We start from the raw sequence: 68,135 nt of genomic DNA, 5'->3' as shown, positions 1-68,135 counted from the left end.
CCAAAGTCTCCTTTGAGCCAAAGGCAAACTCTTGGCTGTAAGCCCTTGTAAAAATCAAAAACAAAAAGGGGGCTGGGGTTGTGGCTCAGCAGTAGAGCGCTCACCTACCACATGCAAGGACCTGGGTTCAATCCTCAGCACCACATTAAAATAAAGGTATTGTGTCCAACTAAACTAAAAAATAAATATCTTTTATTTTATTTATTTATTTATTTTACTTTTCCAGTGAATTTTTATTAGTTAAGTCATGATTCAGGGTCCCAGGGTAGGAAGAACCAAGCACCCAGGTCCCCCTTTACCACCCTGGGAGAAGGACAGAAGACAGGAGAGGCAGGGTAGAACCAGTTCAGATCTTCCCGGGAAATATGCCTTCTGCCCGGCGGTCATCCCAAGTTGAGACCCAGGATATGGGGCAGAGGGACTTGTACACACGCCAGTACCACTCACATACAGAAACATCGCCCCCTTTTGCGGTCATTGCCTTCTAGAAGCGGTGGAAGTCCACGTAGTTCTGCCAGCAGTTCCTGGTCTGGTTCTGGTTGGGGAAGCGGCTGTCAAAAGGGGCAGTCTTATAGTTCTTGATTTTGGTTTTGATGTCTTCAGCCATGATGCTGACTCCTAAAGACGCCCCTGCAGCAGCTCGCAGCTCATTGTGACCCTTAGCAAAAACGCCAATGTCAGACAGGAAATATCTTTTAAAAAAATCAAAAACAAGGTGTGTGTGTGTGTGTGTGTGTGTGTGTATGTATATTTTTTTTCCAACATATAGTGGCATAGAGTAAATATTCCCATTCCAAAGGGGAGGAATAGGGGCACAGAAAGAAGATGGAGCCAAAATAAGACCAAAACCCAGCAGGAAAACAGGTCTGGTAACTCCATGTACAGCATCTAGGACACATGGACACTTGATGAACTCTCCAAAGGGCTTGGGCATTGCCCCATTGGCCTTGCTAGTCGCAGTGCACCTGGGCTCTCTCTCAGCCTGGCTCTCTCCACAGCCTGAAGTTTTTCTCAGCAGAGACTCCATATTACTAGCATCTCTTAATTCCTAGAATCTCCATTCCAGTTTTGGCTTCATCTTCACAACTTCACATATCACCCCTTCAGGGGGACCTTTCAGGGACTTTGATCCTCTACACTTTGCTTGGCCTCCCATGCCTTACTTTAAAGTCTTGGTGGAAGTCTCCATGACCCCTTAACTCTGGAATTCTGCATTTCTGAATAACTAGCATCATATGGGTGACACCAAGGATTGCTGGCAGTTCCCACAATACCTGGGGCCCTGGAATTTCAGCTGAGTTTCTGAGCATGGTGCAACAACTTCCTACACCCCCTGTGTGAGCAAGGAGCTCTTGTGATCTCTTCTTAAAGAAATTTTCCCTTATGTATTCTGTAGTGAATGTGCTTGTGCAAATCCCTGAGACACCTTCAAAGCATTGTTCTTATTGTCTTTGTGAAAAGTACTTAGCATCTCTTTAGGGGCTATAATCTCTGTGACAAGCACAACTTCCATGACCCCAGCTTTACATGCACTTTTCTGGCCAAACTGCAAGTTTTTAAAATTATTCATATACATATATGGTTGTTGATGGGCCTTTATTCTATTTATTTATATGTGGTGCTGAGGATCAAACCCAGGGACTCATACATGCTAGGCAAGTGCTATACCACTGAGCCACAACCCCAGCCCGCTTTTAAAATCTTTTAGCTCTGCTTTCTGCTCCCATTTCTCAAAGAAAACCTGACTAAAGGCTGTCTGCAATATCCATAATGTTAACTGAATACTCTGCTGCCTTGAAATTTCCTCCCCCAGAGTAATTAGTCCATCACTTTTAAATGCAGCCTCACACAAAGTCTTAGGATATGAGAAAAATGTAGAGAAATTCTTTGCCAAATATAACATGAGTGGCCTCTAGTCCAATTCCCAGTATAGTCCTTATTTCCTCTGAAACCTCATAAGCACAGTCATATTCTCATTGGAATTTTGGTCTTCTAAGCTCCCACCAGAACCACCAATTAAGTTCCACTTACAATATTCTAAAGCTTTTCCATCTTGCATCTCTAAACTTTTCAAAATTCTTCCCGCAAACCAGTTGTCAAAACTTCTGAACTACGTGGTCAGGTTAGTCATAGTAATGACCCCACTTCTCAGTACCAATTTTTATATTAGTTAGGGTTCTCTAGAGGAACAAATCCAGCAGAGTAGATTGGCTTACAGGATCAGAAACTGGATAGTCCCATAATGGCTGTCTGCAGACTAAAGAACTGGAGGAGCAAGTAGCTGCTCAGTTCAAGAACTTGGAGCCTCAGAAAAAGGATCAATGATGCAATCCCTGTCCCTGACTGGAAGCCTGGGAACTCTCTGGAGAGTCAATGATCCAAGTCCATTTTGAAAGAGTGAAGGAGCCAGAGTTTGATGTACTCAAGCAAAGGCAGCAGCAATCAAAGCACCGCCCAAGAGAGAAAAAAAAATGGCACCTGCATCCACATTGGCATCCTCCTTTCTCCACTCTCCTTCCATCCAGGACCCCAGCCCATTGGGCTGCGCCACCTATATTCAGGGTGGGTCTTTCCCTCTCAGTTTGCTGTCCCACATGACAATAATCTCTGGAAACATCCTCATAGACACATACAAAAAGTCTCTTAAGGGCTGGGACTGTAGCTCAGTGGCAGAGCACCTGCCTTGCATCCTCAGCACCACATAAAAATAAACAAAATATTGTGTCCATCTACAACTAAAAAAGATATTTTTAAAAAAGTCTTAATACATTCAAATTGACGATCCATATTAACTGTTACAGAAAGGGACTGAAGGGTTATAGAAAGTACAAGACAGCGCCCCAAGAAAAACAGAGGGGCAGTGTGGCTCAGGAGGAGGGAGAAAAATTAGCCAAACATTAAATCTCTCCAAGTACATCCTTTCCCAGTAATAATGGACCCTGAGGGACAAAGCAAACATGTGCCCCTTCCCAACCCCAGTGGGTCCTGAAGGAAGGAGGCAAATACTGAAATGCTGGGCCCTGGACTTTTCCCCTTTCCCAGATGAGTCCTGGAAGAAAAAAAAAGCAAATAGTGAAGCTTTAGGTGGCAAAAGAGTCCCAGAGGAAGGAGGATAAGCAGTGAACACAGAGTTGTGAGCTTTTTGCAGTGACAAAGAGTTTTAACCTTTTTACAACTACCTTCCTCAGATAAAATTTTCACCGCACAACTAGGTCGCTGACTGTCCAAACTGCACACCCACAGTCTCCAATGATTAATTTACTCTCATTGTAAACTATAAAACCTAGACTCTATAACCGTTGGGCCATTCCCCCTATCCAGAAAATAAGCCCTCCCGTGCCTGATGGATTGACTTCGCTGCAGGATAAAGGAAAGTTTGCTGATCCGGTCTGCTTCCCATCATTTGTGGGCCATTTGCTTACAAGGACTCTCAATACCCCCCACGGATCAATTTTATAAAACCTTTAACTATTGAATGACTATCAAAATCATGTTGCTTCATAATGTCACTCTGTTAAAAGAATCCATTTTTTAAATGTAACTCTTCTCATTATGCCACAGTTTGGGAACCATGATTCTGCTCTCTTTATTTTCTCATATCTTGCTAAATTGGAGAAGAGGAAGTGAACCTGGTTTTTGAGGGAACCTGCATACATCAGATAGATTTTGTCCCCTCTTGGGTACTAAGACCCACAGAAGTAGATTCTACAATATTACACAGGCTCTAGGGGCTCACAGGGCCTAACAGGGTCCAGATTTCCAAATGTCCCTTCCCCCTTTGGTTCACCAATGCTTTTTCCACGATGCACACCTCACAAAGCACATTTCTTCCTTTTTGTTCAATTGTCTCATAATGCTCCTGGATGGGAGGGATAAGATGAAAGAAAGAGAACCATTGGAAGGTGGTGTTGTCCTGGAGTGCAGACCCAGGCATTAATGCCACTACAGAAACCAACACATTCAAAGGGCTCCCACCCTCTTTGGGGTTTGTGGCTATGACAAATAAGTTTATGGGTCAACTTGGCTAGGATCTAGTACCCAGTTGTTTGGTCAAATATTAGTCTAGCAGTTGCTGTAACGTTATTTTTTTTTAAGATGTGAACACCCCTTAAGACAACAGACTTTGAATGAAACAGAATAACCTTCTGCTATAGTTTGATTATGGACAGTGTTGCTCAAATTTCTGTAGGCTAAAGGCGAGTTCCCCGGGGCTGGGGATGTGGCTCAAGCGGTAGCGGGCTCACCTGGCATGCGTGCGGCCCGGGTTCGATCCTCAGCACCACATACAAACAAAGATGCTGTGTCCGCCAAAAACTAAAAAATAAATATTAAAAATAAATAAATAAAGGCGTGGTCCCCACGGTGGCAGTATTAGGAGGTGCTGTGGACCTTTAAGAAGTGGGACATAGTGGAAGGTCTAGACCATTGAAAGTGTATCCTCAAAGAGATTGTAGGGCCCCAGTCTCTCAGGGGGTTTACTACCTGGCTCATGATGTGAATGGTTTTCTCTGCCATGTTCTCCCTGCCATTGCCTTCCTATGCTCTCAGCAGAGGCCCAAATCAATGGGGCCTCTGGACAGGAACTCTCAGGACCATGATCTAAATAGATATTTTCCCTTTATAAGTTAATTGCCTCAGGTATTTCACTATAGTAGAAGAAAGCTGACAAATACACCATTATAATATAGATGGGCCTCATCCAATCAGTTGAAAGTCAAAAAGATAAAGACACAGGTTTCTTGAAGAAACAGTTATTCTTCTCAGGATTATAATATAAACCCTGACTAAGTTTCCAGCCTGATACCCTACCGAATTCAGATTCAAGACTACATTATCAACTTTTACTTAAATTTCCAGTCTGACCGCCTATCCTACAGATTTTGGACTTGCTGGCTACACAATTGCATGAGCTAATTCCTTTTAATAAATCAATAGATCATGAAAATAAAAAGGAGACAAGTAGAGTAAGGGAAGCAGAGGTAGGGAGGGGAAAGAGGAAGAAAAGACTCAGGGCAAATGAAATTAACTAACTTATATGCATGTAGGAATATGTCACAAAGAATCCCACTATTATGTATGATATGATGCACTTATAAAATTTAAGACAAAAAGGCAAAATGACAAAATAAAACTAAAAATTAAATGAATGCTTCAATAGTCTAAAAGGATGGATAGATAGATAGATGGATGGGTAGACATATTGGTCCTATTTCTCTGGAGAACACTAGTTAACTTATACAGCAGTTAACTTATGGCTTGTTTCTGTTCGGTTTGTGTATTTGGTCTTTGATGGCTCCTTTAGCATTCTTCTTTTCAATCTAGATTATTTTTGTTTGATTGAGGCTATTGCTTTGAAACTAGTCCTCCTTGCCTCTCACACATCATTTCTTTCTCTCTCATTTTCCTAGTACCAATTACTACCTCATCAACATCCATCAACAGATTTCTTTTTTTTTAAAGAGAGAGAGAGAGAGAGAGAGAGAGAGAGAGAGAGAATTTTTAATATTTATTTTTCAGTTTTCGGCGGACACAACATCTTTGTTTGTATGTGGTGCTGAGGATCGAACCTGGGCGCACTACCGCTTGAGCCACATCCCCAGCCCCATCAACAGATTTCTTTTTTCTTTTTTTTTTTTAAGAGAGAGGGAAGAGAGAGAGAGAGAGAGAGAATTTTTTTAAAAATATTTATTTTTTAGTTCTCGGCGGACACAACATCTTTGTTTTGCATGTGGTGCTGAGGATCGAACCCAGGCCGCACGCATGCCAGGCAAGCGCGCTACCGCTTGAGCCACATCCCCAGCCCTCAACAGGTTTCTTAACCCCGATCCTACTTCTCTGGTTCTCTGAACTCTGTCATGTCCATTCAGGCGGCACTTATTGGAGACTATGGTGTTCATAGTAATGTACTTTGGAAATAAAATGTTGATGGTATCACAGGCCCCCACCCACACGCTGCTCAGCTTCTAAGTGAGATAGGCAAGCAAAGACCTGTACGGAGGTGTAGTGAATGCCACACTAGAGATGTAAGCCCCTTCGATCGAGTTTGGTGGAGCAAAAACTGTGTGTGTATGGAGAATGAAGAAGAGGTAAATAATGCATGTGCATTTTCCAGCACATTCTCACATTGGCTGAGAGAAGGTATTAGAACCTTTGGAAATTGCTTGGTCAGGAAGAAGGAAGACAGCTTTACTGCTTAAGTGAATACAAACATGTTGTCTCACATTCTAGGATTTATTTTCTCCTTTTCAAAAGAAGAAAGCACAGGAAAGGATAAAAGGAGAGATTTGTACGCTAGATAGTGGAATTCCAAAGGCAAGCCAGGTCCATCAGGGAACTCACAGTCTAAAATAAAATAAGCATTCAGCAAGGGCTCACTAGAATATTCCCTCAGGTAGATAGAAATCTGCACAACTTGTCTCCTAATGTCTCTCTGCTCAGTTGTCACCTCATCAGAAAGGTCACTTCTGCTCACCTGATAGAAAATAGCACACCCACCTTGTCTATATTCTCTTACTTGATTTTTAAAAAAACTTATTCAAATATAATATGTAATCAGAAAGTTATCATACATAAGTGTGTGACTCATTCAATTTTCACAATCTGAACACACACACGACACCAACTTCCAGATAAAGAAACAGAGCATTACAAGACCCCCCAAAGTGCCCCTCTCATTCAGCCTCAATGTTCCCCTGTGAATGCCCATCCTGATTTCTAACAGCACAGATTAATTTTGCCTATTTTTGTACTTTATGTAAAGGGAATCAGGCAGAATGACCTCCTTTGTGATGGACTTCTTTCATTCAATAGGTTTGTGGGATTCACTCATGTCATTTGTGTCATTTTGGTCCATTCATTCTCATGGGCTATGACGTCCCATGGTGTAAATATGGTACAATTTTTTCATTCAACCGTTGGTGGGCATTTGGGTGGTCTCCAATTTTGCAATATTAGGAATAAAGTTTCTACGAACATTCTAATAATTGTCTTTAGGTAAACATATGTACACATTTCCATAGTGCTAAATTGCTTTATCGCAAGACCTGCTTTATTCTTCTAAGATTTTAAAAAATATTTAATCCTTCATGTATTAAAAACATTTAAAACACACACAAAGCTGGGCATGGTGGCACACACCTATAACCCCAGTGGCTCGGAGGCTAAGGCAGGATGATGGTGAGTTCAAAGCCAGTCCTCAGAAACTTAAATGAGGCACTTAGCAACTCAGCAAGACCCTGAATAAAATATTAAAAGGAGCCAGAGATGTGGCTCAGTGGATAAACACATCTGGACTCAACCCCCAGTACCAAGACTCAGAACCTCATAGAGTACTACCAATTCTTTGAAATCCTTTGAATCTCTCCCTGACCCATCCATCTTCTATTCCGGAAGTAATCATTATTCCAAATTTTATGTTTATCATTCCCTTTATCATTTTAACCATAAATACATTATGTATGCAATACACTTTTTTGTTTTGCATGTTGTTGAACTTGATATACATGGAATTCTGCTCTATTCTTCTTCACAGAATTTTTCACCACTTAACACATTTATTTTGCTGATTGTTGTGTGCTAACCTCTTCCTCCCAAAACATTTTTAAAGACTTGTTTTAATTTAATTGCTATACCCCCAATTCCAAGAAGACTGTCTGTACCTAGAAGATGCTCAATAAATACTTGCTGAATTGAATGAACAGCACTTTGCTTTGTCCAGTAGTTTGGGAAAGGAAACAGTTTTAACTATGACTGATGAGCATGGTCCTGTGAAGGGTCCTCTGTATCAGTAAAAACGAGAGCAGGAAGTTCTGAGGTAAAATCAAATGTAGCTTCTAAAAATTAAGCACAGTTAGCTTATAAAACAATGGGGAAAACATCAGCTTCAGTGTCAGAAAACTGAGACAAGAATATGGCTCTGTCACTTGTCAGCTGTGTGCTTGAATTCTCTGCACTTTCTAATCTGCAAAATGGGATTGTTATTATTATAGGGTTAATAGTTACTATTATTATTGTTGTTAGTATTACAGGTTAATGAGGTTACTACTATAGGGTGGTTAGTGGGGATAATATTACTGGGTTGTTAATAACAGCATTAGGGGAACATATGGATGAAAATGCTTTGATTAGTAGGTGCAAACAAAATGGTCCTACTAAGTGGCATCAATATGTAACGCCAGGCACGGCTTTGCAAATTAAGCATCTCCACTAAACTCTCTTTATATGTCCTCCTGAAATTTAAACTTTATATTATAAATATATCTTTTTTTCAGATGCTGGGAATTGAACCCACATATGCTAAGCACACCCTCTACTACTGAGCTACATCCCTAACTATATCTCATTTGTAAGGAGGAACCCACCTTTTCTAATTGGATCCTCAAGCAACCGAACTTTATGGGTTTTTTAATTGAAATTAAAATTCTTCATTCCAAATTGTACAATTTGGTGGTTTTTAGCACATTTTTTTAAAGTTTATTTTTTTAGGTGTAGTTGAACACACATCTTTATTTTATTTATCTATTTTTATGTGGTGCTGAGGATCGAACCCAGGGCCTCGCACATTCGAGGTGAGCATTCTACTGCTGAGCCACAACCCCAGCCCCAGTTTTTAGTACATTTGCATGGTTGTGAAACCATCACCACTGTAATTCTTGAACATTCTCATCATCCCACAAAATACACCTATTAGCAGTCACTCTCCATTTCCTCATCCCCCCACCCCCAATCCCCTGGCAACCCCTAATTTGCTTTTTATTTTTATGCATGTGCCTATTCTGGACATTTCACATAAAGGAACCACACAACATGTGGCCTTGTGTATCTGGCCTCTTTTCATTCAGCATTGTTTTCATGATTCATCCAGGTTATAGCAAGTGTTGGTACTCTATGCTGAATAATAATCCATTGTATGGATATACCAATTATATTGATCCACTTATCAATGGATAGATATTTGGATTGCTTCACTTTTTTCGCTATTATAAATAACACTGTAATGAACATTCATATACAAGTTCTTGCTGTGGAATGTTTTCAGTTCTTTTGGGTACATGCCTAGGAGTGGAATTACCAAGTTATATGTCAACTCTAATGTTGAACTTATTGAAGAATTGTTTCCAAAACTGCACTATTTTACAGTCCCACCAGCAATGCATAAGGGTCTAATTTTCCATATCCTCACCAAGAAGTAGTAGTAGTAGTTGTTGTTATTATTATTATTATTAAATCATTAGATTATTCTAATAATCATTAGATTATTCTAGAATCATTCTTTATTTTTACCTCATCAATACTGCATTAGCCACATTAGTATCACAACAGGTATAGAAATTATCTAAATTAAAACAAAAATTTCCTAGATTTTGTGATGTTTGTAAGAACACTAAAAGTGACACAAAGTACTCTTTCCTAGCAGGGAATAGTCAATTCACCATCATACGTTCCTCATTAAATCTAGGAACAAAAATCACTTTGGGAACAAGTTGCTATTTTAAACACAGAGCAGCCTGGGTTAGGTATATGAATAGACTTTAAATAGCTTCCTACACGCATTTCACATTATTTCACTTCAGGCTCCCTCTTTTAAGGTGAAGAAGTCAAACCCAGGAACCGACCTGGTCACTAGCGGGCAATCTAACTCATTTGAAGCGCTGGGCAGGACTGCTGGAGCAGGCGCACACCCACAGCCCCGCCCACCGGGGCCCGCCCCCTCCTACGACACCCACGCCCTCCGACGTCGAGGGGCGGGAATAATCGACCAATTCAGCGAGTCTCCGGGATCCAACGCTCTGTACTGGCTGATTAAATTTAATGTCTTAGCAACGCTCCAATCCACAGGGTAGAGGCGTGGCTAAAATCCGGTGGCGTAGGGCTGAGGGAGGAGACCGCCGGCTGGGAACACGTGACCTGGGCCTGGCGCCGGAAGCTACCTATCTAGTGGGGAGCTCCTCCAGCACCTAGGGCTGCGATGGTGAGTGAGGACGCATGCGCGGGAGTACGCGCTGCGGGTTCTGCGCCCACAGTCTTTGGTTGCCCCCTCCTGGGCCGGCGTTCCACCCTTACCTCCAGTCGGTCCCGGGATGGAGAGGGAATGGAGATGGGAGGAGCCGCGACGGAGCGGGCTGAAGAGGAACCTGTGGGAGGGTGTGCAGGGGCTGGGAGCAGTCTGCGGGTTAGGGGCGGGACACCTGCGACTGGAAAGAGGGGCAGCGCGGAGGGGCGTGTGGGGCAGTGAAGGCCGTCCGGGGCAGTCAAGAGGGGGAATGGAAGGCCCAGGAGATTCCGGGGCAGAGAGGGCAGATGGAAACTCAGGAAGATCAGCATAGGAGGACACATAAGGGGAAGAGGGTCCGGAAGGGGCCATCGTCAAGAGAAAGACTCGGGTTTGCAGGTGAAGAGGTCCATCTTGCCGCTTGCTCCTCACTGCTCGCATCTTTACCCACTAGACTTCTGCACTGACCCAGGGACTGGAGCGAATCCCAGACCAGCTCGGCTACCTGGTGCTGAGTGAAGGTGCAGTGCTGGCGGTGCGTTCTGGGAAAGGGAGGTGACGTGGCTGGGTAACCCTTTTTAATTGTGCCTAGTTTCACCTAATTTGCCTTCATTTTCGTCCTTTTACCTGGTATCCCCCCTGGCATACCGTAAGCTTTTGGTAATTAATCTCTGGAATCTTAGTCTTCTAACTGTTCCAAGGTAAAAGAGGTCTACCAATGTTACAAAGTCATACAACTCATTTCAGGTTGGTTGATAAGAATCAACAATGCCCAGATGTTTTCTCTAGTACATCTTTATTCGGTATTTCTTGAAGACATCTTTGTATTTTGTTCTGTAATATTATATAGTGTAGCTCTGTAGAAATATTTGCTCTTTCTGGAGAGACAAGGCTTAAAGTTCAAGGTTGAAAACAGTGCAAGTGTTTTGGACTGCTGAAGGATCCAAAAATGAAAGATTCAGCCCTTGGCGTTATAACTTGTGTTATGGGAAGACTTTCTTGGATGCAGAAGTTCAGCTCAACTTAAAGGATGAATGATTGTAAATGGATGGGGAAAAAAGGAAAATAGTCAGGGCTGGGAACTGGACATATTTACAGGATTGTGACCCTGCCTATCTGAATTGATTGTGGGTTGATATTGCAAAGGTTTGTGGGGAAAGGATCTGATTGAAGAGGCCTTGGATTTAATCTTTAGTGTAACAGAAGTTTTGAAAATTTATACTACAGAAACAGGACCCAGTGATATGGTTGAGCAAGATTGTTGGTTGTATGGAGATGGGCTGGAAGGGAATCTAGGTATGAGACTAGGCTGAAGGCCGTATAGTGCAAGAAGAAATTTTTAGAGAAATCAATATATCCTGGTAATGACTTGATATTAGGTACTTTTGTGGGTACTTCTTTTGTAGGAGATACTTCTCCAATCACTAAGACTTTGCACTGAGAAGCCTAGAAGAATGACATGGTACCTAACAAAATCAAGAAAGGAAGTTGACTGGGGAGGGAGGTGGATAAGGGAAAATTTTGTTGGTTCCATTGTAGATAATTGAGTTCAAGGTAGAATAATAGCAGTTAGTAAATATTGCTACGGATTGTTCTAAGGATCTCCCAGTATTATACCTTGTAACCCTTCCAAGTCCACTAGATAGATATTATTGTCCCTAATGTACCGATGAAGAAACTGAGGTAAAAAACATCTGGGTTCAGAGAGAACTAAACTAAACCTACGTACAAGTCCATATCAGAGGTAAGAGAGGAATTTGAGACAGTCAACAGAAAGAAGTCCAGGACTACTGTCATTATCACCCAAGAAGTAAATAGAGGGAGTAATTTAAGAACAAAGAAGATGTTTACAATTCAGATTTTACAGACAAGGCAGCAAGTGGGAAGACTGACAAAAGATGAAGCCTTTAACAAGTCACTGTGGATAGGCACCAATCTTGGAGAATGATTTTACCACTAGATAGGGACAAGGAAGGGCATTCAGTTTCAAGGGGTTAGAAGATAGGCCAGAGATGGTGGCGCATGCCTGTAATTCCAGTGGCTTGGGAGGTTGAGGTAAGAGGATTGCAAGTTCAAAACTAGCCTCAGAAACTTAGTGAGACCCTGTCTGAAAATAAAATATAAAAAAGAACTGGGGATGTGGCTCTGTGATTAAGTATTCAATACCCCATAGAAGGGGGGGCAGGGGGGAGGAGAATCCAGTAGAGTTGGATGAGTTGCTTGCTGCTCAGTGGAGGAAGCTGGTATTGTAAGGATGAGAAACAGAATGGCATAAGAAGGGAGACTATTATTAAAGAGGTTTTAGGTCAGGTTTTCCAAAACTGGGTGACCCCCGGGTATTGGAAAGCATGGAGAGGCAGAGGGCCTATGCCTAGGATTCCTTCCCAATTCTGTAACCTCATTTTCTACACCCTCCCCTCCCCATTTACTTGCAGTCATCTGGGGATCTTGAGAATGATGAGCAGGCAGCCAGCGCCATCTCTGAGCTCGTCAGTACAGCCTGTGGGTTCCGCCTGCATCATGGCATGAGTGTCCCCTTCAAGCGCCTGTCAGGTGAGCCCCAGCCCCAGCCCCCCGGTGGTGGGAGTGGGAGATATTTCCAGATGTTTTAGGGAAAGAAACCTTTCTCCTTCTACATTGCACCAATTCCTGGGTCTGTGGTTCAGCCACTTCTCTCTCTGGGATTCCCTAGTGTCAGGACTGAGTAAGCAAGAGAAGGAAGATCTCAGAGCAGCCTCTTCCAATCTCTCCACCTCGAACTACAGAATTGCTTTGCCTTTCAATCCCAGCCAGCTTGTGACCCTGTAGAGGTTGTTGTACCCACTAACTCTGTGTTCCCTTCCCTCTCCTGGGTGGGGGAAGGTGTTTCCCCTCCAGTGGTCTTTGGAGAACACACACTGCTGGTGACTGTGTCAGGACAGAGGGTGTTTGTGGTGAAGAGGCAGAACCGAGGCCGGGAGCCCATTGATGTCTGAGTTTGCCAGAGAGCCAGGGTTGGAGAAATGGACTGGATCCTTTGGCTTCTGTGATGAGACACGTGTCCTCCACTTCTTGCTTGGCTCGCTGCTGGAACTAGGGTCTTCTGCTTACCCCCCTTTCCACCCCCCACCTGAAGAACAGAGGTTTGCGTACTTTATGCTGTGTTAAGGAGAATTTGGGCAAGGGTTTCTTTCTTTTCCCTTCTAATAAACATGAGTCTGATGTTCCTAGACTCAGGATGTGTGTATGGGGGAGGGACTGCATTTGGGTGGTTTATACCTTGTGTCTTCCAACTCCTGGACAATTGTGTACCTCAGCCCAGGGTAAGTGGGACAGGGCCACTACTGGGCATTCTAAAACTGAGGATTGAAAAAACAGGGACAGGAAGGGAGATATTTGTGTGCATGCTGAAGGGAATCATCCCGAGCCCCACTGGTCTGCTCTTTCCACCAACATACAAACAACAATCATACAACAGTCATTCTTCTCCCTCCTGAATGGGCATTTAATAGTCTTATTTCAGTTGGAAGCTGTAGTTCAAGAATAAGTTACAGGAACAGACAAAAAAAAAGATACAACTTAAAGTGCTTCAGGCTGCCAACGTAAACATGAGGGGCAGAGGAGGCCACCTAGTATCTCCCCAACCCCTGAGACAGGAGGGTCATCGTCAGAATCCCTGTACCAACACCACCTTCTAAACTCAGCCCTGCGGGTGGGTGGGAGGGAATGCTGGAGGCAGAAAGGACACAATAGGAATGAGGAAAATACTCTGTAAACTTAGAACAAGGATGAAGGGCTGGGGTAGGGCCAGCCCCCCCCACAGGAACTTGGGGAAACACTGTTGGCGGAGCACTGCAGCCACACCATCCACTTCACAACTTCTGCCCTCATCCATCAGCAGACACAGACAGGCGGCCCTGCTGGGCTTCTTCACCCACGGTGGGAGGTGTCCCAGGGGAGGCACAGTCTGAGAGCGAGGAGCCCTCCAGGGGCTTTGGGTTTCTGTAGTATATGGCAGGGGCAGAGCCGCATGGTGCTACTTGACGGGCTCAACCACCAGGACTTTGCACTCGCGCTTGGCAATCTTGTCCAGAGAGAGCACAGCCTTGTCCGGGGGCAGGTAGAGAGGGCGGCCAACAGGGGAAGCCACAGGGGGTGTGATGGCCCTGCGCTCCATCACACTTCCTGACCTGGAAGAAGGCAGAGACTGTGAGCTCTGCTCAGCCTCCACACTGCTCCCTGCTCCCTAGTTCCAGCCTCTGCCCAGGCCAATGCCACATCTGCCCCACTTCCTACCTCATGAGGTGGCTTCGGGAAGGCTGTTGGTGGGAGAAGGACTGAGAGCGGCCCAGGCTCGCCTGGTGCCTCTCCACCAAGTCCCGGACAGCAGGGCTGCTGGGGCTGCTCTTGCGAGAGAGGGGCCGGGCCTCAGGAGGAGGGTGGGACACACTGGCAGTGAACTGCAGCTTCAGTTTCATGTGCTGGCTCAGCTAGGTGGGGAGAGACACCTCAGCATTCCAGCTGGCTTCTGGGCCCAGACCTTCCCTCTCAACAGATCCAGGTCAGAGCTCGTTCCACTCTCCCTCTGCCCAGCCTTCTAGTGCCACCCATTATCCTCCATAGAAGCTAGGGGCTGTGACTGTTCCACCTCAACATCCTGCAGCACTAGCCCACCTCAAAGAGCCCCGTCCTCAGAGCTTGGAAGGCCACACTGAAGGTGAGCGCACTGCCTTTCCGGGAAAAGCCAAGGTTGTTGAGGGGGGTGTGGCAGACGATGGAGTCCAGGGCTGCTTGCATGGCCCGGCGTTCCTCCTCACACAGCTGCTTTCCTGGGGGCAGAAACAGGCATCAGTGAACACTGGACAGTTCCTCAGTTCCCAGAGGCCGCCATCAGCATGGTCACATTTGATTTGCAAAGCATTCTGTGGAACAAACTGAGGAAATGTTGTCTTTTGCCAAGGGTTAAGGGTAACAACAGCTATACAGTGTGTGCTGGGTTTTGTTCCAATTAACTCATTGATCTTCATAACAACCCAAAATATTAGGACTGGGTGTGGCGGTACACTATAATCCCAGTGACTTGGGAGGCTAAGGCAAGAAGATTGCAAGTTCAAGGCCAGTCTCAACAATTTAGCAAGAATCTATCTCAAAACAAACAAGAAAAGGACAGGAGGGGCTGGGGTTGTGGCTCAGCAGTAGAGCGCTTGTGTTGCATGTGTGAGGTATTGGATTCGATCCTCAGCACCACATAAATAAATTAATTATAAAGGTATTGTGTTATGTACAACTAAAAACAATTTTAAAAAAAGGACAGGAGATATAGCTCAGTGGCAGAGCGCAGCTAGGTTCAATCCCTAGTACCAAAAAATAAAATAAACATAAAATATTAGGAGTGAAGACCAATGTCCAAAGAGTAATATAACATACCCAAGGTCACACAGCTAGTCAATGAGAGGTAGAGCTCATACCACAGAATGTAGCCTTATTGTCCATGCCCTTCAAGTCACTGTCCCAATGCCTCTCTAAACTCTATTTGTGATCCTGAGGAGACCACCAGGTACACAGCAAGAGCCACCCACTACAAGTCACCTAGGTGGGGCAGGCACCAGATCTAAGCTGTTCTCACTGGTCTACCTCTTTGAATTCTTCCTTTTCCCTCCCCTCCTATGGAACTAAGTCCAGCCAGGCAGCTGACCCACCAGCCTGTGCATGCTCCGGGGTCCACACAAGCCTCACAGCAAGGAAGTCTTGAAGATTGTTGAGCAGTGTGTAGGTGACAGTGAAGCGCTCATAAGTCCGAACAGGGGACTCACAAGAAGCAGTCATCACAAAGCACGGACGGTCCAGGCGGACATTGGGCAGGCTAGGAGCAGTGAGAGAGGGAAGCTAGATGTGGGTCAGGCAGCAGAGGTGAGCGGGATGGTGCCTGGTAGGGGCCCCACACACTGACCGGTAGTGGGTATAGATGCTCTGGGTGAAGGGCAGCTTTGGGGTGGACCACTGAACCACAGCAATCAAGGGAACTTCTAGGCCCTGCAGGTGAGACACAAACATCAATATCACTTGCATCAGAATTCCCCTCCAGTCTAGTCAAGCCCCTTGCCTTTGCCTTCCACTGCCTTTTCTTATCCTTTTTCCTCGAACACACCAGCCCTTTATTCTTACCTCCTTGGCTCCTGGAGGGGGCTGCTCACCCCCTCTCAGCTGAAACAGGAAGTTGTGTTCCTCCAGGGCACTAAGAGGACAGGGGAAGCAGCCAGAGGTACCAGGGAGTCGGCAGAAGGAGCCCATGGAGACTTCCCCAGACTGGTGACTAGTTGAGAAGAGAGGACAAGACATGAACAACTCCCCATGTCAGAGCTCAGCTCCTGTTCCACCCCTGCCCTCCCCAGGACCTCACCAAACATTGTCCACCAGCAGCACAGAGCCATCAGGCATGACAGGTAGATAACTGGCATTGAAGTTGGGGAGGATTCGGATATCCCAGATGGAGATTTCCTCCTGGGAGGAACTGTTCAGCACTGTTGGAAGTAACCAGTCGGCCTCAGCATAGCAGGATACCTCAAGACCACTAGGTACACAGCAAGAGCCACCCACTATAAGTCACCTACTGTGGTGGGACTGGCACCAGATCTGAGCTGTTCTCACTGATCTACCTCCTTGAATTCTTCCTTTTCCCTCCCCTCCCATGGGGCTAAGTCCAGCCAGGCAGCTGACCCATCAGCCTGTGCATTCCCATCAGCCTGCCCCAAGTTAACTATCATCTAATCAATTCTCTTGCTGATGCCCAAGACTTGAGCCAGCAGATCTGCTCACCCTTGAGCACGGTCAAGTGTTTTCCAGCCACAGTGAACTGTCGACATTTCAGAACTGGAGGGGGCAGCAGCGTCAGCAGGGTGCTCACTGCAGAAGAGGAAGAGGCAAGAAATGAGGGGCTGGGCCCAGACTTTCCCCCCAACTCACAGTAATCACCTTCCTCTTCTCCCCCATCAGGCACTTTCCAATATCACCCCTCCACTCTGTACCCCCAAATACTATACTCTGGTTTTTCCCCTCCTGCAGTCTCCTCCCACCTTGGGCCTTGAAAGCACTCTGCTCGCCCCGGAATGTCTCCCCAGGAGATCGGGTCTGCAGCAAGCGCAAGTAGCCTTGATCTCTGACCTCTGGTGCCTCAACCTCCCGTTTCCACACGGTCACTACAATCTGGGTACAGGAGACATTGGACCATGGTCAAGAGGAGAGACGTGGCAGGGCCTTGAAAGGATGTCTGAATTAAGACATCAGCTCCACCCTGGCTCAACCTACCTTGGCCTTAGGTGTCCCTGGGGGCAGTCTATCCAGTGAAACAGTGAGTGGGAAGATGACCTCATCTGTGGACACGATGGGTTCCTCCACAGGCAGCTGGGATTGTGAAAGGGGTGAAGAGGTCAGGAGTCAGAGGCGGCCTAAAACGCTTCCTTTAATTTCCGCAGTAACGGTCCTTCATGCCTTCCCCTCTATCATCTGCCTCCTGCCTTAGGTACCCAGCGTCCATCTCCCAAACTGCATTTGGCACCCAGCAAACTGCTCTCAGCCCTGTGCCGTGTCACCCCAAGTTCCTCACCGTGGTCGCTGCCCCTGAGGTAGCAGGGCCCGGGCCGTGGGTGAGAAGAGGGCTGCAGCCTCGGAACACGCCTCCACCCCCAGGGTCCCCTCCCCCTGGAGGTTCTGGGTCCTGGTCGCTGGTGCCACTGCCCCCTGGTAGCACGCCCCCGGCGCTGACAGAAGCTAGGGCGGCCAGGGCAGTTGCCAGTTCTGCCCAGGCCCCTCGGGAGCTCAAGCCCGGGCCGCCCCCGGCACCAGACCCGGCGCCACCCCGGCAGCGTAGGACCAGCAGGAAGCGAACAGTCTCCCCGAGGTACAGATGGTTACGCCGGGGCAGCGCCCGGTACCGGCCCGGGTCCCCCGCCAGCTCCGCGCGCGGTGGCAGCGGCACGGCCGGGAAGTACATCGAGTAGTCGCACTGGGACTCCATGGGGCGGCGAAGACGGCGCGAACCGGGGCCGGCCGGAGGCCGAGGGGCCGGGACCCAGACCAGCCCCCGCGGGAAGCGAGGGGGCCCGCGGGGCTGGGTCCGGCGGGTCCGACGCCTGAGTGGTGATGCGCGCAGCCGGCCGGCCCCAGACGCCAGCCCGGCTCGGAAACCCGGGCAACAAACCCCGGAACCCAGACTCCGCGGCGCCGGAATCGTGGTGGGGGCTGAATGACTGGTGAAAAACCGGAAGCGGAAAGGGAGGGGTGTGGCCTCCGAGGCCCCAAGATCTGTGTGCGTCGCGACCTTGGAGAAGGGGGCGGGGCCGGGGTGCGTTAGGTTGCTGCGAGACGGGTGGGAGACGGCAGACCGGCTTCTTGTGGGGAAAAAAATACTAAAAAATCCCTTCCGATCCCGCTTCTCACTGAACTATTCTCCATACCTCCTGTTTCCGTCCTACATATATCAAGTGGAAGTTTCATATCATTTATTCATTGAACAAACATTTCATAACGAAGTGAACATAACCCAATAACGTTTTCTAGAGAAATGGACCTATCATTTCAACTCACCATGCCCTAAATTTTCTGTGGCTCTCTCCATCTTTTACTCCTCCCGGGGACTTTGGAGAGTGCTACGTGGACCTGCCTTGGGGAAGTGGAGAGGGGAGGGAGGCACTGTTGGGTTTCCCAGGCATAGGTCAGAAAACTTGGGGTCTACGTCAAGGTAAAGTTCCATCCTTTCCCAGGGATGCAGAGATTGCTTGTGGCAGCCCCACTCTCATCACATGTGTCCTAATCTGTAGCTTGATGCCTAGAGGAAAGTAGCCTTGAAGTCTTCAAGGATATTGAGACTGGAGAGGGAAACTGCTTAGCATCCAGCTTGTCCTTGTACTGTAGCTCAGGGGTAGCCAGGCGTTCACAATCCTCCCGGTCTTTAGGGCTCAAACTACTCCGAAGTGCATAGCCCAAAACTTTAGCTGACCCATACTGGAAGGGGCGGAACTGACTGTTGGTGATATATTTGGGGTCTAAAGCCTTACCTCCCTGCAGGCAGTGTTTAGCCATAGCCTCTCTACGAGCCCGAAGCTCAGCCACAGCATGCTTCAGTCGTCTCTGGCCATATTGTTCTATCCGTGCCCAGAGGCTGCGGTTGAAGTGAACATAGAGAGCCCAGTCCAGGTTGTTCCAGGCTCTGGCCCGAGCCGTCAGCTGCTGATCCTCAGCAGTTAGTCCACCAGTGCCAGCAGCCCTGAGGCCCTGCTCACCTCCAGCCTGAGCATTGTGCATGAAACCCACCACATCATCCAGACCCCAGCACAAGGCATCTGCCAGCAGAACCAGTGATTCGTCAAAGTACTCAGCCACCATGACCAGGTCAAAAACAGAGTCCAGCCAGGCCAGGCCCCACTGAATGAAGGATGAGGACCCCAAATTGAAAGAGGTAGGGCTGACTGCCTGGCTGTGACCATCAGCAACAGTGGAAACAGGCTGCAAGAGAGCATTGGGATCTAGGATTTGGGCTCGAGGGCCAGTGCCAGAAGGCAAAACATGTCCCTGGTGGGAGTCAGGGTCTTTGGGATTCCCTCTCTTGATCCTCTTCTCTGGAGGGAAGGGCAGGCCAAAGTCAAACCATAGCAAATTTCGAGCATAGTAGTCCCCACGACCTCCAGGCCGGTAGAAGGCTCGAGGGTTGGCCAGGAAGGCAGCCAAAGATGGTGCCTTGCGGAAGGCTGATGAAGTGGATTTATAGTAGGAGAAGGCAGAGCGGGCCAGAGCCGCTGGGTCACGAACAATGGAAAAGAAGAAACTATCAGAAGGCATTACCTGAAGTACCTGCAGAGGAGAGAAGACACACATAGGAAAAAAAAAACTGAGCCTGGGGGAAAGTAGGCACCAGCCAAAGCCCTATTGATCCCACAACCTCCCCACAACTCTGCTGGGGACCACCAGCTTCCCTCAGTAGCTGGATGACCTTTACTTCACATCTCTAAGTCTCAGTTTGCTCATCTACAGAATGGGGATAATTATAGGTTCCCAGGTGATTATAGAGGATAAAGGATATAAAAGGAATGAAGAAACCTGGAGCCAGGCGAGCATCACACGCCTGTAATCCCAGCCACTTGGGAGGCTGAGGCAGGAGGATCACAAGTTCAGGTCAACCTCAGCAACTTAGTGAAATCCTAAATAAATAAAAAAAAATTAAAGACCTGGGGAAGTAGCTCAGTAGTAAAGTACCCCAGGGTTCAACACTCAGTACCACAAAAAAAAAAAAATATATATATATATATATATATAGTAGGAGAAGGCAGAGCGGGCCAGAGCCGCTGGGTCACGAACAATGGAAAAGAAGAAACTATCAGAAGGCATTACCTGAAGTACCTGCAGAGGAGAGAAGACACACATAGGAAAAAAAAACTGAGCCTGGGGGAAAGTAGGTATATATATATATAAATATATATATATATATATATATATATATATATATATGAAGTAAGTATATATATATATAAATATATATATATATATATGAAGTAAGTATATATATATATATATATATATATATATATATATATATATATATTTGAAAGAAAAAGAACTGGAGTATGCAAAGTTCATAGAGTATTAATTTCCTTGGGGCTTTCTGACTGCCCTGGCGGTAAAGTCTCTAGGAAACAAACTTTGTGCTTACTTCTTCAACAAAAATCTATTGAGTGCCTCCTCTGGGACTCTAGGTCTCAGTTCCAAGAAAGGGATTGGTCTTAGGCCGCCCCAGGAGGGAGGTGGGATGTGTCTGAGAGTAGAAAATGAAAAGGGGTGATAGAGATGATGCTGTAGGGCAGCCCAGGGTAGCAACACTTTAGAGTCTCCTGGACACCTTGGAGAGCAAAACACAGCCCTGGACTTGGACCCTGGGGAGCCCTGGCCCCTTGGTAAGGTGTTGCCCCAAGGGCTGGGACACATGATTCCACGTCTGGACAAGGACAGTGGAAATCAGGCTGGATCATACCCTTACATAGTTCTTCAGGCTGATCCACATCAGAATCTAGCTCCTGGACTCTCTGAGGATTTCTGTCTCTAAAAAGGACTTTCATTGTTGAATCTGACCTCTCTGTGTCTTGATGTTCTCTGACCTGCTCCAGAGGCATGCCTGAAGGGCAGAGCCTTTGTCTCTTTGAACTGTCTCTTTGAAGGCAGAAGGGAACAGTGAAGAGAACACTCTGGCATCAGATGGACCTGGAATAAAATCCCAGTTCTGCCATTTACTAATTGTATGACTTTGGGGCAGATGAATAAGCTTCTCAACAGCCTTTATTTCTCTACCTATAAATCTGGGTTAAATAGCTACCTGGGAGAATGTGGACATGTCTGTAACATGGCAGGTATTGGATGAATGGTGGTGACAAGGAACCATCCTAACCACTAAAGAAACTTACCTCAAAATTCACTGCCATTGCCTCACACCCAACAGGAGCCCCTTGCTGCCTACCAGATCACCCTCACACTCCTCCAGCTTCAACAAAGGGACTTTGTAACCCCCACTGAAGTTCTGCCATCCACACACTCTACACATACCTCTCTGGCACAGCTGTGTGCATGCTCACACGCACATCAACAGCCACATGTTTGTTGATCCTCTGCTCCAAGAGTGGTGGGTGCACTCACTACTGTCTCAAAGCCATGTCCACTCCATCCTTTAATCCTGCTTCTCTAACAAACCCCACTCCATTTGATAAATAGACTCCCTACAATTCCAAATACAAAAACACATCCAGGTCCTCAGAAGGAGCCTCTACCTCAGAGTAAAAAGACCTGAGTTCAAATTCTAGTTTGAACTCAGTAAGTATTCTATGAAGGGGGGCTGGGAATGTGGCTCAAGTGTTAGCGCACTTGCCTAGCATGCGTGAGGCACTGGGTTCGATTCTCAGCACCACATAAAAATAAAATAAAGATATCGTGTCCACCTAAAACTAAAATATTTTTTTAAAAAGTATTCTATGAAGGATAGTTCCTTCCCTATATGCTTTCATTTGCATGTTGATTGTCTTTCTACAAGAGTTCTTGGGTCCTTGTGTGTTTCCATTTGTCTCCCCCATAAGGACTAAAGTCCCAAGGTTCAGCACTGAACTTCTGTCCAACTATTATGCCATGCTCAGCCAAGAGCTTGACATAGAGCTGACATAAAAATCTCAAAGTGTGGCAGCTGGTGTGAGGGGAGTGAAAGAAAGATGAGTCAGAAGGTCCTAATGGCAGAGCAAGGTCCCTGGTAATAATAGTGAACACTGTGAAGGGCAAGGGACACCTGGAGGGAGTGCATCCAAGTGCATCCAAGTTGGCAGGACACTGACACCAGGGGAATAAGTTAGTCAAGGGAGGAGACTGAAGTAAACCCCCAGATGGGAGAGGGGAACACTCTGGCACCCATAAAATCCAGGGGAAAGGGCACCTGCAGAGAAGAACAGGAAATCCCACCTTTGTGGCCTCCATGTCCACTTGTGGGTAAGGTGATGCCTGGAGATCCCCAGACCCTCCCCTGGAGGTCTTGGCCACAACCCTAAATACATCTCTTTTTGGCCCCACCCCCTCACTCCCCTGAACCCCTCACCTCTTTCAGGTTGAATCTCATGTGATGACAGAGGATATGGAAGGGGGGCTGGGTGCCCCCACCCTGAGGATGGTAGCCTTTGACCTGAGAGGCCCGGAAAAGCCTTGGGTAGCCGAACTGGTAGCGGGTGGGGAGGGCGAAGCGCAACCCATGCCGGTCCCCGTAGCGATGAAGCAGGCTCAGCACAGAGCTGCTCCCGGATTTATGTGTCTTCAGGAACACAAGTCGCTGCCGGGGTAGGCAGGATGGAACAGCTGATCCCAGGGAGGTGGCCCAGGACTGTCTGAGCTGCAGCCTGGGTAACCTGGGAAGAGATGGGTAGGGAAGTATCCTGTCCTTCACCAGCAAATGAAGCCACTATCTTCTTGTGAAGAAAAAACAGAGGGCATAGAGGCTCCCCTAAGTCCCCAGGAGTCACAGCCCCAGGTTAGAGGAGGAAGAACAAGTGGGAAGGCATCTACTGGGAGATGGGACAAGATGAGGACTCACCTCCTCTGGAAGGCCCCCCCCAAGAGCTGGAGGCCAAATCCGACGGTCATGAAGACTCCCAGAGCCACCCCCAGGCTCCGAGGCCCCCAAAGTCGCATGGTCCTGGCAGGAGACGAAGGACCCATGTGGCACAGGGAAAGGGGACTCTAGACAGGGACAAAGCCAGGGCCAGGAGCACAAGCAGAGACAGCTTGAGATAGCCGTGCAGCCGCGGAAGACGCCGTTTGGAGATCGGGGGGTCATTCCCCAGGCCTGCTCCCAGCCCTGGTTGAGTCTGCCCCCTGAGTTAGCAGATTTTTGCCTCTGTCAGCGTCTAGAAGGGAAATGAGGGGGAAGGAGGGGAGTCTAAGAAGATGGCTAGAAACTTCTCTTCTGCTGCTGCTGCTACTGAGACCTAGTTTAGGAAAGGGGAGAGTAAGGGTGCTCTGTACACCAGATCCTTGTAGGTGGTCCCTCAACTATTCCTTCTGCTGCCAGCCTGTTGCTTGTCTCCAGTCCCCCCAAATCCCATACTCAGTTTTCCCAGAGCCTCAGGGATTTCAAACGGAAGGAAAGAAAGGCAGAGCCCTTATTATGGATGAAGCAGCCAGTGAGAGAGATCAGACCAATCTGCTCATTATGACAGGTCAGGTCATTGCCGGGTCCCTGACTTCCTTCTGAGCCCCTCTGTTGGTTAAAAACGGGGATCAAGAGCTCCCTTCTGTGGCTAGGAAGGGAATGGAGGAGGCAATCAGGAGGAGGGGAGGATGTACTTCCAGGAGTGACTTTGTAACTAGTATGGGCTGCTGTTTCCTAAATGCAAGCCACTTGTCTCCCCACTGTCCCAGCACAAGACAGACACCAGTGTATGTGTGGGGCTGGGGGAGATGTGGCGTTATGCATGAAACCCAGAAGACCCCTGGGCACACATTCCCATTCCACTCTCTAACCACGATGGTGCACCAGGAGCAGGTACTGAGAGGACGGAGCCAGAGAGAGGCAGAAAGCCACGGAGACAGAGACAGACATTGACCTTGGAAACCGAGATGGAGAAAGCCATATGGAGCTGCTGCCTGCCTTCCCAGGCCCAGTTTCCTAATTAACTGGGAGTCTGGCTCCACCCGCTTCAGATTACAACCAGTAATCTCGGCCCCTCTAACAAGCCTGGACAGCCCCCTTCCAGAGGGGACAGGGGTGACCCCAGCCAGAGAGAACCCACACTTGCTACCCAGAGACCTGCCCCCTCTGGCATCGCCCTCAAGATCCGGCTTTGACTCCCCTGTCACAGCTTTTCACTTCCATCCATCTTTATCTCTTCCCATTACCCTTGATCCCAGCCCTCTGTTCCCTCCAGCTTTTGGAGACTGCTCGGTCTGTCACCAGTCCTTTGTTGGTGTCCTCTGAGGTTGTCTCTGTGAACCCTAGGGTCCTCCCATAAATTCAAGGGGTCCCTCCACTGGCCCCAGCCTCGGTTTCACTCGTCCACTCACCAAGGCCCGAAGGGGAGCTGCGGGGAAACCGGGTCCGGCCCTCCCGCCTGCCCCAGCCACCGCCCGGCTCCTCACTCAGCTCAACTTTCCTTGCAAACTTTCTCAGTGCCCAGGCTCCTCCCCTCCCCTCCCTTTGTCCCGCCAGTCCAAGCAGCTGCTCCAGCTTTGATCGCTAATGCTGTCTTTGGCCTTTTCCCTCCCTGCACATTTCCCTCTGGTTAGGGCACCCAGACTGCCCGTGGAAGAAACTTTCACCCTCCTTTCACTTATATCAATTATATCTTTATCTCTCAGCTTTCTACAGAACAAAAGATTCATTCAGGTGAAAGAAAGAAAAGAAGGATGAAAGAAAGAAAGGGAGGAGAGTTGAAAGCAAACATTGTCAGGGAGGTGACGAGGTAGAGGTTGACACCCAGAGAATGAGGGCCCCCACCCTGAGAGCAGGGGCCAGTGGTGTGGAAATATTAATCATGCCTCGCCTTCAAAGAGAATTGCACAGGGCGCCAAGGTGTTTCCTCGAAGTTGTTTGGGCTCCATATTTCTCCCAGTTTTACGGATGAAGATGCTCAGACTTAGAAACCTGGAGATAGGGGGTCATTCCCCAGACCTGCTCCCAGGAGACAGATTCCAAGAGAGGTAAGAAACAGGCAGAAACTGAGCCAGTCAAGATGCCCTGAGGCCTTTGTTTGGAGCCAGGGCTCAGGAGGAATGCTAAACACAGAGAAAGGCACACAAAGGGTCCAGTAAATTGTCATTTATTTGTAGATAAACAGTCAAACACTGAAACATGAAATGGGACCTTGTGAAGGAAGTGGATGGTAGAGATCAAGCAATGAGCACCCCTCCTGTTTTGTATTTTACTTTTTTAAAAAATGACATTTAAAAAACTCAACAGAACTCAGGCCCATAGAGCCTCACAGCCTACTCACACACACCAACCCCCAGCCCTACATCCCATCAGCACCCAGCATTGTCCATTTCTAAGACCAGGTGCCCCCCACCCTCTTAGTTCCACCCCTCCCCACTTTCAACTTCTTCCAACTCCATCCCCCAATGGCAACTCTAAAACGCCCCCCCTTTTCACCCTTATCGCTCTTGTGGAAGGGGTACTGATCACCAGCCCTAGCCTTAGAGGACAGCAATCACACTTCTTTCCTAAATAAATACCCCCATTACCAAATGAAAAAATAAATACTGTGAACACCCACCCACCCCCAGCCCACCAATGGGAATCTCCTGGATTCGGGGCCCCAGCCATTCACCTGCAAAGTCCCTTTTCTACTCTCTCAGTAGCCCCCTTCGACTCCTCCCCAGGCCCAGCTGAGGGGAAAGGGCCATGAACCCTTCTGATGCTAGGGCACCCCTCCCCTGTTATCGAGGTCCAAGCATGGCCAGGGCTGAGGGGAAAAGAATGAGGACCGGTGAGTTGTGAAGACCAACAGACATCCCCCCACTCCTGCTCCTGTCCTGGTTGTAGCGGGGACCACCTCTTCCTCTGCCCCCACTGCTGCTGTCCCTTCGAGGAGGGTGATGTGGCCTTGGAGGCCAGGCAGCAGGAGCCACAGGTGCAGTTCCAGCCTTCCAGTCATCTGCATAGTGGAATCCCCCTCCAGAGCCACTGGCATCCTCTTCTGCAGGGAGGATGAGGGACAGAGACAGATGGGGTGGGAAAGAGAGTTGGAGAGAGATCAAACGAGGAGGAAGAGAAATCAAGATTAATACAGAGACAGAGACAAGGGTAAAACACAGTGACAGGAAGGCAGCAGAAGAAAAAGCAAGATCAGCAGACATGGGGATGAGAGAAGATGATGGAAGATGGGAAGAGACAATGCAACAGGGACAGAAAAAAGGGATACATAGAGGATAAGCAGGAAAGAGAGAAACAGAAGTACACAAAAGCAGGGAGCAGATGGGAAGAGAGGTGGGGAGGAGCAAGACAGAAAGGAGAAGGGAAAAAAATGAATGTGTCTTGCTTCCCCTTCTGGAAAATTCCAACTTGTGGTGCCCACCCACTGTCACCTCCACTCCCCTTCCTTTCCCCACCCTTCTCCAGCAACTCTTTGCCCTTAATTAAAAACATTCCCCATTATTCTGCATTTCTGCGTCTCCCACTACACCATAAACTCAAGGATGATGACCCACTTATTGGTCTTTTACCCCTCTCTATCTTTGATGTAAGTGCCCAATAAAGAAATGAATGAGAACTAAGAGATGCGAGGTGGGACCGCGGGCAGTGGGCGGAGCTCGCGGACAGAGGTGGCGGGCCTCACCAGCGTCTTGCATGTCCAGGTCTTGTCCAAGCGCCGCTGCCCGCATCCTGGCTGTGGCAGAGCGGAGCAGCAGCCGGCGACGCCGCGTCGGGACGTCGGGGCCCGAGGTATCCAACCCCAACTCCGGGTTGTGGGTCTGATCGGTCCGGGGACCCACCACCACCGGCAACTGGTACCTGCGAGTACAGAAGCCGCGAAAACTCCCACGAGCCCACGTGCAGCCCTCCGCCCGCCACCGCTGCCACCGCCGCCACCCAGCTCTCACCGGCCTCGCCCAGTCCCGGTCCAGCAGGGCGCCGTCTCCTGCGAGATATCTGCCGCCATGCGCGAGTCCCCACACACTGTCAGCGGCAGCCCGACCCAGAAGCCCCGCAGCCGGTTCAGACGCTCTCGGAGCTCCCACACCTGCGCAAGCAAGAGGCCACATGCGGAGCGGCAGCGCCCCCGGGAGGCCGCCCCCTCCGCTCCGCCCCGCCGCGGTCACTCACCAGCCGGTGCAGATTGGTGCCCGCTGCCGTCGTGGGCCGCTCCTCCTCTGGTGCCACCCTCCATGGCCATGGTCGACCTGCCTCTTCCAGGGGTGCGGGCGCTCGGCGGTTGCGGGCTGAAATCAGGTGGGGGGTCCCGCATTCCTGAAACACCTGCGCACAAGAGAGCTCTACACAGTCATCCCCCTGTGAACCCACACTGTCCCCGTTCGGACCCAAAGCCTCCCCAGATGCCCATAATCTGTTACCACTCTCCCCAGCCAAGGCCTCATTTCCACTCTTTCCTCCTCATACCTTGGCTGACACCCTCATACTGTTTTCCTGCAGATACATCAAACCCTCTGAGATCTTCACCCCAATGGACTCGGCAGCCAGCTCAAAGGAAAAAGGCCCCTGGAGCTTATCAGCCAGGAACAGGAGACCATCTTGAAGGAGGGGAGAAAGAGAAAAGGGGTGCAAGGGGGTGTACAGTGAACTAGGATGTTCCCACAATCCTTACGGGGGCTTCAGAGGGAAGCAGAAAAGAGTTGGGGCATTCACATGAGAAGGCCCCTGTCCTTTCCCTTCCTCAGTAGGGCTTTAGACCCCCTCCCCAGTTCCTCCCACCCACCCTTACACCGTCTCCAGCCCTCCTCCAGGTCCTCCTCTTTCCCAGGCTTTTTTGAATCCCCTCACCCAAATAGTTGCCCCAGTCTGGCTCTAGTCCTCTGTTGCTCAGACAGCCACTGGCCACGTTGAGGCAGAAGCCCCGGCAGGGCATAAGTGAGGGGACTCCCCGGCAAAGGGGGCAGCCGATCAGACGCATCAGAGCTTTCCTGCAGTCTTCAGACACCTGCACCTTGGGGCAGAGAACCAGGCTCTGTCATCCACAAACACCTTGGCTGCTCTCAGTCAAGTCTGACACTGAGCACAAAGAAGTCAATACTTGGTCCCATCTCCCTAAGTTACAGAACAATAAGTTGCTGCATATGAGGCACAGGGCTGTTGACCCCATGTTGTAGAAGGTGAGACCAAAGGATTGCCAAGCTGGGGAGGGAGATTCCTAGGGGCCAATTCACAGATCCTCCTCCACGGGAGATGTATTACTATTGTGGGGGTAGGTCTGAGGAAAGACCCAAGGACTAGAGTGAGTCCATGATGATTCGAGAGGGAAGAGGCAGGAGGTAAGGTTGGGAAGTTAGGAGAGGATAGGTGGTAGAGAGAGGGCTTCAGCAGGGAAAGGGGAGTCAGTCATGGAGGAGTCCTGGGAGACCCAGTACTCCAATCTTTGACTCCCTCCTTCCTGATTTACCCAAGGATGCCAGAGCCTAGAGGCTGATAGGGGAAGGCCTCAGGCCTCTACTACCAGTTGATGCCTGTCTTCCTCAAGGGGTCTCTCCCACTTCTGCCTCCCCCTCCCTGGTCCCTGCCCACACTCAAGCCCCTTCTAACCTTAAGTGATTCATCAACCACGTTTTTTCCAGTCTCCAGGCCCTGGACAAAGGCCCGAGCAGCCACCAGGGCCCGAGTTATCTGAGGGAAGGGAAAGAAGGTGAGAAAACTCCACAAAGTTGTCATAGGTCAGTTGAGACTGGGGCCAAGGAATGAGCAGTGGGGTTATCTTGGGGTGGGTAGTGTGTTGGGTGGTACAGAGAGGCAGGTTCAAGAGATCCAAAGGAATTAAAGTCTAGAGGGATCAAGGGAACTGGATCAAGTGTTCCACAGGCTGTGTATAAGAACACTGAATTTGAAGCTAGAAGACCAGGGTGTGAGACACAGCTCCACCGTACTACTACTGGATGTGACACCTGAACCTTGGTTTTCTCATTTGTAAAACAGGGATACTATTATTTATATCAAAGAATTAAGACAATTGAATAAAACAAGATATGTCAAAAGGCTTCTTGATTATTGCATGCCTTGTACATGTTCAGTTGAACCAGAGGAAATCAAGATGTTAGGATTTTGGGAAACTTGGCAGAAAGGTGGCTGGGGCTGAGAGCAGGTTAGTGTTTGTAATAAAACCAGGGTAAAGAATGGGAGTGGGGGGACTGGGATTGTGGCTCAGCAGTAGAGCGCTCGCCTAGCACAGGCAGGATCCGGGTTCAATCCTCAGCACCACATAAAAATAAAGGCATTGTGTTGTGTCCATCTACACCTAAAAAATAAATATTAAAAAAAAAGAATGGGGGTGGGGATCCAATTAAAGGAGACTAATGAGCACTGGATTAAGCACCTCAGGTGACTGAAGCTTGAGATAGGGACCACCAGGTCAGAGTTGGCTGAGACACAAAATGGGGGAATCATGAGATCAGGGGTGACCTCCTTTTTGAGAGGGTCATTTGTTTGGATCTGAGTGGCACACAGTTCAGAGGTCACTAGGTTAGCGGTGGCTGAAGCTCAGGCCTCCAGACCCCTCACCTGTAGGCGGAGGCGGCGGGGTGAGTCCCCAAAGGGCTGCAGAGAGTTATCAGTAGTCGAGGCGAGGTGTGTGAGGCAGAGCAGGAAGTCAGGGGGGAAGCTGTACTGCGGGTGCATCAGGGGGAATGCTCTCTCCAGAAGCTGTGCCCAGAAATCCACCAAGGTGTCCTCTAACCCCTCACCAGACTTCTCATAGTAGTCCCACAGGCGAGAGAACAGGCTGTTGAAGATGAGGGCGTGCTGGGAATACAGGCGGCCATAGGAGTGCGAGAAGAACTGGGCCAAGGATTGGTGGGATACAGAGAGCATCTCCCGAAAAAACTCTAGCAAAGGCAGGGAGCAAGGGCAGAGGGTGGTGAGGACAGAGAAGGGAAGAACAGTGAAAGGGCAGAGGTAGGACAGGATAGGGATGGGGAGAGAAGAGAAAAGTGAATTAGAAACTGAGCAATTCTCAGAGACCTGGTCAGACTGGGAATGAGGGAAAGCAGGTCCTGGCAAGAGTTCGGGATGGGGACTGGGGATAAGCAGGGCTGGGCTGGGGTGGAATATCTTAGGTTAAAGTAGAGAAAGGGGACAGGAAGCTTGCTGGGGTCACAAGCATAGAGGAGAGGTGTGAAGTGCATTTGGGGACCCCACATCCTCACCATTAAACTTTCTGTGCCGGGCAGCCAGTGTGTGAACAAGGAAAGAGCCACTGTCTTCCACTAGGCTTTGGAAGGTGGCCTCAGTATCACTGATGAGCTTCTGTTCTGTCTCACTGGAACAGCAGGTGTACTCCTGGGGACAGATCTGGAGGTGCTCACCTGGGCAGAGGAAACGGGGAGAAATAGTAGCAAGGGATATTATGAAACTCGGTCCATCTCCCACCTATCTCTGGGGCTATTCTTTCTCTCTCACCTGTCTGGTCTCTATTGTTTGCCTCCTCGTCCCCACCTGACCCCTCTTTATTGTCTCCTCACCCATCCCAAATCCATTCCCATTAGTCATGGGATCTCTTTGCTGACCCAGGATCCAATTAGTGACCAGTGTCCTTAGGTGACCCTCCCCAATAGGCACACCCGGACCTCAAGGAACTTGCAGGGTAGCTTCCATAGGATGTGCAAGGGTGGGTTGTGCAAGAATGGGATGTGCAAGGGTGTTGTTACTTGGTAAGCAAGAAAGTCTTATCACAGAAAGGTCTCTAGAAATAGTGAAGGGAACCTCACTGCGAAGAAAGACACTTGGGGAGGGGTGCTTAATTACCAGAGAGAGATTCCCGTGGTGGGGGTGGAGTAAGAGCTATTATGTGAGCAGGAGGTTTATTGTGATCGTAGAAAAGAAGTTATAGGAGGAAGAGAGAGATTTTTATGGGATGAAAAGATTACCATAACGTTCACTTTGAAAAGGAAAAGAGTTATTGTGAGATGGGAAGGGTCTGCCACCACCCCTCACCCCGCTATTCTCTAGTCATCCTGTTTTCTACTCACCTGAGATCATGGAGGGAGGGATTAGATTTAAGCTATATCCCCGGGCCCCCAGCACCTGCCGGGTCTCTGCACAACTCCGGGCGACTTTTGCCTCGCTCCCGGGTCCCGGTCCGGGACCGGGACACAGAGGCAGCAGCAGAAGCAGGAGAGGTCGCAGCACGGACATAGTTGTAGCCTCCCTGGGACGTCTAAGAAGGAAAGAGCCGCCCCAACTCCAGAATCTGGCTTTTGGCCGCAGGACCGCTCCACCAGCCAGAGAAAGAGCACGACCCCAGAAAACTGAAAACTGGGCACGATAGCTGGACCAAGCAGCATCTGCCGAGACAATGGGAGCCCGGAGCCGGACAGGGGCGGGGCCCTAGGCGGGGCCCCGCCAATGATAATAAGAAGCTGGCCTCGGGGGCGGGGTCAAGAGAGAAATTAAGCCAATGTACTGGGGAAGCTCGGCAGGAGGCGGGACGCGACCACGCGAAGGCTGTCAGCGAGGTGGGGGCGTGGTCCTTCTTGGGGGCGTGGCGATTCGGTTCGGAAGGCGGGGCCGGGTGGAATCCAGCGTTTTGCACTCCAGAAGCTTGATGGAAGGGGTGGCTTCGTCCACCACATTCGGACTAGTAATGTAGTCCGAAACTTGACCAATGGAGGGGGAAACTGGACGCAGAGGGGGCGGGGCCGGGGTGGAGCTCAGTTAAAGCAGAGGGCTAGAGCGCGGGAGTCCACAGGACACAACAGCACGCCTGGCGGCTACACGAGGTTACCTACCGCAGCGTGACTGAAGCGTGGAAAGCACGAGCTCCAAAACCCTCGCGACAATTCCTAGCCCTGGAGGCGGGGGCGGGGCGAGCGTTGGTCTCGCGCCTGCGCACAGTGTACCTCGTGCTTTCCCGCGTTTTTCTAGATTCTTCCGCTTTTGAGAGGGAAGCCGTGGTCTCCTGTGGTGGAGGTGGAGTGCCACACAGAGACCCAAAGGAGCCCAGGAGGTGACGTTTTTTCAAGCGTACTCAGCCAGCAGTCACTTCCCGACTCAGTGAGGTTCCCCTTTGACCCAAGAATAGCCCGCACCAACCCTCCTGCCCCTAGAAGACGAGCCTCTTCGCCCCGTCTGTGCCTCAGTGGTCTCCGCCCCGGAGAGGGTGGGCTCGGGTGAGGTTCGGAGGCTCTTCAGCCCGTATGAGCCCAATTAAATAAGGGTGCGACGCAGGTTCCGCCTTCGGGAAAAGTAGAGCGCTCGCCTTCCTTGGCTCCTCGAGCGTTTCCAATGGCGCCTCCACCCCGAGGCGGTGAGAGCGTCCCTTCCCGTCCCACGTGGAATCAGGAAACGGATCCCGGGAACCACAGCCCAGGGTGCTTTATTTATTCATTTATTGATTGATTCTGCCTTTCCCTTATTCGTTTCCGTTTTATTTTTAATTTACCACGTGAGCCTAATTCTGCACCAAACGATTTACGTTTCCTCGGAAGTCCCCGGGAGGGTCGCGTTTGGAGTGGGTTGTGCCTCACCAGGCGCTTGGGGAGCAACTCCAGTGCCTCTGGCCAGTTTCTGGGACGGTGGGGCTTTTTTTTTTTTTTTTTCCTTTTGGCTAGTGCTGGAATCCACACCCAGAGTCGCGCGTGCTAAACCAGCACTGAGCTACACCCCAGCCCATGGGGTGCTGCTGTCATTAATCCCTTAATATCCCTTGATATGGTTAAGTAGTCTCTTGTCTTATTTTTGGCAGGTCCCATGCCGACCCCCGAGTCCCAGAGCAGTTCCTTGGAAAGAAAGGGACTGGGCAGGGCTGGGGATGGAGAAGTGGAGTAGGAGCCCTTTCCCTGTCTTTCTTCCCTCAGGCAGATCAACATGCCTACCCTGAGATCCTCCTCTCGGCTTCATAGCTCATCCTCTCCAAGCAGTGTGTCCTCCCCACTGCACAGAACTGTTGGAAGTACACTGAGGGCATTGTCGACTTCTAGTTCCTCCATCAATCTGCCCTGTGATGACAGGGACTCGGACCCTTCAGAGGGGTGAGTGGTGTTGGTGAGAAGCTCTTGCGTTTTGCTCCTGCCTCCTGTATCTTCGGGAGCTTTCCTTACTATCATTTTACTGCACTGGTTGTAATAGGTGTGAAAATGTGTGAAAACCTCAGAAAAGCTGTACTGGTTCAGAACAGTGATCCGCTAGCTGTTTGTTGGCCACCCTAGACCGTGTAGATATCAAGAAGAGCACCTCTTTAATCTGTCACTCAACTTGCAGTCTAGACATACCTTGAACACATTTCTGTGTTTAGCCAGTATAAATGCTGATGGTGGCTGGGGAGTAGAAAATATTACAAGAAAAGAGTGCTTTATTTGTTGTCTGACATATTGTATGAATTTTTTAGTTGGTGTCCTGTAGTTCTTGTATTTGGGATTTTTTTTAAACAGGTCCTTCCATTCTCTGTTATGGTTTATGAGTTTAAATTCTGTTATAGTAGTATATCTTGTTTTTTATCTTTCTAGTGAAAAAAACTAAGGATTTACTTTATTCCCTGGTTATTTTAATTGATCTTCTCTTAATCATTTCTTTTTCTGTGAGTACTACTATTGGGGATCAGATTGTATCAATGTTTCAGACTTTAACTCCAGGCACACATTATTCTTTTACTTACATTTGAATGGTATGTAACTTCCTGAGCCATGCTGATTTTTCTCCACAAGAACAGTAGTTCCTCTGCCTATGAATATAATTTGATGCTTTTATTTGGAGAGACTATTAAGAAGGGATTGTCTTTCACCCATCTCAGTACCTTATTCAGCTTCATTGCTTTCAAGTGAAATTTTCCTTTAACTTCTAGTTCCTCCATCATTACTTGTGACAGTAAGCAATCTCTTATAATCTGTCTTTTACTCGTGGAGGTAGAATACAGTTAGAGACAAAGAAAAATTATAATTAGCCCTTTATGGTAGGTTAAAGGAGTGGTTTTATTTAAGGAATACTGTACTTCCTTATAGGGATAGTCACTCTCTGTCAACTGATGAAGGCAGTGACTTTGAAGAAAGTCTGAGACACAATGTGAGAAAGAGATCAGCAAAACGACCACTCAGAACACCACCAGTGAGTCTGTTTTGTTTTGGAACCTGGTTTGGGAAGCAGCAAAAGAAAACCTAGAAGAGGCTCAGGTGATATAGTTAGTGAAAGGACACAATTTGTAAGATTCTTAAGGGACAGAAATAGGAAGGAAAAAAAAATTGAAGAGAAAAGAATAAAAGAGAGCATTAGGATTTGGAGGTACAGGAATAATGCTCACAGACTTTAAAAGGAGAAAAGGTTAGGAATAATAAACCACATGTGAAAAAATGAGTTCTTTTCAGATATGAGACAGTAATGCATAATGAAATTGGCAGCTTAAGTCTACTTTGTTGTTTTTTCCAATACTGGGGATTGAACCTAGGGGCACTTTACCACTGAGCTGTACATCTCTAATCTGTTTTACTTTGTATTTCGAGATAGGGTTTCAATAAGTTGCCCAGACTGGTCTTGAACTTGGCAGTCATCCTCTCTCAGCCTCCCAAGTAGCTGGGATTAAAGCACCTAGCTGGCTTAAGTCTACTTAATGTGATAATGATGAGACTAAGTGCCAATACCACTCACTTTTTTATATTTCTGATCTTACTAGGTGGCAAAACATCCAAAGAAGGGGTCCCAAATGGTAGAAGGTAAAATCCAGAAAAAATCAGAACCACCAACCAGCGATCTCTTTGATTCTGTGAAAACCGCCAAAAGTGACATGCAGGTAAAGTAAAGAGTCTCATCTCTATTTTTTGATCCTCCCTCAGTCTTTGTAAGGTGGGAAGATAAGAACAGGTGTCTTCAAATTTGATTTGATATGGACATTTTAGTGAGTATGCATGTATCAAAAAAGATAATACCAGTCAGGCGTAGTGACACTCGCCTATAATCCCAGCAGCTCGGGAGGCTGAGGCTGGAAGATCTCAAGTTCAAAGCCAGCCTAAGCAACTCAGTGAGACCCTATCTCTCAATAAAATACAAAACTAGGGCTGGGGATGTGGCTCAGTGGTCGAGTGCTCCTGAGTTCAATCCCCAGTACCAAAAAAAAAAAAAAATGAAAAGAACATGAAGTGAGTTCTTGGAATGGTACATCCTTGAAGTGGTTCAAGAGAGATCTTGGATGACAAAGAATATTCTTTATGGAAAGGTATCACAGAACAAGAGGCAAAGAGAGCATTGGGTGAACTAGGAAGGAAGCCTGGATCTGGATATGGATGGCAGTTTATTCACCCTTGTTAATTTTTTACCTCCACCTTGACAATTACATCTAATTACTTTTCCCTCCCCACATCTTTTATCTATTGCATATCTATTATCTAAAAGTGAATAAGACATATATATGTAGATTTAAAAAAATGATCACCCTTATCTCTAGCCCCCAGCTCAAAAAAATGAAACATTAATAGATCTGTAGAAGCCCATGGCATATCATCTCTGCATCCTACTCTTCAGTTCCCTTACCACCCAGAGACAACCACTATACTAAATTTTGTATTAATCTCTATCTTTAATTATAGTATTACCACTAATGAATGTGTTCTTTAATTTATATAAATGAATCATTTTTTAGTCTTCTGTGACATGTTTCAGTTCTCATTTTTTAAAAATTTCATATCGATGTATAATATAGATTTTTTTATCATTTCTAGAAAAGTATTTTAAATTTTCAAACATGGAGTTTTACTGGTTAGGTTTTGTTACTTGATTTCTAACTTTATTGCGTTATCAGAAAATGCAGTCTTTGAAATTTATGGAGACTTAGCTTTGTGACCTAGCATTGTCAGCTCCCAAAACTGTTGGTACTTGAAAAGGATGAGTATTCTTCAGTTATTAAGTACTGTTCTCTTGAGTGAGATTGTGTAAAATGTGTTAAATGTGATACTGTTTTGATATTTCTACTGTTGCCTTTTGGGTTTTGTTCTGTTCTGAATTTTTTGGGTCTCTGTGGTAAATCAGTTACAGAGAGAGATGCTTTAAAATCCATTAAGTTAACTTTTGCAGTTATCCCTTTTGTATTCATCCCTATTTGCTTTAAATATTTTGACACTTTTTATTTGGATATAGGTTTAGAATTGTTATAGCTTCCTAATAAATCAAACCTTTTGTTGTTATATACTGGCACTCTTTGAAAATAATGTTTGGTCTGATATTAATATATCTTAACACTCCTTTAACTTTGGTTAGAATTTGCCTAGTATCTTTTTCTATCCTTTTAATTTTCCTATGTGTATTTGGGATCTGTCTTTTATATACATCATCCATTTGATTTTGTTCTTTGTTCATTTTGCTGATCTATAAAGAATTTAGTCCATTAACATTTATTGTTTTTGTTGATATATTTAAATTAATTTCTACCAGTTTCTTGACCTCCACTGTATCTTTTCCATTTTTGCTTTCATTTTATTGGCTTTATTTTGATGTCTTTTACCAGGACTGTATACATTTTAAAACTAATTGTTCCTTCCAACTTATATGCAATCGTGTATTCACAACAGTGTTGGGCTTTTCAAATATTGCCTCTTCCTCACTTATTTTCTGGAATTCAGTTAGACATCATTAGAATTTCTCAGTCTCTTGGCATCTCGTTTGCTATTTTCACCTGTAAGTCTCTCTGAGCTGCATTTTGGGTGTTTTATTTAATTCAACTTTCAGTTCACACATCTCTTATTCTGCTGTGACCAATCCACTTTTTTTTTTTTTTTTTTTTTTTTGGTGCTGGGGATTGAACCCAGGGCCTTGTGCATGCAAGGCAAGCACTCTATCAACTGAGCTACATCCCCAGCCTGACCAATCCACTTTTTTTTTTAATAAATATATATATTTTTTAAGTTATAGTTGGACACAATACCTTTATTTATTTATTTTATGTGCTGAGGATTGAATCCAGGGCCTTGCACGAACTAGGCAAGCGCTCTACTGCTGAGCCACAACCCTTGTCCACCCACCCCCACCAATCCACTTTTAATCCATCCATTGAAGATTTTTTTTTTCATTATTAGAGTTGGAATCCAGGGCCTCAATGTGTCAATGTGTGCTAGGCAAGCACTCTACCACTGAGCTACATCCCCAGCCCTTTTTATTTTATATTTTAGATAGGATCTCACTAACCTAATGAGACTGGTCTTGAACTTGCAATCCTCTTGCCTCAGCCCCCTAAGTATCTGGGATTATAGGAATATCTGTTAAGTGTTAAATATTTTTCACTTATACCAAGTTTGTTTGGACCATTTTCAAATTCTGTCTTTCCTTCTACTTTCAGGCTTCTCTTTTATTTTTAAATCATAGTAATCATAATCTGTGATAACTTCGGTGTCTAAAGTCTTTGTGAATATAATCTGATGTCTGTTTTTTTTCTAATTCTTTTTTTCAGTGTCCTGGTTTTTTTTTAATATGTTTTACTAGGTTTTGTGAAAATGATCCACTCATTTTTCCTGGAGCTCTATGTGTTGGAATTCTTTGGGGCATGGGTCAAAGGTGGGTTTTTAAAAAAGAAGAACCTGCATTTGCTTCTGGTAGTTGCCTGGAGGCACTCCATTATCACTTTCAATTAAGTTTTCTGATTAAGATTATTCTGATCATATAGGTAAAGTACATCTGGACATCAGATCCAGATATGAATTATCAAATGACAGTTCATTTTTTATCTCCACACCACACTAAGGTCGTAATAAGCTAGTTTTCTTGGTGTCCCTGTCTGAACTATAGATTTATTTTCATTCTTGCTTTTGTGAGGCTGTGACTGCAGGACATAGCTTTATGTAGATACCTTCTCTCATACCACTCTTTGAAAGACATTAGACTCTGTCCCCTGTGCTGTGCACTCCAAACAGCCATCTGGACACAAAGTTAGGATCCCTAGGGTTTATTGAACCCCTCAGGGCAAAAGTCAACTTACTCGCCTCCTTGGATTGCTTACCTTCACCTCATTTGGAGCCTATATGGAATTCTACCTTTGGTTTTAGTTCAGCAATACATTTAAAAAGATGTTTGTATTATTTTTAATCAGAAATTTAGATGCTTTAGTTGGAAAGACCAAACAGGATTTCTGTTCCGTTGTATTGCTAGAAATAGAAATCATCCACTTTCCCCCCCCCCCCCCCCGCAGTCTTTGGTGGATGAGTGGCTGGAGAGCTATAAGCAAGATGAGGAGGCAGGATTCCTGGAGCTTATTAACTTTTTCATCCGATCCTGTGGATGTAAAGGTGAGAAAACTCCTACCCCATTCTCTTTCTGTTCCCACCCTTCTGCTTCTATGTTCTGAAACTCTTCATTTAAAAAGTAGGATTAGACATTTCCTAAATAAAGGAAGAAGCAAAACATATGGAGAGTTTCACTTATTTAACTATATTTTTGATAAGTATATAAGGAAAATGATTCAGTAGTGAACTGTGTTGGTTTTGAGGCAAGACCTTTTGGGGGAAAATAATCATCTTTATATGATAATAATGATGTTCACAAATTGAAAAGTAGACTATCAAATGCCTTTTAGTCGGGCTGGGGATGTGGCTCAAGCCGTAACACACTTGCCTGGCATGTGCGGGGCGCTGGGTTTGATCCTCAGCACCACATAAAAATAAAATAAAAATGTTGTGTCCACCAAAAATTGAAAAATAAATATTAAAAACATTCTCTCTCTTCTCTCTATCTCTCTCTCAAAAAAATGCCTTTTAGTCTTTGTAGATAAGATAACCTCTTATTTTCTTACTTCTTCTCTCTTATTTTCTACTTCTTTCTTTCTTTTCTTCTTCTTTCTTCCTTTTTTTTTTAAACTACTTTCTTTCTGATTTTCTTACTTCTTAGTCATTCTAAGTAAGCCAGGTCTCCACATGCCATGGCTTAGTTATATTAGGGCAGATGGTATTGATCTGATTGTATTGTTAGAATCCATCATCTGGCCTAGTTTGTTTCTTTGTTGTTGTTGTTTTTTAAATTCATCTGGAGTCTTTTTTTAAACCATAGTTTTCCACTTGATTCCTTTGGGTTTTTTAGAGAGGTTACCTCATAATGGATACACGGTTGAATGGTGTAAGTTTTAATTCTTCTAATTCCTTACCTGATTGAGCATATTTCAGTATGTTCCCTAGCTTATCTTCAGATGTTATCTGTAAATGATCACAGTGTCCTGTTATTTTCCTCTTAAGTACCTCATCTTTTCCATTCTTCAGGCACTGTGACCCCTGAGATGTTCAAGAAGATGTCCAATTCAGAGATCATCCGGCACCTAACAGAGCAGTTTAATGAGGTGGAGGAAGACAACCAGGATCCTCTTTCTCCTGTTATTTCAAAACACAAGGCCCTTTACCCCCTTCTCTGATTCTGGGAAGTAGGGTAGCTTTTATAAGGAAAGCTCAACTTCTTGAGACTCATATATTATTTGATAAGCCTCTGGAGCTGGGAAGGATATCAGGAAATTAAGTATATTGGAGATTAGACTGTTATGCTATTGGCTTCATGGGCCTGATACTACCCCCCGCAAAAAAAAAAAAAAAAACAAATTTTCCATTCTTTTTATAACCCTTATATAGGACTCAGGGGACTATCCCCTGACAGCTCAAGGTCCATCCTGGAAGAAGTTCCAAGGAAGCTTCTGTGAATTTGTGAGAACGTTGGTGTATCAGTGCCAGTACAGCCTCCTCTATGATGGCTTTCCCATGGACAACCTCATCTCCTTGCTCACGGGCCTCTCAGACTCCCAAGTTCGTGCCTTCCGCCACACTAGCACCCTGGCTGGTGAGCACTTCTTACTCTTGTGTATTCTTCTGGGGTTTGGTAGGACTGTTCCTCTCTTCTGTGGTTCTAAATCATCTTTCTCACCTGCATTTTAGTTTTTCGTTTGTTTGTTTTGTAGTACTGGGATTGAACCCAGGGGTGTTCTAACACTGAGCTGTATCCTCAGCCCTTTTTATTTCTTTTTTTTGTTTTGAGACAGGGTGTCACTGAGTTTCATAGGCTCATCTCAAGTGCAGTCCTCTGGCCTCATCCTCCTGAGTTGCTGGAATTGCATGAGTGTGCCACCACACGCTGCTTGTATCTTAGCTATACTTCAGTTGCATTGCAGCTTTTATGCCAAATCTCCATCCAGATTTTCACAAGTGGATTCGTGAAAAGGGATAGATCACAGTAATAGTTTCCAACCTTAATATCTTTCTCTAAAGCTCACAGTATGCTGAGGGTTAAAGTCCAAAAGAGGTAGGGAAAGTCTACTCTAGGGTAGGGTGTCTTAGAACTTCGGGGTCACTCTGCTTCTCATTTTCTCTGACCATTTTTTCTTCTCTTTATTTTTAAAAATCTTTTTGAGTTGTAGATGGATAGCATACCTTTCTTTTATTTATTTTTATGTGGCACTAAGGATTGAACCCAGTGTGCTAGGCAAGCGCTCTGCCACTGAGCTACCGCCCCAGCCCCTTTTCCTTCTCTTTTAAATTTATATTCCCTCCTTTGACTTAAGTGAAGATTTCTTTGTTGTTTTTCCTGACTCAAGCCATGAAGCTCATGACCTCCCTGGTAAGAGTTGCCCTCCAGTTGAGTCTACACAAAGACAACAACCAGCGACAGTATGAGGCTGAACGAAACAAGGGACCAGGGCAGAGAGCCCCTGAGCGGCTAGAGAGCCTGCTGGAGAAACGCAAAGAGGTGAGGAATGTCCCTGCTTTTTCCCTTCCTCTCTCTCAGCTTCCATCCACTGCTATTGCAGACTACTTTATCAGACCATGGCACTTCTGAAAGGCTGTTCAGCACAAACCCTAAGCAGCCTTTCAGATAGGGAACAGCTATACCATGCTCGTCCCATCAGAGATCATTGTGTGCTGTTCTTGTTTCTGAGTGTGGGCTCAAAAATCATGCCTAGTGAATTTAGAGTTCTCTATATTTCCATTTTTGTTCAGTTTCCATTTGTTTTCAGCATCAGAAATGTTTAAGTGCTCTATCTGCAAGGAGTTAAGTTGTGACTTTTACATTAAATGTAGAGGTCACCATAGTAGTACCTGTATAAGGACAAGGGAAGCCAAGTATTCAAGGAATGGAAATATAGCATTCCTTCTGTTCCAGTTAGGTACTAGCTTCATGGCCTTAATGTAACCTCTCAGTTTTCAGTTTTCTTTTCTTTAAAAAGAGGATCATTCTGGGCTGGGATTGTAGCTCAGTGGTAGAGCACTTGCCTAGCATATGTGAGGCACTGTTAAATTCTCAGCACTGTATGTAAATAAATAAAGGAAAAAAATAAAGGTCCATGGACAACTAAAAAAAATATATGTAAAAAGGAATAATTCTACTATTTTGTGACTTTAAGTGAGATGAGAGTAAATTGACTAGCTTTATTTCCCTTTAAACTTAAGAAGATCACTGGAGAACATAAACCCTAGTAATATCTTCTACACTGATTAAACTTCAAACATCTCTTTTTTCTGTGATGAAGTGAATACTGATTGTTTCCTCTCTACTCTCCATTAGTATCTAAGACTCCCCAGCTTGGAGGTTAGCCAGACACATCATGTCTAACTGTACCGGTTGGCTTTCTCCAGCCCTCATAAAAGATGACTTCTGCGAAATTTCTATTCCCTTATTCTCTTTTGCTGTTTTTCACTGTCGGGGTAATCTTAAGGGCTTATGTATATTAATGGGTCTATCCAGAATCTTAAATTATGTATAGTAGTTTACCCTTATCTGCAGTTTTGCTCTCTGTGGTTTCCATTACCCACAGTCAACCAAGGTCCAAAAAAATATAAAGTATAGTTATATATTTTGAGAGAGAAACCACATTCACATAAGTATATCATTATAATTATTATATTTTATTAATTGTTGTTAATCTCTTACTGTGCCTAATATATAAGTTAAACTTTATCATAGGTGTGTGTATAGGACAACACAGTACAGGTTAAGCATCTCTAACCCAGAAATCTGAATTCTATAGTATTCAGATTCCAAAACTTTTGCCAGTATGACACTCAAAAATTTTGCATTTTGGAATATTTCAGATTTTGGATCATGTTTGCTCAACCAGTAAAGTCTATCCATACATTCCAAAATCTAGAAAACTTTAGAAACATTTTGGTCCCAAGCACTTCAGATAGGGGATATTCAATCTGTGTATATAGGGTTTGGTGCTCTCTGCAGTTTCAGGCATCCACTCTTATCCCTGTGGATAAGAGTAGACCACTGTACACTAGTGCAGATCTTTTTTTGTCTTTGGGTTCTTGCTTCATCAGTTATTATTCCTCCTTTTTGTCTTTAATTTTCCCCCCATATTTTTTTCTCATTTATAAATGTATATAGGCTCTTGAATCTGTCCTTTGAAGAACTCTGCTTCTCTGTGATTTATTTCTTTCCTCCTTTGTTAGGGTTGTATTTCCTTATTTTCTTCATGTCCACTTGACTGAATCCTTTTTGCTACTTAGTTCCTATCCCCATTTCTTTGAAAATTTTCTCTCCAAACCTCTGGCTTCCTGAATTGTATCACCAGTGCCTTTCCTCAATATCTCTTATCTAGACTTCTGTAGAATCTGGTACTCATTTATCTTCTTTCTTTCAAGGACTTCCTTTCTTTTCCTTGAAATGTGAAAATTTTCAGATTTATTCAGAAAGATAAGAGACACTGGCATACTGGATACCATATATGCATTATCTAGTTTAACAATATTTCACAGTATTTTCTTCATTTGTTTGTGGGTTGTTGTTTTTTCTCATACAGTAAATTATAGACATATTGATTCCTCAACCCTAAAGACTTAAGTATATTCTCTAAAAAGTAATGTATTATCGGGCTGGGGTTGTAGCTCAGCAGTAGAACGCTTGCCTGGAATGTGCAAGGTGCTGGGTTATATCCTCAGCACCACATATATAAATGAATGAATGAATGAATAAAGGTATTGTGTCCAACTACAACTAAAAACTAAAAATAAAAAAGTAATGTGTTATCACAAATCAAATACCATTTTCATATCCAAAAATTAATGATTCCCTAATATTTTTAATTCCAATTCATACTTAAATTTCCTACACTTGTACCCCCTAAATTCTTTTTACATCTGGTTAATTCAAGCCAGGGTCTAAGTGAGAAATTTGCATTGTATTTGGTGACTGGTGTTTCTTAGACCTTTTAAAATTTAACATCAGCCTTCCCCCATTTTCCCCCATATGTTGATTTATTGAAGAGGTGGGGTCAGTTGTCTCAAAGTTCCCTTTCTGCTTATAATTCTGCTTTTGATACCTATCATTTACCTAATCCTAATTCAGTTGATGTTGGGGTGAGGGGCTGTCCTGGCCTTGCAGGATGTTTAGCAGTATCTCTGTCTTCTATCCCACCCCAGTTGTAACAAGTGAAATAATCTTAAAACACTGCTAAATGTCCTCTGGGGGACATAATTGCCCAGTTGAAAACCACATATCTAATCGGATTTTTGCTAGTTCTTTTTCATTTATCAAACCACACCTAGTAAAGATGCATTTTCTGAATTACTATTAATCAAAACATAACTACCACTTAGAGCTTCTGAATAGCAAAAATAATCATATATAGAGGAGATAGTGTTTTATTAGACACAGAGAAACCTCTGAGGCATTAGTTGATTTTATTGCTTCCTCTAGAATTAGAAGATCTAAAAGGAAACTTAGGATACCAGGGGTTCACACTGTGTCCTGTGATAAATAGGAAGTAGGTAGAAGTTACACTTTTGCAGCCTTAGGCTTTTGGGGTACAAGAAAGATTGATCTGTTCCTCCTTATATCCTCCAGCTCCAAGAGCATCAAGAAGAGATTGAGGGGATGATGAATGCCATCTTCAGGGGTGTCTTTGTTCATCGGTACAGGTGAGCTAATGGGCTCCTCTCACTGAAGCAGCTATTCCTTGGTTGTGGAGTCTGTAAGATTCCCAAAATATTTAGTTAGCCCCAGAAATAAGGCAGCTGGAATAAAAACTCTTTACAACGCATGTTTTAAATTAGTAAGATTTTGTTTATCCCACATACAAAGGATTTTGTAAGCTCTTCTGGGAGAGAAAATAAAAGGATAAGGCATTACTGAGTATTCTGGTCCAATGTTGCCCAAGGTCTGGCTCTGTCCCTACCTGTTATCTTTTTGAGGTTGGAGACTTGGAAGGACAAGAGCAGAGAACCAGAGGCAACTTTTCTGAGGCATATGTGTGGCCCAGCAAGCCTTTTCCTAACTCACCCTATTGTTTGTTCTGAGGGCAGGGGAGTTTTATACTGTTTAAAGACTGGTAGAATTAAATTAAACGTTTGTAGTACTCCAAAAATTAATATTAAAGTATTTGTAGTACTTAAAAGTTTCTCACTTTATCTAGATTTCAGCTTCTGCTTTTCTAGAACCTTTCACCTGATTTAATCTTTTCTTTTTTTAATATTTTTTTAGTTGTAGTTGAACACAACATCTTTATTTTATTTATTTATGTTTATGTGGTGCTGAGGATCGAACCCAGGGCCTTGCATGTTCAAGGCAAGTACTCTACTGCTGAGCCACAAACCGAGCTCCTGATTTAATCTTTTCTTGAAGTAGAATTAAAATATACACAGGTTAGCCAATAATTAAATGAAATTTCAAAATCAGTTTTAAAAGGGGATGTGGTGAGCAAGATGGTACATGCTGGTTCAGTTATCTCATAGGTTAGTTACAGAAAGGAATTTACTTTTATATTTATTGTGTTTACGTTGGGAAGGAAATTGAAAGACCATGGCACCTGGCATTCATCAAGAAAACAAATTCTTTAGTCACACTGTATGCATATATGGAAATAGCCCATTGAATTCCATTAGTATGTATGGTTAGTGTTAAGGAAAATAAAACAGTAAGACAAAAAAAATAGTTTGTGTGAGATAGGGTTTTCTGATAGGATTGAAAGTGAGTTTGGAGAGAAGACTACAGAAGTCAGTTTATATCTCCATCTAGGGACATCCTTCCTGAGATCCGGGCTATCTGCATGGAGGAAATCGGGTGTTGGATGCAAAGCTACAGTACCTCTTTCCTCACTGACAGCTATTTAAAATACATTGGCTGGACCCTGCATGACAAGGTAGGAGTCACATCAGTCTCCCTTTTCCTGTTCCCCTCATCATCTTCCCTGCCCAGGACACTTCAGCTTTTCTTGGTCCTGCCACTTAGACATTTCACCTGATGAGCATTGATCAGCCCATCAAGGCACTGAACCTTGAAACTTCTCAGTACTAGGAAGCATAGGATAAGGTTGAAGAGAAAAAGACACATCCAGGAGATACCGTGCCTTCAACCCTAAGGTGTAACAGGGAGAAAGACTCACTAAGAAAAAGCAAGAAAATTAATTACTGATAGATTAGTAACTCACATGTGAGAGTGGTAGCTGTGGATCCTTTTCATCACAATTGCTCAATTCTGAGATCCTTCTGTATTTTAAGAAGACAGCTGTTCATTTTCTCTTTCATCTCAGAATCCTCTTCGTGAGGGCACCCAGGTCCAGAATGAGGACTCTGCAAGTCCTCATGTGGAGGCTCAGTAGGGGTGAGTGATCAATCGTGTTTTCTTTCTTGTTTGTCTCTCCTCGACAGCACCGAGAAGTCCGTCTAAAGTGCCTGAAGGCTCTGAAAGGGCTGTACAGCAACCAAGAGCTGACATCACGCCTGGAGCTCTTCACTAGCCGCTTCAAGGTAAGATGGAGACACTGCTTCTGTGCTGGACTCTTTGCAGTGTATCCTGCTTTCCCACCTCGTGTCTTTCTGTATCATTTGCTTTGATATTTTATTACCTATTCCAGCATCTGCTTCAACACTCTTTCTTTAGGAATCTCTCAGATTCTAGGAGATGTGATGTTTGGATTGGGTACAGTGAGATACTGAGCAATGTTCTTTCTCTGACAGGACCGGATGGTTTCCATGGTCATGGACAGAGAGTATGATGTGGCAGTGGAGGCTGTCAGGTTGCTAACCCTTATCCTGAAGTGAGTCATGGGAATGTGTGAGGCAGCATGTCACAGACACCTTTGTAGCATCAGGCAGGCCCCTCCAGAGTCCTTGCCCCACCTGTCACAGGTTAACTCTTAGGTGCATGTTGAAAATAAGTCATTCCTGAGTTGGGATACCTTGAGAGGGGAAACTGCCTGTCTTCTCTAATTTTCCATATTCCTCTATTTTCCACTTTTCATTTAAAAGTTCTTTGATCCAGGCATGGTAGTGCATGCCTATAATCCCATTGTTTTGGGAGACCAAGGTAGGAGGATTACAAGTTCAAAGCCAGCCTCAGCAACTTAGCAAGGAGCTACGCAACTAGAGAGACCCTGTCAATAAATAAAAAGGGCTGGGGGTGTGGCTCAGTGGTAAAGCACCTCTGGGTTCAATCCCTGGACCAAAAAAATAAAAAGTTTTCTGAGAGTCATATTCTCATTGTTTTTGCTGGTTTTAGCCCTAGAATTGCCAGAGGACAACACCCAAATGCACTTTTCTCTTTTTTTTTTTTTTTTTAAGAGAAAGAGAATTTTAATATTTATTTTTTAGTTTTCAGCGGACACAACATCTTTGTTTTTGTATGTGGTGCTGAGGATCGAACCCGGGCCACACACATGCCAGGCGAGCGCGCTACCACTTGAGCCACATCCCCAGCCCACACTTTTCTCTTGGCAGGAACATGGAAGGAGTGCTGACCAGTGCAGACTGTGAGAGCATCTACCCAGTTGTATATGCCTCCAATCGTGCCCTGGCCTCTGCCGCAGGGGAATTTCTATACTGGAAGTGAGTGGGTCTCCTTGTGCATTTCTTTCACACCATCCTCTGTCATTTTTCTCATCGGCTGCTTAAGGACTCTCCATACCTATACAGATCTCTCTTGACATCCCTTTTCCTCTTAACCCCTTGGGCTTCCCTTAGCTCTGCTCCTCTTTTCCCTGCATCCTTTCCTTGGGCTGTTTCTTTCTCCATGGTGATTGCCATGTGCCTCACCTCCTCCTGTGCTGTGCCCTCCCCTCCAGACTCTTCTATCCTGAGTGTGGGACAAAAGCAGGGGTTGGAAGAGAGCGACGCCGAAGTCCAAGTGCTCAGAGAACTTTCTTCCACCTTTTGCTGTCCTTCTTCGTGGAGAGTGAGGTAACACATGAAGGGAGAGTCAGAGTGTTGTGCAGAAACCTGAGTAGAGGACAGGGTGGCCACTGTGGGAAGGAGGGTGATGTTTATCAACAAATGCTTCCTGGCGCAGTTTTCCATCACATTGGTAAAACCCTGTGCCCTCTTCACAGCTCCATGACCATGCCGCTTACTTAGTAGACAGCCTCTGGGACTGTGCAGGGACTCAGCTGAAGGATTGGGAGAGTATGACAAGCCTGCTGCTGCAGAAGGACCAGAGTACGTGCTACCTGGTAGCCGGGGACAGGGACCTTGCACTTCCAAGTGAAACCAGGAGAGACTGCTTGCCTGCTTTATAAAAAGCAGCAGTGGGCATGGGGTGGGAGTGGAATTTTAGATGGTGAGTGGCTCATATGTCAATTCTGTTTTTGATCCTCCCACCAACCCAGACCTGGGCAATGTGCAGGAAAACACGCTGATAGAAATCCTTGTGTCCAGTGCCCGGCAAGCTGTGGAGGGTCACCCGCCTGTGGGGCGGGTCACTGGGAGGAAGGTATGGCATGGGCCAAGTTGGGTTGATCAGCAGTATTGAAGTCAGATATGTATTCTCTCTCAGTATTCTTAAGTCCTCGTTTAGGGCACTCCATCTGCCCCCAAAGGATTTTTTTTTCTCCAGCAAAAAGAAATCTGAAGGGAGCTGCTGAATTCTTTTCTCCTTCCTGGGCAGAAAAGATCATGGGGAGGAGGGATGCACGGACATACCCACTGCACATGGCATTTCTCCACGTCTTTCACCCCAGAATGACTCTCATTCCAGGGCCTAACTGCTAAAGAACGCAAACTTCAAGCTGATGACAAGGTGAAACTGACTGAGCACCTCATTCCCCTGTTGCCCCAGCTCCTGGCCAAGGTAGAGCAGCCCCCATTCCGCACCAGGCACAAGTGGGTAAAAGGAAACAGCCTAGAGGAGGGATGGGAGAAGAGTTGGCAGCCCACGTGCACCCTCTTTATCACCACAGTTCTCAGCCGATGCAGAGAAGGTCGCTCCCCTGCTCCAGCTTCTCAACTACTTTGACCTCAGCATCTACTGCACTCGGCGCTTGGAGAAGGTGAGGAGGTGGGAAGATCTGTTTCCTACACCTCACTGCCCACCTGCTAGGGCTGGAGGGGTCTACTGTCAACATCTTTACAGGAACCTGGGTTCCAGAAAAATCCAATAAGCCCTTCCTTTCTCAGGCATCTTTTCCTTGAAGTTCATTGCTTTCACCCCTGTTTCTCACCTTCCCCCCCATCTCCTCCACACCGTCTTCTCCCACCTTTCTCCCTTTCAGCATCTGGAGCTGCTTTTGCAGCAACTCCAGGAGGTGGTAGTGAAGCATGCAGAGCCAGCAGTGCTTGAGGCTGGAGCGCATGCCCTGTATCTGCTCTGTAAGCCTGAGTTCACTTTCTTCAGCCGGGTGGACTTTGCCCGCAGCCAACTAGTGGATCTGCTGACTGACCGTTTCCAGCAAGAGCTTGATGAGCTGTTGCAGGTAGGAGCTGAGGCTGAATGGCGGGACACACCAAATGAGGAGGAGAGGGCCCTAAGACTAGGAGCATGGATGGATGAGTTCTTGGGAAACTCCTGCTGTGGACCTTCTCTCTTCCTCAGTCGTCGTTCTTGGATGAGGATGAGGTGTACAGTCTAGCAGCCACTCTGAAGCGGCTCTCTGCCTTCTACAAGTGAGTAGCTTCCCTGCTGCTCCCTCCCATTTCTGTGTCTGTGGAATTGATTCCTTTCATTCTGCTCCAGCATAATGTTTCCATCTCTCTTCACAAAGTGCTCATGACCTGACTCGCTGGGAGCTCTACGAGCCATGCTATGGACTCCTCCGGAAGGCCGTGGACACTGGAGAGGTTCCTCACCAGGCAGGTAGACAGGCTAGAGATGTGGAAGCAGGAGAGGCATTCTTAAGGATTATTCTGGGTTGCCACCTTTCCCAGGCAGGCCCAGTCACAGGGTATAAAGTGGGCACACAGAGGAAGATCTGGTGGGGCTTCCCCCTCCATCCTCTTTTGAAAGGTGGACCAGGCTTCAGTTCCTGGAAACTGTCATCCTCTCCAGTTTTCTAGGAGTCAAGAAGACTGAGGGATTCTAGGAGACTGTGAGTGAATTAGGGAGACATGATATTTTTGCATAGAATAGCTGCCTTTGGAGCCTGTTTTAAATATCAGTTTATCTCCACCAGAAAAGGGTTTCCTTTTCTCTCTCCTCCACGCTGGGTCTGAGCCCATCAGCCTGCCCATCTTTCCCTCCTCGGCTGTCTCTCCCTTCCCCCCTCACCATCGCTCTTCGTTCTCCTGCAAAAGCTCATTTGTCTGACATTTCATGGTTACAGGTGGTCCTTCCAGCCTTGACTCTTGTCTATTTTTCCATTCTCTGGACATTAACCCACATTTCAGGTCCAGATGCTTCCCAGGTGAGTGTGGGTCTGAGCAGGGACTAGGACGGAGGAGCCATGATGTCTTGCTCCTTGTAAGCCATTATCTCTGCAGAAGCAGGTGCTGGATCTTAAGAGCAGAATGGTGGCCTTCTGTGAACTCTGCCAGAGCTGCCTCTCAGATGTGGATCCGGAGATCCAGGAGCAGGTGAGCATTTCCTCCAGAGGGAGGAGGAGGCGAGTGTTGGGGTCTGAGGAGTTAAGCTGGCTTTGTAATTCCAGTCTTATAACAATTCTGTTTTTTTAATTGTCCTCTTTTTTTTTTACCAACAGGCTTTTGTCTTATTAAGTGATATGCTTCTCATCTTCAGCCCTCAGATGATTTTAGGGGGGCGGGATTTCCTGAGACCCCTCATCTTTTTTCCAGAAGCTTCTCTCCAATCTGAGCTAGCAAGCTTCCTCATGGACCATGTCTTCCTCCAACCTGGAGACCTGGGCAGTGGTACAGGGACTCTGTGCTTGGGGCTCAGGATGGTTTGGGGCTGGGCCTGGCTCAGTGATTCAGGGTGGGAGATGTAAGTGTGTGATTGCATTCTGCCTTTGATGGGCAGGACATTCCCAGGATGATCATGTACAGATAGAGCAGCTGCACCAGCGGCGCCGACTCTTGGCCGGGTTCTGCAAGCTGTTGCTCTATGGGGTTCTAGAGCTGGATGCAGCCTCAGATGTTTTCAAACACTACAATAAGGTATAGTGAGACCCCACAGCCACAAAGAACAGGGGACCATGTTGAACAAAGCCATGACTTGAGACACTATGACATCTCAGAAATGAAGAGGGATGGATTTGATGGGATCAGGCTTAAAAAGGGAAAGTAGGAGGGAATGGCAGTAGGAGTTTAGAATAAAGAAACAAAAGTGGGGTCTGGGGTTGTGGCTCAACAGTACAGCGTATACCACATAAAAACAAATAAATAAACAAAGGTATTGTGTACAACTAAAAAGTAAATTTTTTTTTAAAAAAAAAGAAACCAAAGTGACTCAGTAGTAAATAATTATGGAGAAAAAGCTATTAAGACATTCAGTAGAGGGGAAATAGCTGCTTCTTCCCATCTAGAAATCTTTTTTCTCCAACCCAGTCCTCTGAATGGGGTAATATAAAAAGGAAAAAAAAAAAAGAATGGGGGAGGGATCAGTGCTCACTACATACCTAGATGTCTCACCCCACCATTGTATTAATTTCTGTTTACTGAGCACCTCCTGTGTACCTGAGGGCACAGCAGTGAACAAAAAAGACAAAAGTCCTGTTCCCTGGGGCTTCCTTTTTAGTGGAAATACATGTGGAGACTTCAGTGCTAAGCGAGAATGGGCACTGGCAGGCCTCCTCCTCCTCTTCACCAAGAATTGGGCTCCAACAGTTTATCCCTGATGTGTTTTTTTTTTCTTTTACCTAAACTCTGATTTCTTTTGGGCTCTGCACCTGTTGGTTAGAGATGAGGTCTAGACTGAGTTATTTTATGCTTATATTCCTGTTTTTCTATCACAGGCTCTTTAGGAACAAGGCAAGATTAGGGATGTGAAGGTAGAAACAAAACAGAGTGTTTTCCTGTGGTCAAACATAACATTCTCCATTTCTTCTCATGCAGTTCTACAATGACTATGGTGACATCATCAAGGAAACATTAACTAGAGCGAGGCAGATTGATCGAAGTCATTGTTCCCGAATCCTACTGCTGAGCCTGAAGCAGGTGTTGCTTCTCTCCAGAGGACCTCACACCTCTGGCATGCCTTCCTGTAGTCCCCCACCTCTTTGTCCACCTTCAGAGAAAGCAAGACATTAAGAAAAGGCCCTTTCCTATTTTGACTCTTTACTTTACACAACAGGCTCCTTCACACCTAGTAGATCCTTAGAAAATGTGCTTTTAACTAACCTGGAACTTTCCATCTCCAACCCATAGAAATCAACTATCAGCACCTAGAGTGGCAAAGATGAGGTGACAGGGAATCCCTAATTATTTTTTTCAGTCTGTTCTCTTGCAGCTTTCTTCAGTTACTGTAGATATCTTTGTTAGAAGGGCTAAGGCTCTGTCTGCTGCAGAGTGTCAGGGATCAGGGCAGTGTCCTGGGGGCAGAAAGAGTAAAATTAGGAGATGGCATCCCAAGCCCTTGGGAATTTCTGAGGAGAAGGGAATGTTGTGCTTTTCTAGTGCTGCCCTGTTCTTCCCTCTCCCAACACACCATGTCTCTTGGACACAGCTGTACACAGAACTCCTGCAGGAACAGGGGCCTCAGGGCCTGAGTGAGCTGCCAGCTTTCATTGAGATGAGGGATCTGGCCCGGAGATTTGCCTTGAGCTTTGGACCCCAGCAGCTGCACAATCGAGACCTGGTAGTCATGTTGCACAAGTGAGGAAGTGCTGGGTTAGAGGCTGGGTACAGAGAAGGCTGAGAATGTGGCCCTGGATGGGGAGGGTAGGCCATGAAGAAGCAGTAGTAAGGTTGTTGGTGGGCATGTTCTCAAGAGATGAGTGGGGATGGGAAGGGCACACTTGGATGGGATATCTCAGCCCTGGGAGGGAAGTGGGAAGGGCCTGTCTTACTAAAACAGTTCTGCCCAATCAAGGGAAGGCATCAAGTTCTCCTTGTCTGAACTTCCTCCTCCTGGTTCCTCGGGTGAACCCCCAAATCTGGCATTCCTGGAGCTCCTTTCAGAGTTCTCCCCCCGCCTCTTCCACCAGGATAAGCAGCTGCTGTAAGTTAGAGGGTGGGTGAGCAGAGATGTGGATACAGAAAGGCTTGGGCAAGGGCTGGGACCCACCCCAGCCTTTCCGCTCCACCCCTCCTTCAGACTGTCTTACCTGGAAAAGTGTCTGCAGCGTGTCTCCCAGGCACCTGGCCATCAGTGGGGTCCAGTCACTACCTACTGCCACTCCCTCAGCCCTATAGAGAGTGCAGCAGAGGCCAGCCCTCAGGGTCATTCCCGGTCCAAGAAAAGGCGCATCGAAGGTACAGTGCTAAGGCTGGGCATTGGGTACTCAGGACTGCAGTTCTTTTTTTTTTTTTTTTTTAATCTTTATTTTTTTTTTTTTTATTTATTTTTTTTTTTAATTTTTTATTGTGGGTTGTTCAAAACATTACAAATTTCTTGACATATCATATTCCACACTTTGATTCTAGTGGGTTATGAACTCCCACCTTCACCCCATACACAGATTGCAGATTCACATCAGTTACACATCCATTGATTTACAAATTGCCATACTAGTGTCTGTTGTGCTCCGCTGCCTTTCCCATCATCCACCCTCCCCCCTCCCCACCTCTCCCCTCCCCTCCCCTCCTCTCTCTCTACCCCCTCCACTGTATAACCCTGAGGGTCTCCTTCCATTACCGTGCAATTTACCTTCTCTCTCCCTTTCCCTCCCACCTCTCATCCCTGTTAAATGTTAATCTTCTTCTCCTGTTCTTCGTCCCTACTCTGTTCTTAGTTACTTTCCTTATATCAAAGAAGACATTTGGCATTTGTTTTTTAGGGATTGGCTAGCTTCACTTAGCATAATCTGCTCTAATGCCATCCATTTCCCTGTAAATTCTATGATTTTGTCATTTTTTAATGCAGAGTAATACTCCATTGTGTATAAATGCCACATTTTTTTTATCCATTCGTCTATTGAAGGGCATCTAGGTTGGTTCCACAGTCTTGCTATTGTGAACTGTGCTGCTATGAACATCGATGTAGCAGTGTCCCTGTAGCATGCTCTTTTTAGGTCTTTAGGGAATAGACCAAGAAGGGGAATAGCTGGGTCAAATGATGGCTCCATTCCCAGCTTTCCAAGAAATCTCCATACTGCTTTCCAAATTGGCTGCACCAATCTGCAGTCCCACCAGCAATGTACAAGTGTACCCTTTTCCCCACATCCTCGCCAGCACTTGTTGTTGTTTGACTTCCTAATGGCTGCCAATCTTACTGGAGTGAGATGGTATCTTAGGGTGGTTTTGATTTGCATTTCTCTGACAGCTAGAGATGTTGAGCATTTTTTCATGTACTTGTTGATTGACTGTATGTCCTCCTCTGTGAAGTGTCTGTTCAGGTCCTTGGCCCATTTGTTGATTGGGTTGTTTGTTCTCTTATTGTCTAATTTTTTGAGTTCTTTGTATACTCTGGATATTAGGGCTCTATCTGAAGTGTGAGGAGTAAAGATTTGTTCCCAGGGTGTAGGCTCCCTATTTACCTCTCTTATTGTTTCTTTTGCTGAGAAAAAACTTCTTAGTTTGAGTAAGTCCCATTTGTTGATTCTAGTTATTAACTTTTGTGCTATGGGTGTCCTATTGAGGAATTTGGAGCCCGACCCCACCGACTGTAGATCGTAGCCAACTTTTTCTTCTATCAGACGGCGCGTCTCTGATTTGATATCAAGTTCCTTGATCCATTTTGAATTCACTTTTGTGCATGGCGAGAGAAAGGGATTCAGTTTCATTTTGTTGCATATGGATTTCCAGTTTTCCCAGCACCATTTGTTGAAGATGCTATCCTTCCTCCATTGCATGCTTTTAGCCCCTTTATCAAATATAAGATAGTTGTAGTTTTGTGGATTGGTTTCTGTGTCCTCTATTCTGTACCATTGGTCCACACGCCTGTTTTGGTACCAGTACCATGCTGTTTTTGTTACTATTGCTCTGTAGTATAGTTTGAAGTCTGGTATCGCTATACCGCCTGATTCACACTTCTTGCTTAGCATTGTGTTTGCTATTCTGGGTCTTTTATTTTTCCATATGAATTTCATGATTGCTTTCTCTATTTCTACAAGAAATGCCATTGGGATTTTGATTGGCATTGCATTAAACCTATAGAGAACTTTTGGTAATATCGCCATTTTGATGATGTTAGTTCTGCCTATCCATGAACAGGGTATATTTTTCCATCTTCTAAGATCTTCTTCTATTTCTCTCTTTAGGGTTCTGTAGTTTTCATTGTATAAGTCTTTCACCTCTTTTGTTAGGTTGATTCCCAAGTATTTTATTTTTTTTGAAGATATTGTGAATGGAGTGGTTGTCCTCATTTCCATTTCAGAGGATTTGTCGCTGATATACAGGAATGCCTTTGATTTATGCGTGTTGATTTTAAATCCTGCCACTTTGCTGAATTCATTTATTAGCTCTAATAGTTTCTTTGTAGAGCCTTTTGGGTCTGCTAGATATAGAATCATATCATCTGCAAATAGTGATAATTTAATTTCTTCTTTTCCTATTTTTATGCCTTTAATTTCTTTCGTCTGTCTAATTGCTCTGGCCAGTGTTTCGAGAACTATGTTGAAGAGAAGTGGAGAGAGAGGGCATCCCTGTCTTGTTCCAGATTTTAGAGGGAATGCCTTCAGTTTTTCTCCATTCAGAATAATGCTAGCCTGAGGCTTAGCATAGATTGCTTTTACAATATTGAGGTATGTTCCTGTTATCCCTAGTTTTTCTAGAGTTTTGAACATAAAGGGATGCTGTACTTTGTCAAATGCTTTTTCCGCATCTATCGAGATGATCATATGGTTCTTATTTTTAAGTCTATTGATGTGGTGAATAACATTTATTGATTTCCGTATATTGAACCAGCCTTGCATCCCAGGGATGAATCCTACTTGATCATGGTGTACAATTTTTTTTATATGTTTTTGTATCCGATTCGCCAGAATTTTATTGAGGATTTTTGCATCTAGGTTCATTAGAGATATTGGTCTGTAGTTTTCTTTCTTTGAAGTGTCTTTGTCTGGTTTAGGTATCAGGGTGATGTTGGCCTCATAGAATGAATTTGGAAGTTCTCCATCTTTTTCTATTTCCTGAAGTAGCTTGAAAAGTATTGGTATTAGTTCTTCTTTAAAGGTTTTGTAAAATTCTGCTGTATACCCATCGGGACCTGGGCTTTTCTTAGTTGGTAGTCTTTTGATGGTTTCTTCTATCTCCTCAATTGATATTGGTCTGTTTAGGTTTTCTATATCCTCCTGACTCAATCTGGGCAGATCATATGACTTAAGAAATTTATCTATGCCTTCACTATCTTCTAATTTATTGGAGTATAAGGATTCAAAATAGTTTTTGATTATCTTCTGTATTTCTGAAGTGTCTGTTGTGATATTGCCTTTTTCATCCCGTATGCTAGTAATTTGAGTTCTCTCTCTTCTTCTCTTCACTAGCATCGCTAAGGGTCTGTCGATTTTGTTTATTTTTTCAAAGAACCAACTTTTAGTTTTGTCAATTTTTTCAATTGTTTCTTTTGTTTCGATTTCATTAATTTCAGCTCTGATTTTAATTATTTCTTGCCTTCTACTTCTTTTGCTGTTGTTTTGCTCTTCTTTTTCAAGGATTTTGAGATGAAGTATGAGATCATTTATTTGTTGGTTTTTTCTTTTTTTAAGGAATGAACTCCAAGCAATGAATTTTCCTCTTAGAACTGCTTTCAATGTGTCCCATAGATTCCGATATGTTGTGTCTGTGTTTTCATTTATCTCTAAGAATTTTTTAATTTCCTCCTTGATGTCTTCTATAACCCATTGATCATTCAGTAACCTATTGTTCATTCTCCAATTGATGTATGCTTTTTCCTTCCTTCTTTTATCGTTGATTTTCAGTTTCATTCCATTATGATCAGATAAGATGCATGGTAATATCTCTACTCCTTTATATTGTCTAAGAGTTGCCCTGTGACATAATATATGATCTATTTTTGAGAAGGATCCATGTGCTGCTGAGAAAAAAGTGTAACTGCTTGATGTTGGGTGGTATACTCTATATATGTCAATTAGGTCTAGGTTATTAATAGTGTTATTGAGTTCTATAGTTTCCTTATTCAACTTTTGTTTGGAAGATCTGTCCAGTGGCGAGAGAGGTGTGTTGAAGTCTCCCATGATTATGGTGTGGTGGTCTATTAGACTCTTGAACTTGAGAAGAGTTTGTTTGACGAACATAGCTGCACCATTGTTTGGGGCATAAATATTTATGATTGTTATGTCTTGTTGGTGTATGGTTCCCTTAAGCAGTATGTAGTGTCCCTCTTTATCTCTTTTGATTAACTTTGGCTTGAAATCTATTTTATTTGATATGAGTATGGACACGCCTGCTTGTTTCCGAAGTCCATATGAGTGATATGATTTTTCCCAACCTTTCACCTTCAGCCTATGTATGTCTTTTCCTATCAAATGCGTCTCCTGTAGGCAGCATATTGTTGGGTCTTGTTTTGTGATCCATTCTACTAGCCTGTGTCTCTTAATTGGTGAGTTTAAGCCATTAACATTTAGGGTTATTATTGAGATATGGGTTGTTCTTCCAGCCATATTTGTTTATTTCTGTTACTAAACATTGTTTGTTTTCCTCTTTGATTGTTTCCCCCCCCCCTTTACTGTCCTACCTCCCACTGTTGGTTTTCATTGTTATTTTCCATTTCCTCTTCCTGTAATACTTTGGCTAGGATGTTTTGAAGAGATGGTTTTCTAGCTGCGAATTCTTTAAACTTTTGTTTATCGTGGAAGGTTTTAATTTCATTCTCCATCCTGAAGCTTAATTTCGCTGGATACACAATTCTTGGTTGGAACCCATTATCTTTCAGTGTTTGAAATATGTTATTCCAGGATCTTCTAGCTTTCAGAGTCTGTGTTGAAAGATCAGCTGTTATCCTGATTGGCTTGCCCCTAAATGTAATCTGCTTCCTTTCTCTTGTAGCTTTTAAAATTCTCTCCTTATTCTGTATGTTGGGCATCTTCATTATAATGTGTCTAGGTGTGGATCTCTTATGATTTTGCACATTCGGCGTCCTGTAGGCTTCTAGGATTTGGGATTCTGTCTCATTCTTCAAGTCTGGGAAGTTTTCTTGTATTATTTCATTGAATAGACTGCTCATTCCTTTGGTTTGGAGCTCTGTACCTTCCTGTATCCCAATGACTCTTAAGTTTGGTCTCTTAATGTTATCCCATATTTCTTGGATGTTCTGCTCATGGTTTCTTAACAGTCTTGCTGAGCTGTCTATGTTCTTTTCCAGTTGAAATACTTTGTCTTCATTGTCTGATGTTCTATCTTCTAAGTGTTCTACTCTGCTGGTAGTATTCTCCATTGAGTTTTTAAGTTGGTTTATTGCTTCCTGCATTTCTAGGATTTCTGATTGCTTGTTTTTTATAACCTCTATCTCCCCGTATAGTTGATCCTTTGCTTCCTGGATTTGTTTGTGTAATTCGTTGTCGAAGTGATCTTTCATTGTCTGATTTTGCTGTTTAATGTCTTCCTTGATACTCCAGATCATCTGAAGCATGTATATCCTGAATTCTTTATCTGACATTCCATCTGCTGCAGCTGTTACCTCTTCTAAAGTTGCGTTGACCTGCATTGCTTGTGGTCCTTTCTTTCCTTGTCTTTTCATACTGCTTGCGTATCTTTCCTGCAGGTGCGGGCGGCGGCTCTGCTCTCTCCTTATTCCAATTGGGGTGTCGTGGCTACCACGCCGGCAGGTCACTGGGCCTGTTCTGGGAGCTGGTGGCGGCTCTGTTCTGCCCCTACTCCAATTGGGGTGACGTGTCTGTCGTACCAGCAGGCCACTGGGCCTGTCCTGCTGGTCGGTCGCAGATCTGCCCACCTTTCGGGCACGAGTGGAGGCTCTGCTTTGCCCCTACTCCAATTGGGGTGTCGTGACTACCCCGCCTGCAGGATGCTGGGTCTGTTCCTGGCAAGGGAGGCGACTCTGCTCTGTCACTACTCCAATTAGGGTGGTGTTTGTACCCCGCCGGCAGGCTCCTGGGCCTGATCCGCCGGTCTGTTGTAGGTCTGCCTACCTTGAAGGCGCGGGCGGCGGATCTGCCCTGCCCCTCCTACCACGCCTGCGGACCCCTGGGCCTGATCTGCAGGTTGATCACTGGTCTGCTCACCCTGCGGGCACGGGTGGCGGTTCCGCTCCACCCCCACTCCAATTGGGGTCACGTGACCACCACACCGGCAGGGCCTGATCCGGGCGTGGGATAAGGATCTGCTCTGCCCCTACTCGAGTTGGGGTGACGTGTGTACCACACTGGCAGGCCACTGGGCCTGACCCGCCAGGCTGTCACAGGTCTGTTTACCTTGCAAGCGCGAAGGGCGGCTCTGCCCTGCCCCTCCTACCACGCCCATGTACTACTGGGTCGTGGGTCTGCCCACCTGGCGGGTGTGGGTGGCGGCTCCGCTCCGCCCCCTCTCCAATTGGGGTCACGCGGTCACCACGCTGGCGAGCCGCTGGGCCTGCTCCGGGGGCTGGCGGCGGCCCGGCTCCTTCCCTCTGGCTCGAGGACAAATTGAGGAGACTCGGGTGACTGAGCCTCACCCCCCTTACCAGGAGACCAACTGCTTATGTCACCGCTGGTATTGATGAAGATCTCTCCTCCACCGCTTTCTGCTGACATCAGATCTCTGCCATGTTGGTATCCTATGCGAATGGCAGCATTTCGTTCCCCTTGCCAGGCAACCCAAGCAATGGGTGAGTCCTGACCTGCCCTCAGCAGGACCCGGACCGAGACACAGTTTCCGCGGGCTCCTAGCCCCAGTCCAGGGAAGTTCCGGGAGCCGGAACTCGGCCGCTCCGTGCTCGGTGTAAGCTCCTATAAGTGTAGGCTCCAAGAAGCAGCCCCCGCGGGCTCAGTTCCGGGAGCCGGAATTCGGCCGCTTAGTGTTTGGTGTATGCTCTGATAGTAGCAGGGTCCAAGAAGCAGCCTCCGCGGGCTCCGCAGCCCTGAGCCAGGGCGGTTCCGGGACGGTTCCGGGAGCCGGAACTCGGCCGCTCTGTGCTCGGTGTAAGCTCCTATAAGTGTAAGCTCCAAGAAGCAGTCCCCGCGGGCTCAGTTCCGGGAGCTGGAATTCGGCTTCTTGGTGTTTCGTGTTTGCTCTGATATTAGCAGGGTCCAAGAAGCAGCCTCCGCAGGCTCCGCAGCCCGGAGCCAGGGCGGTTCCGGGACGGTTCGGGAGCCGGGACTCGCCGCCCGCGCTCCGTGTTCACTCTGATAAGATCAGATTTTAAGAAGCCCCCAGGCGCTGAACCCTAGCAATCTGTCTGCAAGCCGCAGGCGAATTGCAGCCTGAAATTACCTGTTCTATGGCTGAATGAGCTGCGGTCAGTCAAAAACAGGTGTGGTGACGTCAGTTTACCAACATGGTGGCTGCTGGCCTCCTCTGTGGTCTGACCCTTTTAATCTTTATTTTGTTTTATTTATTTTTATGTGGTGCTGAGGATCGAACCCTCACATGTGTGAGGCAAGCCCTCTGCCACTGAACCCCAGCCCAGCACTGCAGTTCTGGTTGCTGCTGCTTGGATAATCAGGAGATGGTCTTTGGTCTCCTTCAAACCTTTTTTGTCAAATATTTCATCAAGCATCTGGTCACAGCTTGACCTTCTAGTAGTGGGTTTTCTAGCATACATTTTAAAATGTAACTTTTTAAATATTAACAGCTTTATTGAAATATAATTCACATACCATAAAATTTACCCTTTTAAATTGTACACATCAGTGGTTTTTAATATGTTCATCAAGTTGTGCAGCTATCACCACTATTTAATTTTAGGACATTTTCATTATTCTAGAAAAAACGGTGACCTATAGCAGTCACTCTTCTCCCCATCCTCCCAGTCTTACACAATATCACTAATCTTCTCCCTGTCTCTGAATTTGCCTGTTCTGGGCACCTTATCTAAATGGAATCATACTGTATGTAGCCTTAGGTATCTGCCTTCTTTCACTTAGCCTGTTTTCAGGGTTCATCTGTGCTTTTTCATGTATCAGTTACCTTCTTTTTTGTGACAGAACAAGAGTCCGTTGTATGTGTTCACTTTACTTTATTTATCTGTTGATTGACATCTGAATATCTTTTTTTTTACTGTTATATGTGATGCTGTTAAACATTCATGTACAGGTTTTTGGGTGGACATATTTTCTTAGTTCTTAGATGTACCTGGGAGTGGAAATGCTGGGTTATATGGTAACTTGCATTTAAGTTTTTTGATGAACTGTCGAACTGTTTTCCAAAGTACCTATACCATTTTACAGTCCCATAGACAATATTTGGGACTTCAATTTCTTCACTTTTTCTCTGATACTGGTCTTTTTAAATTGTATCCATCTCCTAATGACTGTAAGGTTGTATCTCATAGTTTAAATTTGCATTTCTCTGACTACTGATATTGAGCTTCTTGTATGCACTTATTAACAATTGATCTTCTTTGGAAAAATGTCTGTTTAGATCCTTTGGGAGGCTTTTTGTTTGTTTTTTGAGGTTCTAGGAAGCAAACCCAGGGTCTTGTACATACAAGGCAGCCCTCTGTCTTGAGCCACATCTCCAACCCCTTTTGCTCATTCTTCAAGTGAGTTGTTTGTTTTTTTATTGTTGGGTTGTAGGAGTTTTTATATGTTCCAGATATAAGATCTTCTTTTGAAGTATAGGATATGCAGTAATTTTCTTGAATTCTGTAGGTGTTTTTTCCCACATTATTAATAGTGCCCTAAGTTCAGAATTTTGATGAAATACACTTAACCTATTTTTGCTTTTGCATTTGGTATCATATCATAAGGAATCATTGCCTAATCAAAATATTTACTTTTGTTTTTTTCTTCCTTTTTCCTGTTTACTTTTTGTTTTTCCTTTTAGCTCTTAAAATCTGTGCTCCATTTTTTAAAAATCGTTTTTTAGTTATATTCTGTCCAGAATGCCTTTATTTTGTTTGTTAATTTTTATGTGGTGCTAAGGATGGAACCCAGTGCCTCACATGTGCTAGGTAAGCCCTCTGCCAGTGAGCTACAGCCCCTGCCCCTGTCCTCCATTTTTAAAAAATGTTTCTTTAATTGTCAGTGGACCTTTTATTTATTTATATGTGGTGCTGAGAATCGAACCCAGTGCCTCATGCATGCTAGGCAAGCACTTCACCACTGAGCCACAACCTGAGCCCTTGTACTCCATTTTGAGTTAATTTTTGTATATTGTGTGAGATAGGGTGTGATTTCTTTTTATTGTTTTTTGCTTTGGGGGGTGGGGTAGGAGTTTTTTGCAGTGGGATCTTGCTGTGTTATTCAGCCTGCCCCCTCACATCCCAAATGGCTGGGACTATAGGTGTCCACCATTGCGCCCCACTTTTAATGTCTTCTGTATACCACCTGAAATTATATTTTACACCATTAGGAAACTCTACTTTTATCAATTAACTAATAAACGTTAAGGGCCTACTATACACAAGACACTGTGTTAGTATAGTAGGCCCTTAACATAACTTCCATCTAATCAGAAAGAGGAAATACATTTCAGAAAAAATCTGAATTATGAATACTCACCAATAAATAACTGCCTGAGGGTTTGTACAAATGAATGCTATAGAATCCAGAGAAGGAAAGTATCCTTTTGTTTAGTTGGTCTATAAAAGGTTTACCAAGAGGGTAGAATTTAAGCTGGAGCTTTAAAAATGAGTAAGAATTATATAAGACAGAGGAAAAATGTGGTCATGAGGGGCTAGTGGAACAGCACGTACACAGACAACATAGAACGATGTATGTTGGCCAAAGTATAGATGTTTCAGTAGGTTTGTGTAAAGCAGAAGGTCTGTAAAAGTGTGATAAAATTGAAAAGACTGGGTCTGCTGTTAAGTCGGTGGATTCTGAGCACCGTGGGGTGAGAATACAGCAGTAAACACGGACAGGTAGTGATAAAAATGCTGTGGCAAAAAAGCAGGAAGGTGAGGGAATGCCAGAGGGGGCACAGGAAGGAGAAGGCCTCCCAGAGAACATGAATGTTGGGCAAAAACCTGGAAGAGGTGCTACAAGATGTGCTAGGGCACATTAATTTGTTAATTAATGTTGTAACAAACATAAGTTGTTTGAGCATTCAGCAGTGTATGAGGGGGGCAACACCAGACAGGCAGATCAGGGACTCCACTGACTGAGGTTCCCAAAGGTGTTTGCTGAAATAAGAGGAAGGAAAGTATGGGACTAGTTAAAGTGGAAAATCTAGTTAGAGGTTAGTGGGTGGTTTCTTACTGGTTAAGCTTAAGTTTTGATCTCCTAAATTATGCACATTTACTCTGAATTGGGTTCTGATTTGCCTATGTGGAAATCCAAGGCACTGAAACCGTCTCCATCTAATGGCCTCCTAATTCATTTTTTTTTTTTTTTAGCAGAAGTGAAGGAGGGTTCCTAAAGTATATCAAAATAATAGGGAGCAGCCAGTCCAAAGGCCATGAAAGGGAATGCTCCCGGTGTGTTCAAGGAATAGCAGAGAAGACCACTATGGCTAGAATGCAGAGTATATAGGATTTTCAACCAAAGAGGTCACAGGAGCCTAGGGGTATATGGCAGACTAAGGACTTCGGTATTTACTTTGAGTGCATCAGGAAACCACTGGAAGAACATATGGTCTGTTTCTACCAGGGACCCTTAACTGATGGTAGAGGGACAAGCAAGAAGAAAGAAGGCTGTTAGAAAAGTTGCCCCACTTGAGGAGAGTGCCCAGACCAGGGGATGGGGGAGGCAGCGAGGAGTGATGGGTTCTGGAAGTATTACTAAGGAATATCTGATAGAATTCCCTGACAAGTTAGATGTTGGATATAAAATAAAAAGGGGAGTTGGGGATGACTCCAAGGACTGGGAAGGATGGAATTGATATTCTCTGAGCAAGAGAACACTGTGAATGGAGCAGTTTGTGGGGAAACGTCAGGACTTCGGTGCGTCCAGGTGCAGATGTGTGGCAGACAGTTGGAGATCAGAAGTTGGAGTTCAAGGGAGGGCTAACAGCTAGGGTCAGTTGGAAGTTGGCAGAGACTAGGTGATATTTATAGGCATGAACCTGAAGGACTAAGGAAACCAGTGAAATGGAAAAGAGTAGAAACCTTTATACCATAAGTAGGTTGGGGAGCTTAGGAGGATCTGCAGGAAGGCCAAAAGTTTCCTCTCTGAGTACAGGTTCATGGATGTGGCTCTATTTTCTACAGCCCTTCAAGTGAACCAGTGGCAGCTCACATTGAGTTGTTAAGTTTCAGTGTACAAACTTGGCTGTGGAGGAGAGTAAGTGGGGGCGGGTGGACATTTACCATTGACAAACATTAATGTCCATTGACTGGAAATTTAAAATAGCATCACCTGAGTTTTCTCAGGCAATGGAAACCTCTGGTAAAATCTGTCCATCATCTGCAGTCTTCATGGGAGGGGTCCTCCACTCAGCCTTTCTGTCAGAACTACACTGATATTGTAGTCGTATCTATTTATATATCTCTCTATTTCCATGTGTGTGTGTGTGTCTGTGTCTCTCTGTCCGTCTCCCTCCATCCCCCTCCCGCCTGCTCGTCCCCACCCTCCTTTCTTCAGGCTTTCAGAAAATCTTTTTTTTTTTTTTTAAAGAGAGAAGAGAGGGGGGAAGAGAGAGAATTTTTTAATATTTATTTTTCAGTTTTCGGTGGACACACATCTTTATTTTATTTTTATGTGGTGCTGAGGATCGATCCCAGCGCCCTGTGCGTGCCAGGCGAGCGCGCTACCGCTTGAGCCACATCCCCAGCCCCCAAAAATCTTGTCTCCCATTTTCCTATTCCTCCCTGGCCCTCACACATCCACTCTGGCCTCTGATCCCAAACTCTGTTGCCATTTTAAGCTCTTTCTGACCACAGAAATCTGGAACGAATAGGATCTCAGATGATCTTTGTTGCTTAACTTGGGCCTCTCAATCTTGGCAGACCCAACTCTCTTCCACATTCATCTTGATGAGTTAACTGTTTATCTATGAAATGTATATTTATATCTTTCCATCTTGGTTTTCTAAGCTGTGTAGTAAACTTTTCTTGGACAAAGCCTAGATACAACCCTGCAAGCTTTATACTGTTACACAAAGGACAGCGGGACTCTGTTCATTTTTGAGATGAAACAGAATGAATCATAATAGGTTTTCCATTCTCTTCCTAACTTTCCCTTATTAAATCCTGGGCAGGTCTTGAGAAAGTGAAACAGCCTCACAGAGAGGATGTCTCCTCATCCCAGGAAGAGAGCCTGCAGCTGCCTAGCCTCTTGCACACACCCATCCTCACCTCCACCACTGTGAAGAGCAGGCCTCTGCTGGAGGAGCTGGGAGAGATGGAAGAAGGCAGCTCAGCATCAGACTTCACCCATGAGTGAGCCAGGGGAGCATCAGGCTGGCTACTTTTTGGAGTTTCTGTGTGTCCCCCCTCAGGGTGCCCTCCACTTGGCACCTTGGGTGCTTCTCTAAGGCTTGTCCTTTTATTTTCTTTTTAATTTTAAAATGTCTCCCCCCATACTCTTAAGCTTTTCTCCCCTTTGATGCCAGCCACCCAGCCTCCTTGTTTTACCCTTTACTTTTATCCTGTCACTGATCCTGCTTCATTCTTGACAGCCGGCCCCTCTCAGGCCCCCAAAGGTCAAGGTTCTTGGGTACACAGTATTTCCAGACTCCGAACAATCCTTCAGGCCTTGATCATGGCAACCAGCTAACTCGGTGAGCTTTCCTCATCCAATTCCATCTTTGCTTCACATCTGTCACCCACTCTGAGGGGATTCTCATCTTGGCCAGTGTTTTTCTGCCAGTTCTTTTTGGACTTGCCTTAACCCCACAATACTTCCTTCCAGCATAGTGTGAAAGCCCAGAACTTAAAGAACTGCTTCCACGGAAGCAGGGGTGAGAACCGGGAGCCCCACTTCTTGGATACCTTTGAGAAATTCTCAGGGGCCCTTAAAGAACAGTTTGAAAACCCCCTCTCTCTGTCACTGTTGTCAGACTCAGCCTTATGGAAGAGGATGAAGAAGAAGAGCTAGAAATTCTGGATGAATCAAGTGAAGAATGGCAGGATATTGACAAGGTGAGTGAACCCAGCCTTCCCCTCCTCCAGAACTTCAGGCCAGTTAGTGGGAGGAACACAGGGATTCTCTTCTTGGCCCTGTGGATACCTTTGGCTCTGAATTTTGCTTAGGACTTTCTGAAAGAAACATTGAGAAAAGGAAGGAAGGATTATTACTGCAGACTGCTTTTATTAAAGAAATAAGGAGCCAGGCTTGGTGGTGCATGCCTGTAATAGCTTCTGCTCTGGAGCCTGAGGCAGTAGGATTGCAAGTTCAAGGCCAGCCTCAGCAATTTAGCAAGACCCTGACTCAAAGTTTAAACAAAATATCCTAGTAGCAGAGTGGGTTAAAAATGGCAAAAAGGGTTGGAATAGCACTTCTCTTTCTGTCCCCAAATAAGTATTATTGCCTCTGAACCTTCTAAGAATTGGAAGGAGCCCTAGAGCCAGGGTGGAAGGTCATCAGGCTACCTTTGCAGCCCATTTGGTAATTCTCCCTGACACAGCCACACCCCTCCTCCCTCCTCTGCTAAGAGGTCTGCCCCATCCCTGTCCTTCCACAGTCCCTTCTCTGCCCTGGCCACCCACTTCCCCAGGAGAAGTGTTCCAGTCTAGAGTGAAAGATCTGGGAGCTCAAGGGACCTGAGCTCCAGCCCTCAGTTCCATGGCAAGTTAGTTTGTTGCCCCCTCTCACCCTCCATTTCCTCAGTTACACAAACTACAAAGTACAAGCACCTTGTAGAGAACAAAGGGCTGTGTCTTAGTTCAGGCTACCCTAACAGAGCACCATAGACTGGTGGCTTCTAGACAGCATTTATTTCTCACAGCTCTGGAGGCTGGAAGTCAAAGCTCAGGTTAATAAGCACAGTGGTTTCTGGTGAAACTACTGGTGTCCTCACATGGGGGAAGGAGCAAGCTAGCTCTCCAGCTGCTGCTTCTAATAAAGGCACTATGTGCATCACAAGGGCTCTGGCCTGTGGCCTAAATGCCTCCCAAAGGCATTTACCTCCTCATACCTAGAACTGTGGGTTATAGATTTGAGGGGGACATCATCCCAGACTAAGCCATGTGTGTCTTCTGCTGTCATTCTCTTGTTCTCTCCTCTGGGGAAGGGAAAAAACAGCATAGTAGAGGAGAGCAGGGGAAAGGAGGCTGTTCATGCTCCAGACAGTGACACTCCATACCAAAGACCAGCAAGCAAGGTCTCTTTCAGAGACTTCCATTCTCTGGTTCCAAAGCTGAAGGCTCTTAAGGGGCTCAGTAGGCCAGGAGAGAAGGCACTTCTGTCATGCCTGGTGTGTGGTCCCTTGTGCTGTCCTTTTGAGGCTGAAAAAGGAGCTGGTTCCACATGATGGGTAGGAATGGGGAAAGTCCTTTCTGACTTTTGACCCCATTTCCTCTAGCAACCTGGGGACCACTCTTCCTCCAGTGAGCCCGGGCTGGACCTCTTAGACACTACAGAGCTGAACATTGAGGTAGGTATACCCAGAGCAGAGCTGGTGTGCCCTCGAGCAGCACTTTGGCTGTCTCTGGAGCTTTAGGAGGGGAAGTTAGAATTTTTAGCTGAGGATGCAGCCTTCTGGTTGCACTTTGGTCTATTGCTGTGACTTCACGTGTCCTTTTATCTTCTCCTTACAGGATTTCTGACAGGACAATGGGCCTCTCCCCATCTCCATCTTCCCCACCTGAAGCACATGACCACTTGGAAAAGGAGAAAGAAACAAAATAAAGCCTCTCAGGCTCCAGCCCTGGCCTTTGGAGAGTTGGCCTTGCCTTTCTCACCTACCTTTCCTGATGGTGATGGGTAGAGAAGCCATGAGCCCCTGTCCTCCCTAATGCACCATGGCTCTGTCCCTCTGTCCATTTTCTATTTGGAGTGGGGTGGGAGGTGTCAACTGTGCAGTGGAGAGGTACTGCCTCCATGCATTTAACCAGTCCCTGGTTTTCCTGTTGGGACTCCTACCCCAGACTCCTGAGCCTTGGTGATGAACTCAATAAATGTGTTTGAATCAGCAAGTTCCTAGGTGTGACCTGAGATTGTCACAGTGATGGAGGGTCAGGTTCTTTGGATGCCTGGTGCCATGGCCTGTGTGTAGGTGTGTCACCCCTCACCCCATGTGCTCGGTCTACAGGCTCTCAAGGATGTATTGCTCAGTTACTGAGAGACAGACAGTGGTGGGCAGAGCCATAGGGAGTGATTGAGCGGTTGAGCTGGTAGCAGCAGTTTCATCTAAGGTGAAAGAAGATGATGCTGATAAGCAGACAGGGTGGGGACCTTGTGAAACTGCCTGTCATTCCCCCTGAGGCCCAGCCTCAGCCCAGCCGTGTATGTTGGCAGCCTTCACCCAGGGGTTCTTTACAGGATAATTTCATCTCCTCATCCCAGAGACACCTGCCATAATTTGGAATTTTGTAGAATCAGAGTAGCTAAGAGTGAGGAGGAAACTGAGAAGTTACTGTAAATGCCCAACCCCAAATGCAAGTCTTGGACACCACCTTCTTCCCTCACCTTCCCCAGCCAGTTCTTCTGCAAAGTCACATGTTCTCCAAAGTGTATCTCTGGTCTGTTCTCACTGCCATCAGTGTCTCTCACCTAGATTGCCACAAAATAGCCTCAGGAACTGCCTCCCTGGAACACAGACTTGCTGGTTCTTGTTCTGCCTCTCAACAGCACAGGAC

The 68,135-nt window shown here is 45.7% G+C and overlaps 5 protein-coding genes and 1 pseudogene across 6 annotated transcripts; 2 read left to right on the top strand and 4 right to left on the bottom strand.

The window, feature by feature from the left end:
• Positions 1-222: 222 nt before the first annotated feature.
• LOC124081026 (cytochrome c oxidase subunit 6B1-like) lies at positions 223-682 on the bottom strand (annotated as a pseudogene).
• Positions 683-9,811: 9,129 nt separating this feature from the next.
• Positions 9,812-13,202, top strand: Lamtor4 (late endosomal/lysosomal adaptor, MAPK and MTOR activator 4). 2 transcript variants are annotated; one of them, XM_046427091.2, is made up of 4 exons: positions 9,812-9,970; positions 10,446-10,526; positions 12,427-12,544; positions 12,854-13,202. In XM_046427091.2, the coding sequence occupies exons 1-4, from the start codon at positions 9,968-9,970 to the stop codon at positions 12,964-12,966; spliced, it is 315 nt and encodes a 104-aa protein (XP_046283047.1). In that variant the 5' UTR covers positions 9,812-9,967; the 3' UTR covers positions 12,967-13,202. The 2 variants fall into 2 exon arrangements, with proteins under 2 accessions (XP_046283047.1, XP_046283048.1); XM_046427092.2 differs by having other exon boundaries at positions 9,813-9,970; positions 12,869-13,202.
• Positions 13,203-13,451: 249 nt separating this feature from the next.
• On the bottom strand, positions 13,452-18,215 carry Trappc14 (trafficking protein particle complex subunit 14). Its single transcript, XM_046427144.2, has 11 exons — positions 17,574-18,215; positions 17,276-17,371; positions 17,044-17,173; positions 16,787-16,873; positions 16,371-16,491; positions 16,136-16,283; positions 15,921-16,003; positions 15,670-15,833; positions 14,645-14,799; positions 14,267-14,460; positions 13,452-14,160 (listed from the first exon to the last, which is right to left on the bottom strand). The coding sequence occupies exons 1-11, from the start codon at positions 17,982-17,984 to the stop codon at positions 14,007-14,009; spliced, it is 1,743 nt and encodes a 580-aa protein (XP_046283100.1). The 5' UTR covers positions 17,985-18,215; the 3' UTR covers positions 13,452-14,006.
• A 238-nt stretch (positions 18,216-18,453) lies between these two features.
• Positions 18,454-23,226, bottom strand: Gal3st4 (galactose-3-O-sulfotransferase 4). Its single transcript, XM_046427147.2, has 3 exons — positions 23,076-23,226; positions 22,587-22,890; positions 18,454-19,816 (listed from the first exon to the last, which is right to left on the bottom strand). The coding sequence occupies exons 1-3, from the start codon at positions 23,198-23,200 to the stop codon at positions 18,776-18,778; spliced, it is 1,470 nt and encodes a 489-aa protein (XP_046283103.1). The 5' UTR covers positions 23,201-23,226; the 3' UTR covers positions 18,454-18,775.
• Positions 23,227-25,776: 2,550 nt separating this feature from the next.
• Gpc2 (glypican 2) lies at positions 25,777-31,502 on the bottom strand. The gene is made up of 10 exons (XM_046427133.2): positions 31,169-31,502; positions 30,347-30,505; positions 29,703-30,025; positions 28,734-28,814; positions 27,978-28,140; positions 27,597-27,727; positions 27,303-27,455; positions 27,080-27,219; positions 26,815-26,990; positions 25,777-26,175 (listed from the first exon to the last, which is right to left on the bottom strand). Exons 1-10 carry the CDS (start codon positions 31,332-31,334, stop codon positions 25,916-25,918), a joined length of 1,752 nt encoding a protein of 583 aa, XP_046283089.1. The 5' UTR covers positions 31,335-31,502; the 3' UTR covers positions 25,777-25,915.
• Positions 31,503-33,005: 1,503 nt separating this feature from the next.
• Positions 33,006-67,472, top strand: Stag3 (STAG3 cohesin complex component). The gene is made up of 34 exons (XM_046427093.1): positions 33,006-33,169; positions 34,136-34,238; positions 34,801-34,917; positions 38,299-38,395; positions 39,359-39,435; positions 39,719-39,923; positions 40,675-40,826; positions 43,926-43,999; positions 45,096-45,219; positions 45,728-45,826; positions 46,037-46,116; positions 46,796-46,903; positions 47,140-47,254; positions 47,404-47,509; positions 47,680-47,783; positions 48,048-48,140; positions 48,250-48,339; positions 48,562-48,762; positions 48,882-48,952; positions 49,051-49,138; positions 49,609-49,689; positions 49,766-49,858; positions 49,984-50,152; positions 50,262-50,398; positions 51,296-51,397; positions 51,906-52,054; positions 52,272-52,400; positions 52,497-52,659; positions 58,947-58,952; positions 64,615-64,775; positions 65,015-65,116; positions 65,396-65,477; positions 66,860-66,931; positions 67,095-67,472. The coding sequence occupies exons 1-34, from the start codon at positions 33,006-33,008 to the stop codon at positions 67,101-67,103; spliced, it is 3,723 nt and encodes a 1,240-aa protein (XP_046283049.1). The 3' UTR covers positions 67,104-67,472.
• The last annotated feature ends 663 nt before the right edge of the window (positions 67,473-68,135 follow it).

Source organism: Marmota monax, unplaced genomic scaffold, assembly GCF_021218885.2.
Source record: "Marmota monax isolate L192 unplaced genomic scaffold, Marmota_monax_Labrador192_F-V1.1 WCK01_AAM20220418_F8-fsc00341, whole genome shotgun sequence".
Lineage (NCBI taxonomy): Eukaryota > Metazoa > Chordata > Mammalia > Rodentia > Sciuridae > Marmota > Marmota monax.
This window is presented reverse-complemented; position numbering and strand designations above follow the sequence as displayed.

Bases quoted from the DNA above. Each gene is read 5' to 3' on its own strand.
- Gal3st4 (XM_046427147.2), bottom strand. From the start codon at position 23,200: ATGGGTCCTTCGTCTCCTGCCAGGACCATGCGACTTTGGGGGCCTCGG. The intron at 22,891-23,075 runs GTGAGTCCTCAT...ATCTCTTCCCAG, and splicing joins GGGGGGGCCTTCCAGAGGAG to GTTACCCAGGCTGCAGCTCA. The intron at 19,817-22,586 runs GTGAGGGGTTCA...TCTCCTCTGCAG, and splicing joins TGAGATTCAACCTGAAAGAG to GTACTTCAGGTAATGCCTTC.
- Gpc2 (XM_046427133.2), bottom strand. From the start codon at position 31,334: ATGTCCGTGCTGCGACCTCTCCTGCTTCTGCTGCTGCCTCTGTGTCCC. The intron at 27,456-27,596 runs GTATGAGGAGGA...TCTTGTGCGCAG, and splicing joins GTATGAGGGTGTCAGCCAAG to GTGTTTCAGGAATGCGGGAC. The intron at 27,220-27,302 runs GTGAGTGACCGC...TTGCTTGCGCAG, and splicing joins GCACCAATCTGCACCGGCTG to GTGTGGGAGCTCCGAGAGCG.
- Stag3 (XM_046427093.1), top strand. From the start codon at position 33,006: ATGCCTACCCTGAGATCCTCCTCTCGGCTTCATAGCTCATCCTCTCCA. The intron at 48,763-48,881 runs GTAGGAGCTGAG...TCTCTTCCTCAG, and splicing joins AGCTTGATGAGCTGTTGCAG to TCGTCGTTCTTGGATGAGGA. The intron at 49,139-49,608 runs GCAGGTAGACAG...TCATGGTTACAG, and splicing joins CTGGAGAGGTTCCTCACCAG to GTGGTCCTTCCAGCCTTGAC.
- Trappc14 (XM_046427144.2), bottom strand. From the start codon at position 17,984: ATGGAGTCCCAGTGCGACTACTCGATGTACTTCCCGGCCGTGCCGCTG. The intron at 16,874-17,043 runs GTGGGAGGAGAC...CCTCTTCTGCAG, and splicing joins GAGTGCTTTCAAGGCCCAAG to TGAGCACCCTGCTGACGCTG. The intron at 16,284-16,370 runs GTGAGGTCCTGG...CTTCTCAACTAG, and splicing joins CTGCTGGTGGACAATGTTTG to TCACCAGTCTGGGGAAGTCT.
- Lamtor4 (XM_046427091.2), top strand. The intron at 10,527-12,426 runs GTGCGTTCTGGG...ATTTACTTGCAG, and splicing joins GTGAAGGTGCAGTGCTGGCG to TCATCTGGGGATCTTGAGAA. The intron at 12,545-12,853 runs GTGAGCCCCAGC...GGGTGGGGGAAG, and splicing joins CCCCTTCAAGCGCCTGTCAG to GTGTTTCCCCTCCAGTGGTC.